Genomic DNA, 62243 nt, shown 5'->3' on the forward strand with positions numbered 1-62243 from the left:
GAGCATGCTCTCCGCCCCCTCGACAAAAATTTAAGGACTGGGGGAGGGGTGGTGGCCGTGGTTGCCCCAGCAACTCCCGCGCCATGTCTGCCTCTCGAGGGAGAGCTGTCGGCGGGAGCCAGGTTACGCGGCTTTCTAGGGGTGTTTCTGGCGGAAAAATTTTCCCGAAAAGGTTTTCCTGGCGAAAGAATCTCCCGAAAACCCCCGTGTGCCTCGCGATCAGCTGGTCTGTGGGAGCTGGGTCGGCTCCGAAGCAGCTGATCTGGGCGACTGAGTCCTTCTCCTCAGGGCTCTTTGAATGTATCTTAGAACATAAACTGAAATGCTACACTAAATGACATAAACTAATCCCAACAGCTTGTGTCCTAATGTTTCTAAAGTATATCAATGAGGTATTTTGCTCTTTTGTCACAATTTACAACCTTTGCTTTCAATCTCAGCATTTAAAATAAATACATTTGCTGCAAGTGGAAGGATGATGGCAAAACAAAACTGCTTCTGAATATATTGACATTGAACTAGATGTCTCTTCCTGGCAGTTTCAGGCTGGTTGCTGTCACACCGCAGCCAGGGTTGGTGGATGGAGAGCTTCTAAGCATGAGAGTGAGCAACAGTGGTGACAAAATATGTGCATGTGCATGTACGAGGCTGAACCCATGTTTGTATGTAATTCAGAAGTATGTGGTTTGATGTCCTCAGCATTTTTGTAAGTTACTTGTGTCCATCTGATACCGAGAGCAACTAACAGTGGGACCCTACAAAAATCCCCAAAACAAACTAGGAAGAGGTATTTGAAACAAACTCTCCAGTTACAAGAATAATTCCATGTCCTTTTCTACTCTGTATAACACATAGTTTTATATCAACTATGCAAGGAAGGAAAATTGCTTTTTTATAAATTATTTTGCGATTGCAGACCAGGTAAGTACACTGTATGTTTTAAAAGAAAATTGCAATTTAAGTGTTCTTCTCAATAAAAAGGGACTGATATTTATTCAATAGTCTTTTGTTTTTAGAATCGCTAAATCCTTTACTGCTGCATTGCAGTAAGAGGAAGCCAAGTAATTATTGAAGTATCTTCTAATTAATAATTTTTCTCTTTTTCCAGATCTATGTTAGCACCCTCATTGATCCTATTTTAATAACAGAAGATGGAAAAATAGGCATAATTTAAAACTGTTGCTTAGTGTAACATGGGTGGGGGTGTAGAAAACCAGACAAAATCAAGCAGACAAGTAGAGATAAAATGATTAATGATTTGTTCAGAAAACACCATTGATTCAATAATTTGGGGCTGAATGAGGTGTATTTTGGAAAGACCGATTAGCTGATGGCTAGAAGGAGATAACTGTGTGTGGAGTGTCCTTGCTGAGTGCATAAAGACAGCAGTATCTAAAGGTTAGAAATGGATGCATGAGAACCTGCTAGGAAACAATTCAGGGCTGAACAGGCATGAGGTCAAGTGTGAAAACCATATGCTGCTTATTCTTTTTTTTATCTCCAAAAAGAGAAGAAATCAATAATCTCATATAGTGCACACTTCTGAATAAAAACTAACCACCATATTCTGGGTAGCCCATTCACATGAGCTCCATATATTGCTAAAAAAAAAAAAAAAAAAAAAAAAAGGATCTTTTTTCTCCATTGCCACAAATTAAGAACGGTATTTTACTTCTTCCCCTTGGTGCTGCTTTGAAAACAGGTTAGCTCATGGCCACTGTACATCTGAGAGGGACACAGAAGGCAACGTACAGCTATTTGGATAAAAAAATGAAAATATATCCCTTGAACTGCTTTGACTTCCACAGACAGCAGGCAAAGCTGAAACATTCAAGAATGGGAGGAGTATTTGCCCTAATTCACAGAGCAGCATTTTACCATTCTCCTCTCTTTCTCTTTCCTTCTCTCTTTAAACAGAGGCTATTGCCTACGGGAGCTGAAGCAGGGACTCATAGACCCCATTCCATCAGTCAGTTCCTTTCAGTGCAGATGACTTTCTTTTCTCTGTTAGCAAACATTGATTTTCTTAGCTTTGTTTCTTTGGAGCTTTGCTCTCCAAGGCTCCGCTTGCTCTCATTGTGCTGCTGCAGATCATCAATAACAGCAAGAAAATCTCTGACAATAATGTGGGCTACTTACCTGCTGCTTTTGAGCCAGCAGTGAAAACACAAAAGCACATAAGGAAGCAGAGGGAAGATGCTCTGGTGGTTAATCCCTTTTCAAAACTCTCCTCTACTGCGATGCCAGCAGCAAAACTTGACAGTGGTCAGGCTGCAGCTGAGCAGAGAGCTCTGCCTAATGCTGTGGTCAGCAGCATCATTTCAGTTTGCTAGTCTCTTGGGAGTCTCCATCCGATTTATCCATCCCTCGTAAACTGTTTCAGCTGCTGTGTCACAGGGAAACACCACACTGTTCATGCAGTTTAAATCCGATCTGGATTGAGAAGGTTTATTTCCCCATTACCGATACGTAAGTAACGAGCAACCACTGAAGCATACATTCAGGACAAATGCAACAGGTAAATCACAGCACTAGACATTGATAAAACATTGATCAAGGCCTACACATTTCTGAAGACTTTTCTACAAATAAAGTCAGGATGTTTTAATCCTATGCCATCACGCACTCCCCTTGGCAGTGGGGATCCCCTGGGTGCACACCCTGCCTGTGGGACACTTGGGGGCCTCAGCCCTGTGGGTAGTCCTGCTGCTCCCCCCAACTTGCTGAACCACTTCCCAAATGCCATTTCAACCCAGAGGACTTCGTTTCCAGAGAGCCATAACTGCTGCCTCCTGTTTGACAGGTTTGGCCTGACTTAACCTCTGTCTCTTATTTAAAACATCAGGTTGTGGGCTATGCGCTTGTCACGCTTGTGTTCCCATGCCCCGCAGCTGCGAAGCATCCAATGTGCGTTATTTGCAATGTGCCTGTAGTCACTGCTGAGCAGGGCCGAGATGCTGACGTGCCTGTGTTAATACTTGGGCTTGGCAACACAGTGGTTGGAAAAGCTGCTTTGGTCTCTTGTAGGCAGAACATAAACTGCTTCAACTTTTTATTTTTTATTGAAGTAGCTCAGGGTTTAGCTACCACTGCTACAACAAATGGCTTTTCCAGAACCGTCCTCTTCTGAAGCTTAGAAATATTTGTCTAATTTCCATCCTAAATATATTCATGGCCACTTTCTACCCACCGATGCTTGCACGAGCAGTGTTCATTACTCTGAATAACAGCTATTTCACAGGCTGCAGCACTGGAGGCCTGACAGGAAGCCCCAACAGCCAGGCAGACTTGTGGGCATCCTAAATCCATTTTTCAAGGAATTCTTCAAGGCTGGGGAACAGCTTGGTGAAAGTGCTGCGTGGAAGCCAGACTCTCAGCTGGGGGGGGAATGCTAGCAACAGTAGGAAAGATTTCTGGATGAAAAACAATAAATGCATTAGTATACAGGATTTTACATGCAGTGGGACACAGCATCACTTGAGAGTGGAAGCCAAATTTTCCTTGGCCATTATCCTATCTCCCACACTTCATGCAGGATGGCTTCCAAGGGAAGAAAGAAACTCTCCAGAAGAAAGTTGAATCTTCATCTGGAGATTTAGCTACACTAACTTAGATTTTATTAAATAAAAGGAAAAGAAGATTATTGCTTTAGCTTGCATGCAACAGTGCTTAACTCAGCATGTAACATTTTGCTAGTGTCAATGTGTTGTCCCAGGAGAGCCTTTATGACAGCTCCTGGAACTGCAAGAAGTGAAGAAGTGATTTGTGGCTTTGTATCTGTGAACTGGTTGTGCTCATTTATGGTGCTCTTGGGAGGCAGTGAGAAGTTGGCAGCTCTGCTACCAAGCAGCCTCTACCTCAGAACACAAGCTGCACCCCAGTGCTGTGTCCCCTTCTTCTGACCAAGGGCACTTGAAAAGCTTTGGGCTTCAAGAACCTCAAGATGATCAACAAAACTCTCATGCAGGCAGATCACAAGCTTTCTTTTCTCCATATGCTCATCAGTTCTCAGCTGATGAATAGATCGTTTTTCCATGCATAGCCAGAGTAAAATTTTGAGCTTCTGTTGGGATATTTTTGGGATATTTTCTTCCATTTCATGATGTGTGGCTAAAACAAATCACCAAAGGCTTCCCTGGCAAAAACAGTGTTGAAGCTAATAGCAGCAGTAAGCTCTGATTTGATTGTCCCAGACAAGGGATACTACTTTGTCCAGGTATCTCCAAAATTTAGTGTAAGATGTCAAAGTTAAGTCACAATTTCTTACTGCCGCTTCTAGAGAAGTTCTGGAGCTGCTGCTGCTCCTTCCAAACTAACATAACCCTGGAGGTGCCTCCACAGATGTGCCCTCTCTATGTTGGATTCACTTTCAGTTTTCAAGAGTCCTGGATTTCTGCTTATATCATCCAGTTTTGCCTCTGTTTGCCTAACAAGCAGGCAATCTTCAACAGTCTTTCTACCTAAGGCTAGTGAGCCAGGTTGCTGTCTCTGAGGAGAAGAAGAAAACTGGTGGCCCTGCCAGGCAGGGGGGTTGGAACTACATGATCCTTGAGGTCCCTTCCAACCCGGGTCATTCTGTCTATAGTTTTCATATCATCAGCTTTCCAAATCACATCAAGAATCTATTTTGAGAATTTTTTTTTTTTTACGATATTTGTATAAAGTGCAAACACTCACTGTTAGCTTTGGTTTTAAGTGTTGTCTTCTCAGAGTTCACTGATGATTTTCAGATATTTGGGAACATGTTATGTCTCTGGCAGACATCCTGGGAAATTTATGAGTGCAACAAGCCTCCAGTTCTTCAGGGGTCTTTCAAGAAACTTATGTGTCAGCATGACAAGAATGAACAGCAAGCTGCTGTTGGTAGTCAGGGACCTTATAAGACTGCCCAGGGACAGGAGGTTCTGGAAATTAATAACTTTTTTACTTGAAGTTCTGCTTTTAAAATGTAGATGAAAATAGTTGCCTGTAAATGTGAAACCAGATCAAAAAGAATGAACTAATCTCTGGAAATAAGTTGAGATGTATGGAGCACTTATTAGCTTCAGCAAGGTAAGCAGGTGAGCTGGCTGAGAAATAGTTTTACTTCAGTGCATGCAGCAAAAATAGTAGATGTTCCTGCTGAAGGCCGACTCCTACCATTTCAGATTCATACAGCAGGACATGTGATGCCAGGACTTTGTCTTTGAGGAATGGACCACTTGAACAGGAAGTCTAGTTTTAAGTATAGGAAAGATTTTATACATAGATGTAAGGCAGTTTTCTTTCTGGAATTCAGGAGCTGATTAAGCTGTTATATTTCAGGCTGCTGCATCTTACAAGATAGCTCATGTTCTTTATGGATATTTTGCATGCGGCTGGACTCACCTAGTGGAGTCATACTTCCATATGAGATCCTGTGATGAGGGTCTGTCCTGGGACTGTTCCTCAAGCAGGAAGGCAACATGGTATTTGGCTGTTGCTGAGAGTCTGGGTCCAAGCTGAGCTCTTTTGAACGTGGGGCTGTGCGAAAGACCCCAGGTACTTTCATGTGTGGGATAAGACAGAGGGAGGCAGAGCCCTAGAGACAGAGGTGTGTGGAGTAGGAAGCAGCTGGGTAAGTCTCCCACTTGACAGTAGCATCTGGCAAGCCTGGTAAGAGGAGACCCCCCAACCCACAAAACTGTGGCATGTTCAGCCCCAAAAACTTCAGCCTAGAAAGGGGTAAGCCACAGCCACAGCCATAGCCACATACCTCCAGACTACTGTAAATGCAAACTTTTCCCAGTCTTGTTGCTTCCCATATAACTCATAAGCCAGTGCTGTGCTTCAAAGGAAGCCAATTTTGGTAAAACACCAGTTTAGCTGAAAGAAGGAAGAGTGGGTCTTCTGTTGGAGCAGACAGGAGCAAGGTGCCTGCAGGGCTGGGAGCACCACCTAACATTTTGACAGGGCAGGAGCACTTCTACTTAGGGATTTGAGAAAAACAGACAAGTTCTCCTGCAGTATCCTAAACCCAATTCCTGGAGAGGTTATGGGTTGTGGGGTACTGAGAGGCAGCTGTAGAAGTCTTAGTGCCTGGCATACATGACCAAAGCGTGAGCGTTGCTGGGGATCTTGGTTTTTGGCACATGAGATTGGCAGTGTTGCCTTATGCAGGAGGCCTTGGCAAGCACTTTCCCCAATGCCTGGGTGCACAACGGCTGTGTACCATGGGGTGGGCATGTCCCCACAACAGCATTTTCAAAAATACTCAGTTCCTGCTGGAATTGAGGCTCTCCCTGTCCACAGCACTGTGGCCGCAGGCTCTTCTCCACAAGACTTTAAAGATTCTGGACCTTAAAGTCTTTCAGGCAAAGATTGCCTTTCTGCATAGTTTTAGAGCATCAAGGTGACTTGAGCTTAGTGGGAGCTGTCAAACAGAAAGCATTGCTTTTGTGTGGCTCTCAGGCAAATATAGAAAAAAGGAGCATTCTTGGATGGGAGGGTTTTCTCTGAAAACAAAGAGATGCTAAAATAATTATTATTTGGAGCCTGAAAGGCTTGACTTTGCAAAGTCAGGGTAATTTAAAGTAAACCTACTATAAAGTTTGTTTTAACTGGATGTTTTCATCATTCATCTCAGCAAAAGAACAGGTGGTTGGGGCTTTCATGTTTGGCAGCTCATGTTGCATTTATGCTTACATATTCTGCAGTGGCCCATTATCAGTAGGAAACAGCACTGTAAAATTATAAAAAAGAAATTAAAATCTGCTTTTATGCTGTATTGTTGTTATGTCTATCGTTAGTAACAGAGATTCACAGGAGAAGAGTAGCAATTAAAAAACAGCTAGAGTGAATTCAGGTCATTTTTAACTGTTTGTGACACTAGGAATGAAATGCTAATTGCAAGTCAATGTAGCAAAGGCTTAGTAATACTGCAAGAACTCCTGCCAGAGAAGCTCCAGCAATATTATCACATACTGAGATCACATACTTTGCTGCTTCTGGGAAACTTGACACCGAAGTGTCAACATATGTGTTGACATAAGCAGATGAGCATGTGTCAAAGGAGAGGAGGAGTGGGACACAAAAGCTGGAGGAAGAGTTGGACCTGGAGGGAACCAACAGCATATCCTTGGGTAAGCCCTAGGACACACCAGGTATGAAGATATTTGGGAAGGGTGAACCAGGGTCCATTTGTGTTGGGGGTGTCCTGGAAGGAGATGCTGTATCTAATGGACAGGAAACATGTGAGACCTTCAGAACCCAACTAAATGCAAGGAGAGACTTGTTACTGCTCCTCTGTTTGGCCAATGACGAGCTGTTGGCACCCCAAATCATCAAACCTGCTTCATGGCTTTTAAAACTTGCAAAGCAAGGTGAAGAAAGGGAAGAAAAAGCACGTTTCTGAAATCAGGACGGCACACATTCAGTCCCTGAATAGACCTTGTCAAAGGTCCCTGGGTGTGGTGCAGTTTTTCTAAGCTTCCGTTTTATTTTTAGATCAGACAGATTTCTACTGGCTTGACCCATTCTTTATTCCCTCTCATCAAGTAAAAAGGCAAAAAGCTTTCCCATTATGTGCCACAACGCAAGAGCTATTGATCACAACTAACTGTATCAGAAAAGGCTTGTCTTCTACTTTATGTAATATTTCAATATATATATATATAATTGAGTTATATGAAACATTATTATAATGTAATGAAAACAGAAAGCAAATTCTGCTAGTGGGACTGTGCTGATCAATACTGACACATCTCCCTTGTATTGCTTAATACTCCAGGAGCCAGAAAAAGGCATGAATAGTGGATTTTTTTCCACTCAAGTATTTTAAAGTTTTTCTTGTAGCTGCTGTTACAGACCTAACCATAAAACCAGAAGATTGGCTGCACTGAGCCAAGCTAAGGATCCAATATCCTGTCTTTGGCAGAGAGCAATGACAGATGCTCGGAGAAGGAATGTAAGAATATAGTGCATTTATAGAGAGATCTTTCCCCTGGTATGCACTCACCGCTTCCAGCTATAGCCATTTAAGAGTTTCCAGCATCAGGCGTGGCATCCAGAACATCAAGTTTAATGAGGGACTCCTCTCGCTGGGCTGTCACCAGGTTGCTGTAATTAGGTCCTGAGTAATTCTGTGCCAGCTGGAGCTGGGCAGAGTCCAGATGGCTCCCGAAAAGGGCTCAGAGGTGTAGTCCCAGGGGCAGACCTCCGGCCTGGCACCCTCCCATGAAAGGAGGACCTGCCACTCATCCGCTCCCCAGGCAGCAGGCGGCTGTGTGCCGAGTCCCTGGCCACCAGCATGGCTGTCCGCAAACCTGCCCTGGCACAGGTGCTCTGGTCTGCCAAGTTGTTCCTCAGGATGAAGTGACAATTAAAAAAGAAAAGAATGAAACACAAGCATTTCCAGAAGCCCTCCCTCCCAGTAACTTCTGCTGCTGGAAAGCTGTAATTTTGCGTGTTTCAGGAAAAAGAGGTAAAGCCTACACACATTTCCCTATGGTTTACTGGAATAGTTTTCCAGGAACGGAGAATCCTTCTTTATGAATGTTTAAAGTGACTGAATGACTGCTTCTTCCCTTAAGTCTAAGATATTACTTTCTAGAATACATTCAATAAATCCAATTTCAATAATTCCAAGTGTTTTTCTTCCCTCACATTATTTTTCCCTTTGTGCTCAGACCTGCTAAAACCCTCCCTCGCTGTGTGTTTGGGCGTGTTACGGGTCCATGTAAGAGCAGGGCAGCTCTGATCCAAACAGGTCAGACTTCTGGCTGAGTGCGCCTGGACTATGCACCTGCCCTGGTCCTCAGGAGGCAAAATGGCCCCAAAAGGCAGAGAACAAATAAAAAACCCCAAACAATTTACAGATCTTTTTATTCTGGAGCCCTGGGCAAGCTGTACTTCACCTGAATGGCCCGTGGTCAAACCCTGAGAAAGCACTGCGGGGCTCAGCTTCCTCGCAGGTCCTGCACCAGGGCTCCCCCAAGGCTGCCTATTACCGAGATGTCCTTTTTATGCTGATTTTTTTCCTCCATCTGGGACAATGTAGTTCTGTAATTCTACTTTGCATGATGCTGGATTTTTGAACTTGACCACATCAGGATTGGGGATACAAGTGAAACAATGGCCAGTGCTGCCGTAAATTAGCAAACCACTCGCTGATGGACCCCAACCCTTACACCGTGCATTTTTGTGAATGTCTGATTGATCCCAGTTCAATAACAAAACAACCTGTTCACTTGAAGGCAGACACAGCTGCTGAGACCCTACCAGTCCCTCACGTCCCAGGCCTCAAACCACTGGCTGGGTCAGCCTACAGGAGAAACCTGTAGCATTCAAACTGCAACAGGGATCACTTTGATGAAGGGTCAGGCGACGCATGAGATGTCTCAGCCACCCCGGGTGAGTTACTCTACTGGATGCTGGTTTGCCACAGAAGCAAAACAGCCTTGAGGGTTATCCAGCACCTGAAGAGCAGAGCATTCAGAAACTTCATTTACTGGCAGGTGTGTACTCAGCATCATCCACGAACACATGCAAAAAGGCAGATTATGGAAATTTAAGGATTTGAAAGATCCTTTTTGGCCCTGCTGTCAGGGCTGAGCAGGGAAGAGCATGGGAGGAAGCACATACGATCCCTACAAAAGAAAGCAGTAAGCACCTTCGATTAGGAGGCTGTCACGTTAGCAAACGGCTGCTTATCATTTTACCATCACCTTCTACCCATTGCTCCATAACAGAAAAACCTCATCAGAGACCAACCCCACTCTCTTTTCCACTATCTCAACGTGACCCAGACGTCTCTCCAGCAATGCTTGCATATTGCTCCTTCTCACCTGACTCACCTCTACACCAACGAGCTCGTGTAGCTTTAGCCAGGTTTCTTTGTTTGGGGGAGAGGGCTTTTACTGAACAGGTTCACACCTGAAACAAAGCAGTGTGTCATGGTTCTGGCTCTTGGTTTTGCTAATGCCCTCGGCTTTGAAGCAGCCTGAGATACCGTGCTACACCATCACCTACAAGGGGAGACGTTTTTCCTTTGTGCTCTAAGGAATTCATTCTCCCTCTGACTAATAATTTTGCAGTGTGCTACACACTTGCTTGCAGGTGTTAGTAAAGATAATTTTTGTGCCAATTAAAGCTCGGACTTGGCACAGAGATCTTACAGCTTTGCAAGTTGCTTTTCTCCTGCCTGGAGAACATGTGTTTCCCTTTTATTTCTGCACCTCAGCTTCGGGGACAGCATCGTGATAAATAGGGGCACGACCTGTTTTTCTGAGCTGTTCCATTTCATTTTAAACAGAAGCTACTGGAGACACATCTGAGACAACCATTGTCCCCAATTACCCAGCCTTGCACCGCTGATGTGGTGAACCCACCCTTTCCACCACGTGTGACAGTGGCCTCAGTATGATCCCATGTCCTTTGCAAATAACCCCTAAACGCTGCCTTGCCACCACAACTGTGACACACCTGGCACCTTGTGGACTAGCCCCAGGCTAGCTAGCAGCCAGTGGTGACAGCGGTAGAGCAAATTCCTGCAAGGTCTTGCCTACTCACTTCTTGAGATGAAAACTAATGTGTTCAGGGAAGCTCTATAAAGATTTCCTTAAAAATTATTTTATGCATCTTACATTCTGCCTCCACTGCCGGCCATTGCACAGCTTTAGCAGGACTCACAGCCACAGCAGGGCTCTCCCAAGGAATGACGCCCAGGAAAACACATCCAGACCCTCCCCAGCTGCAGCTTTCCCTCCTTCCTGCCCTTGCTGCCCCAATCCTCTACCCACTGCACGACTTTGCAGCAGACTGTTTATATTTATCAACAGGATGGTCACACAAGTTACCAGTATTTCCTCCACATATGCTGACCCTTAGGTCCTGCCCCCCCCCCCCCCCCCCCCCCCCCCCCCCCCCCCCCCACGCACGCCACGGGCCCCCCCCCCCCCCCCCCAGCTAAATGGTGGGGGTAAATGGAAAAAAACAACCAAAAATTTTTATTGTGATTTGGGCTCCAGATTACATTTTCTGCTGGTGGGTATCCCACTGCACACAGGTAAGACAATCTTTCACCCTTTTTCTTAGCACACACAAGCTGAGCAATGCAGGCAGTGTTTAACTGCAATGCTAAATGCAACAGGCAGTCACAACAGCAAATGTGCCCTTGCTGCAAGGCAGCAGGACATTGCGTGCTCACAGGTTGTGTGCCAGGTCGCAGACATCACTTAGCAGTGAACTTGGAGCAAATTTCAGATGCAAATATGCATTGAAGATTTTAAATGAAATTCATAAGCAATTCAAGTCAACTAATCCCTTGGTGAGCCAGTTTACCCAGAAACTATTTCAATATGACATAAATTCTTGTGGTTAACGTTAGACGAGCACTTGAGGGGGAAGCCCAAAATGACTAGTGTAACCGGTAATGTTAAGCAAAGATGTGGGAATGTAACTGAATGTGGGTGAACCACAACTGGACAAGTCACTGCACACAGCTGGGTACCATACACATGTGGGCATGTGAGATGGAAATAAACGACATTAGCTTAAAGTGCCCATTAAGGAGGGACACCACAGGCTCACTGCAGCCAAAGGGAAAATTCATGCTGCTTTCAATGGACATTGTGCACCATCCCGTGCTTTTTATTCCTTCTCCCTCTTAGTGTAAAAATTGTTATGAAAAAATAACCCCAAGCATTCCCTGCTTTTCATGCTAAAGCACAGAAAGCAAGGTGCACTTTCAAATATTTCTTGAAATGATTAACTATCCATCAGCAAACATAATCTCTAACAGTATTTCTCATCTAACCATAGCTTGTAAGTGAACATATGTAGATGCTTACAGTCAAGAAAAGAAATTACAGAAATGAAAAGCAGGCATCATAAAAAGAAGGTGTCACAGTTCAAACTACTGAGCATAACTTCTGTGTCCAAGAAATGAAATGTGCATTTATTTTGTGGCATAAGATTTCTGACATCTTTAGCTATTTGTTTCTTCAACTGTAGGTAGTAGATTTTGAAAATCATGTAACTCCTGAATTTTCCTGGGAACTGAAATGCAAATACAAGCTGCATTCCAGCTGACATGCAAATACCACAATGTTTTGAGACAGAGAAAATGAAATGTTTTTGCTAACTCAGTCTTCTATTACAGCTTTGGCTCACATCATATACAAGTGAGAATGCAAATGTCATTAGTTTCATGCTTCACAAATAAATTAAAGCAGTTTTTCAGTAAGTACTACAAGGTTAAGGAAAGGTCTCTTGTCATATAATGATGCTGGAAATTTCCTGTCAGTGTGGTATCTCAATACAAAACAAAAGAAAATATTAAATTCCTACCACTAAAATGATCAATCTGCTAATCTTGTGTGTGTGTAGGCAGCCAATCTAAAGTAACGCTAGCCCTCTAGTGTCAAAAAAGAGTTTAAATTTGTCATAGCTCTGCAATACCTTAGTAGAAGGCTGCGCTATTGAAAATTGTCAAAATGGCCTGTCTTTGGCATTTCTGTCTGTCCGGCTCAAGGGGAATTTAATGTTTAATTACAATTGTGGATGACCGAACATATATTAAAGCAGCACAGATAGTTTGGCTCAGAAAACCAGTCTTACAGATCGCACCAAGACCTTTTCCTACTGAGAGGCACTTGAAAGAAGAAAAGCCTTGTAAAAACAGTCAAAGCCCAAGCTGACTGTTTCCACAAGTGAAGCAAGAGAGAGCCGGGGGCAGGTGGCAGGAGCTGTACAGCCACCCTGCATGGGGTGAGACCCTCTGCAGATGCCCTGTCACATCCACAGCACATACCCTGCGCCCCATTTGGTGTTTATATGGGCCCAGTAAATAGTCACCATATTCTTTGTGTGTTTAGTTCCACCCAATTGTCTGGAATAAGGCAAGGGATGTGTTGCACTGGCCACAGGATCTCCTGCATGCTCTGCGGCAGGGCAGGGGGGCTTGTAGGGATACTCAGGGCTACAAATCTGCTCATATCATATCTGAGGGCTGCGCAAGGTGGAGGGAGCCATACCCGGCACAATCCCACCCAAAATGTCTCCTGCAGGGTGGCTGCTGGAGTGAATTATCCCAGACTGCCGAGCAATGACTTCGGGCAACGTGGTTGGAGTGGCCCATGGCAGAGCCAGGGCTGTGCTAGCACTGGGTGGCATGGCTGCTCCGGGCGCTGGGTGCAAGCTGCTCCTGAAACAGCTTTTATTTAGCACCTCAGCTGCTCCCAGAGATCATAAGAAAGGCCTCCTCTATGTAAAGGAGTTACAACCCTATAATTAAAGGTGCGGTTTTAAAACCCATTAAGACGGTTGATGTGTAGACCTGTGGGAGCACTCTTGCCATTAGAATAAAACCAAGGTTATTTGGGTTTTAACACAGATCAATAGAAAAAAAATCTTTAAACTGAAATAAGCATTTCCATGGGTATTCAAACTGATTTAGAGAAATCAATTTGCAACAACAGGTTAAATTTAAGCCAGTGCAACTTCCTCATGTAGATAAGCCCTTACAGGTATGTGCTGAATTGACGTATGCATATAAAGTTGAAATACATCTACAGGCCAAGGTCACAGAAATGTTCTTGCTGTTGCTGATCCAATTAAGATGAAGGTTTTAATACCTGGGTTTTAAAATCTGGAGTATTTTACAGAGCTCAGAAAAAGAAGCAGTTGGGTGAAGAGTTAAACCAGATGAGCTCAGAGCGTGGTACCTTCCAGTTGGAGAAGAGCTGGAGCAACCTTGTTTGAGACCTTACTCCCAGCAGCTAAAGCAGTTCACCAGATCATGTCCTCAGGAGGGCCCACAGCACAGGAGTGAACAAATTGCACGCTTCACCAATCTGAAAGTTTTGGCAGAAAAGTGTAGGCGAGCCTTGCTGCACCCATCAGCTGCTCTTGCTGCCCAAGCACCATAGTGCCAGAGGTGTCCCTCTCCTGGTGGAGCAGCCAGACGGGCTCTGTGTTTGCCCAGCCTCTGCCAACCTTGGGAGAGCTTTAACTCCCCTCTGCAGTGGGCTCAGCCTGAAAAGCCGGGTTTTGCCATGGAAGACAGAGGCACAGGCACCAATTTGCATCTACCAGCTTTGATGAGGAGGTGGTTGTCTCTGGCTGTGGGGTGGCTGGGGCCAACTGTGCCCACAAGGGCACCACAAAACATACCACCATGTGTCTGGTCGCACTGGAGGACTTGGTAGGCAGCTAAGGAAGAACTGGGAAAGGCGATTTGTTTTTTTCCTTGGTGATGTTTAGGTTTTGAAATATCTGAAAGGCTTGGGAAGAAGACCTGCAGTGATGTCAGCAAACCAATGTTTTGTCTGAATCAACTTCAGCAAATAGACCAAATGTTCATTGTTGTGCAGTTTTTAACATACTGATAACAAAGGCAGTGCTCCTTTTTCCTGTATGTAATTTTTTCTGTGTGACATTGTTCTAATGCCAGACACAAAAATCTATAGGTATCACAGAATCATGGAATGATTTGGGTTGGAAGGGACCTTCAAAGATCATCTAGTCCAAGCTTCCCCTTGGCTATGAGCAGGGACATCTTTAACTAGATAAGGTTGCTCAAAGTCCCTTCTAGCCTGACCTTGAACACTTCCAGGTGTGGCACATTCACAGCTTCTCTGGGCAACTTGGTCCAGTGTCTCACCACCCTTATCATAAAAAATGTATTCCTTATGTCCAATCTAAATCTACCCTTTTTCAGTTTAAAACCGTTGCCCCTTGGTCCTGTCACTACAAGCCTTGGTAAGAAGTCTCTCTCCACCTTTCCTATAAACCCCTTTATAAATTGAAAGGCCGCTATAAGGCCTCCCAGGAACCTCCTCTTCTCCAGGCTGAACAACCCCAACTCTCTCAGCCTGTCCTTGTATGGTAGGTGCGCCAGCCCTCTGACCATTTTGTGGACCTCCTCTGGATCTGCTCCAACAGGTTCATGCCTTTTTTGTACTTGGACCCTGGAGCTGAACACAGTACTTCAGGTGGAGTCTCGTGGGAGAGGAGAGTAGAGGGGGAGAATCACTGCCCTCAACCTGCTGGTCATGCTTCTTTTGAGGCAGCCCAGGATATGCTTGTCTTTCTGGGCTGAAAATGCACATTGCAGGCTCATGTCCAGTTTTTCATCCAGCAGGATGAACTTTTTCTTGGTGTTTTTAAAAAAAAAGTAGATCTGAGTGTGTTTTTATTCATGATAAAAACTCATGGAGAAAATCAGTTTTTCATTGAACAAAGTATTGACAATATTAAGCAAAATACAGGAAATAGCTTTTGATGACATTTTAAACTAAAAAGAAAAGTCAAAACATGAAAAATCTTCATTTCAGCACTGATGTGCATTTGAGAAATGGACACATTAAGAAAAAGGTGAAAACTTTTTTTATTTTCTTAGCTTGGTCAGAACAACTGAGAAGCTTGTCTTTACACAGAAACACAGACATGTTTGGTATTTTTTTCAAATAGCTGCTAAAATGAAAAAAACCCAACCAAACAAACCCCAAAACCAGAGGTAACTCCTTTTCTTTGTTCTTCTTTTTCTCTTTTTCTTTTTCTTTTTGTTTTTCTTTTTATTTTTTCTTTTTCTTTTTCCTTTTTCCTCTTTTTTAAAAATTTTATTTCTTTTATTTTTCTTTTTCTGTGTTCTGTTTAAAAATCAGTAAACGTACTCCCCAATCAGTTTGAAATAGAAAATTTAAGGGGTGAAAGTACCTGAGCTGTAGAACATGTAGTTCTCTGGAATGGGTGCTGAGATAAAAAAGGAAGACTCATTACCCTTACAAACTGACATCAGATACATTATAATGAAATCATAACTTTGTTGAATCTTCCATTTCTTGGGAGCGTGTACTTTGTGTCTTCTGTGCAGTTGGGGAGCAAAACCTGAAAGAAAACCAGAATACAGGGCGTGATAGAGGATGTGGCATCCAGCTTCTCAGAACCTGACTGCCCAAGTCTCTAGGACCCACTGATGTCTATCTGGTATTAACCAGTTTGTTTCCAATCTTAGCAAAGTTTTCCTGAAACAAAGCAATACCCATCGAAACACTGGAGGCTTGTGCCACAGGTAGCTGTTGCTTGAATTCAGAAAGAACAGGCTAATGTCAACAGCTCTTCAGGCTGATGGATAGGTTGTGGTTTTGTTTTTTTTCCCTTTTCTACCTGTGCTTAAGACATTTCTTGCCTTTCCAGTAAGCTACCCTTTTATGTAGCACAATTTTGTAGGTGCCCAAGTAATTTACCCAAACTCTCCAGTGCAGATATGCAAGGTAAAGGTATGAAACCAGTAAGGGTACTGGAATAAGTATCTGAGACAGGAACCTATGGAAGGAGGATGCAGTGCCACAGCCTGAACACTTAGCTCATTGATGGGTTAATAACTTTTTGCTTAGAGCTTCTTCATTGCGAGCAATGGGCAACAGCTGCTAATTGGGTCCTACGCTAGCGCCCTTGGGATGAAGAGGAAGGTTAATTGAATTCTAGTGAGGCTCCCTTTGTTTTGCAGAGCAATTGAACAAACCAGGGCAGCCAACTTCCCAGCATCAGCCTATGCATTGTGGCAAGTTCTTTGGTGGTGTGACTAAACTGCCTTCAATAGAAGGAATAAATTTAGCCTCCTAAAGCTCAATTCAGGGAGACTGAGGTAATTTTGACTGACAGCTCAGGACAGTGTTTGTTTTCACTTATGGAAATGTTGCAGGAGAAGGAGTGGGAATTCCTGGATGGGAGATTTAGCACACATCTTGCTTGCTGGGGCTCCAAATGTACTGTTACAACAGTGCAAAATCTTCTCCTGCTTCAGTTATTCATGGACACCCTTATCTGCACAATAACAAGAGCTGTGGGCATGTTGTGAAAAAAAAGAACAGAACAAAAAAGTTTATTTTCACTTTCACTTGCTTTTGGCATCTAAATCTGCTTTGGCTTCTCAGAAGCTGTGATATTGGTCTTTGAATGCAGACAATACTGAATGTAATGTTATTTTGAAGATGTTTAAGCTTGAATGGACCTCATTAGTTAAAATAATGATGGTATTTTCAGCTTGCCAGATAAAACTGTGCTTTATGTTTTTAGGTCTTAATTCAGTTGGATATCTTCCAGTAGCAAATGGTTTCGGATTATTAATTTCTTCATTACAAAAGTGATTGTCTGAAATCTGACCTGACTTTGGAATGACATTGAGATACATCCTTGATGCATGTTCTCAGACTTCCCACAAGCTGTTTTTTATTACAACATGCACTACACTTTTTGTCCACCCAAGCCATGAAGACTTACAACTTGCTTCCTATGGAACAGAGCTCTCTTAGTGGATGAAAAGGAGTTTAAATACTTTCTTCTTTTCATTTGTACAGGATAACTGCATTTAATTCCAGGAGCCAAGAGCACTGGAGATAGTAATATTCTCCTGGCAATTTCCTGTTTACCTTTGTCTAAGGTCTGTTCCTGTTTAAACTTTTCTCTCGGGCTGTCTGGAGTAACTCTGATTTCTTGATGTACTATTTCCTCTTTGTAACTCTCCACTGTTTGCACAGGTTGTTTCAACTTCAGTCCTTTTTCAACTCTCCTCTCTGCTTCTTCACCTTCATGTGCGAATGTGCATTGGTTGCTCTGCTGCAGAGTAGAGGGTTATCACTTTCTTTAGTTATGTTGAGCGTGCCATATTAGAGTAGGTTTTCACCTTAACCTAGTTGCCTGGGTGCTCTAGTATATATTATTTCATATCTTTGTAACTCCATTTCACTTCCTGTATCTGCAAAAGCAAAATGGGGGAACAAATAGGTAAGCACTGCTGTCTCAGAGCCAGCTTGCTCATTTAATTGAATGGTCCAGGGATCTCTAGTGTTTTGGAAGATACTGGAAGGTAGTCTATGAAACAATTTCAATGTTTCTACCACAAATTTCACACCCCTCCCCCCCATCAAGTTAAATAAAAATAAATAATGAACAGTCCTATTTAGTCCCATTTTTTGAATGAGACCCCTTGTGTCAGTACTGATGAGGTTGGTGCTGGACTTCTCACCAAAAAACCAAAGACCCTCCAATTAGAAGAGTTTGAAAGCAACTCTTTAAATAATCCTGTACAAACCACACACCAAGCCACTATGCAGCATTATCACAGATGAGCGAGATACAGTTAGAATGCAGTTAGAATGAAAACCAGAGGGAGGAATATTGCTTAAAGCAACTCACCTTTATTGACAGAGTACTGTAAGGCAAGGAAAAAATGTTTGCCAGATTTTTTAAAAAGAAGATTTGCAGCAAGAATGATTCAGAAAGATTTGCAGTTCAATATATTATTGAACTTTCAAGGATACTATCTTTTATAAGTCCAATATTTATCTTTTTGTCCTATATACAAAAGCTCAACTTAAGCACAAAACAGAACACAAAATCATGAATTTGCTTATGAAATTTTGTTGATGGTTCATAATCTAGTAAACAAGAGAATGCACATGTTCAGTTACTATAGAGTTACAGTTGACTAGATTTAAACTTAAATATAACCCAAAACAGATAAAGAAACCACAAAATACAGATGTGTTCAATATGCCTATTTTGGAAAAAAATCTATACCATGTTTAACTATACACAGGGAACAAAACACTGATAGATGCCAAGAAAACAGAATTCTATGGCCAAAACTAATTTCGCATTTCTGGTGAAGGTATCTGTGAAAACAATGCTGTATTCTGACCACTCTGCATTAATATTTTGGCCAGAAAGCATCACAAAGCACTGGCTTTTATCTGCTTTTTAAAGGATACATTTTTCAACTGGTGATGTGCATTAACTGCAAGCCTCTTACAAGATCTCACATCAGGACATGTTAGAGCAACCTATCATTTCCATAGGAAACAATGGTGATGGAAAGGTCCCAGCTATGCTAAAAACCCAGTCGGGGGCCGAGCAACAGGATCTGCAGCCTCTTAGTTCCTCCCTGAGGGAAGGGCACATTTTTACCCCACATTTTTAGACAGCCTTAAATTCTGAAACTAACAAACTCTGCTCTGTTTTGTGGCTTTTCTTCTCCACCTCCATCACTGCATAGCATTGCCTTTCACTGAAAAAACTTTTATGAAAGGGACAGCTGCTTTTTCACCAGTGATAATGTAGCAGTATCGGTGCTTCACAAAATGAAAGAAGGCTAACACGTTAAAATATTTGGATCAGGATAAAAGGGACAAAGGTACTTACCCACAGTACAGTGTCATATGTTAGCTTTGCAGGGCTGTAGCATGAGTAGTAACATGGGTAAGTAAAATTCACTTCTACCTACACAGGCAAATCTGAACTGTGTTTTAAAAGCCATACAATACTACTCTGTAATTAGAACCCCAACATGCTGATTTTTTATCACACAGACAAGAAGAAAATTATCTTATGTCTACACAAGGAAACGGGACCCAATTAACAGGAGAATAATGACACTACACAAATATGTAACCAGTATATTCTGAAAATCAAGCATAAACAATGTTTTTCGCATGGAAGTCTTTTGCTAGATGCTTTAATGCACAGTTTTCATGTCTTTTTTTTTTCTTTTTTTTTTCCCTGTGTTCTCTATGAAAATCAAGCTCTTTGCATAATTAACCAAAATCCAAAGATATTTACACTTTAAAAGCCAAGCCTTCATTTTATGATTTTAAAATGAATTATCCTGTATCTTCCATATTTTAAAAAAAGGTCCAGAAAAAGCTTAGATTTGTAATTTAGAATCTGTACTTTGTAAAAATACTTCCCTTGAACACGAAGTCAGCGCTGACCTCTTCAGGTCATTTGTGAATAATAAAATCTTTCTAAAGAAATGTTACTAAATAAAAACTGAAGGAAAACACAAAAAGAAATATATTACCCCTGTATTGTAAAGTGTTGCCACTTTAAAGTACGGTATGGGTTGAAGAAAAGCACAGATGTGTGTATATCAAAATACATTTTCATTATATAGCTACACAACATATGAAATCTTTCAACGTTCTGTCTGCTAAAGGCAATATACTCTCTCTGGCTTTGTTAGTACTGTTACTGTATACAGGTTTCTTAAAGTACGGTTAGTACTTACAGAGGTGAATTCTAACATGTAAGTGTGTGCTATGCTTCATATGGCAGAAAGATAAGCATTTGAAAAAAATTATGACATTGATTTTAAAGAAATCTTACATCACATAGCGTCTTCAATTCTAAACATAGAAAATTAGATTGTACTTGAAGTGGCTGTTGTTTCAGTATGACTTAAATTTTTCTCAAATATCAAGAAGGTCCTCTCCACTCTCATCACTCTCTACAGTTAATTGTCTTGTCCACCATTTCTTGACTTCTGATCCACAAGAAGCAGCATCAGACATAGGATTCATTTTGCATACAACAGATTTCATAGTTGAACGTCCACCAAAGCGGAGGTTGACTGAAGACACTGAATGGCTTATTGGTTTGGGGGCTATGAAATTAAACAGAAAGATCTGTATTAGAGTAGATCTGCTTCTTGAACATTTTTTCTTAGAATTCAGGCATACAGAACTAGCTGGACTGGGGCAGTTTTGAACTGACTGGAAGAGTAGGGCTCTGTTCTAATGGATTTTTTTCAGCTCTAGCTGTTCAACCCACTCCCACTAATCTGCTGGTAGAGGAGTTTAACTGAGCAGTGCCTCATTTCCTTCTGCTGGGATAGCTGATGCAATAGCTCTCTTCCCACCTGGCTGATTGCAACCTAAATTGTTTAAGCAGTACTTCCATGAGCTGACCTGCTGGCAAAATGGTGAAAGTAGTAAGTGCCAGAAAAAGGGAAAAGTGCATTTAGAGCTGTCAGCTACACCTAGGAAGTGATATTTAACTATGGCCTAGGGGTGGAAAACCAGTACAAGGTGCAGGTATGGCTTTAGGAAAGCACTAAAACACATGTGTATGTATATGAAAACCACAATTACTCTTAATGATGATATTCATGATCTTAAATACATGTCTTTGTTGGATTGGGGGCAGAGTACTTATCATCTGCTAGGCTGGACGGTACATGGGGGTGACCCTCCTTTTCTGAGCCTGTCCACTGAGGTACATACGAAAGTGACATGGCCAAGATCATGCTAAGAAAGGAAATCCTCATTCTCACTTGAAAAACCTATCCAGTTGGCTACAATAGTATAATTCCTCTGTAGCATGCTCCCTCTTTTACTATTTCTCTCTGTTCCAACAAAATGTTGATCTTTGCTGCTCAGTGACATTTAAGTGGAAAACATGGATTGAAAGCTCTCTATTAAGCTGTCCTGTTTCTTGGACAAGAAATCTGGTCACAGAACTAGGGTTAATGGTACTCATATCATGACCATCTCTTCTACTTCCACCTAGAAATGATTAGGGTGTGAATAGTGGCAGCCTTTGAAGGCAGCACTTTGACTTGGAATAGGACTGACTGATGACAGCTTGAAAGCAGGTTGATGTGCAGACACCTAACCTGCTGGTCACGAGTGTGGAAGGCACCAGAGGTCAATATGCACTTTAAAAGAGAATATTTCAAGTGGTTGAGAGCGGTCTTGAGATAAAGACTTCATAAGGCCTCAGACTGTACCTATGCACCTCTCCCACTGTCCTATAAGCACCCTCCTATAAGGCATAGTGTAGCCTTCCTTCTCTAGTGGACTTCATTTACTAGAATGACTTGAGGATGTTTGCTGCTTGTGAGAAAATAAACAGGAAACTGATTGTATCCCTGGCCAACTCCTGGCTGAAGTGAAGACATAAAAATGTATTATTACGGTGTAAAATATAAATAATACATCTGTTATGCTTGGGCAAGACAAGACACTCAGAAGTTATTACTCTTGTTAGGAAAAACTTAATTAATTTTCACTGTACTTTATATGATAAAAGAGAACTCTGAATGCACAACGTGCTACCCAAACATACCAGATGGTACAGCCCCCGGTCCAAAGATCCTGAGTAAATTTATGAGAAAGTAAAAAAACACAACAACCTGCACATGGCAGTGCTTAAGCACATTTTCCAAGCTTTCAGAATTGGGAAGAAGGGGAGAGACTGCTGTATTTCAGCATGCATGAGAGCAGAAAAACACTGATGTGGGTGCAAGCAGCAGGCAGGAGGTAGAACTGTGAATCACGAAGCCTCTCATGGCCTTGTTATTGTACAGCAGTGACTTGGCAGGTGGGGACTATACTGATACACGTTTTTCACTTACCTGATGGCAAACGCCATTGCCCAAATTTCCGCTGAGGTTTCCCAGCATCTGCAGAGTCTTGTTGATAGCCACCTCTGTCAGAAAGTGTTGGGCTAAGGAGCTGCTGCTGGCTACTTGTCTGAACAGAGAAAAAAGACTCTCAGCCATAGTTTCCTATTGCATAGGGATAATTCTAAGAAGGGTTATCTTTCTATTCTATTTCCAAGCTTTATACATGAATACAAATAAAAAATATTGCCATTTGTTAAGGTAGCATAGTTTCTATTATTTACTGCCCCAGAAAACTACTACTACTAAGGAAAAAAAAGACGATTCAGGCTCAATTCCATTATACAGTCCTGCTGAAATTGTTCTCAGCCTTCTACAGTGGAGTTCTTATGCTGTACCTTCTTCATTCCCTACCCTGGAAGAGGCCAGGACTCCTACTCAAAGGACTGAGCATGCCCAACGTTATCACTCTCAGTGTAGAAACTACTTCAGAATGCTTGAATTGACTTCAAGTCCCTGAGCCTGTACACAGCTCAGGCTAGAGCTGAAAGTTGGTGCTGCCAGAACTGTACAGCTGAATTTGCACTTTATGGTGCTAGCAAGGCAGCTGACTAAGCTGGGGAATTACTGCCTTAGACCATCTTGCCTTTACATCTGAAGGCAAAGACTGAAGCAGAACAAAATATTGCTTTCAGCTTTTCACCTTAAAATTACATTTAAAAAAGAACAAATAAGAAACAGGGAAGTTTTCTGAATTTGTTCTGAGTAACTGATAGTCTTCTAGTTCACATACCTCTGGCTGTGCACTGTTATCCTGATTAATAGCATTCATATCTTCACTTGGCTGTGTTGTCTCAATGCTGGGAGGATTCAGAAAACGGCTCAACTCCTGCTGTTGACTCTCTCGTAGACTGTGGATAATGCTGCATGACTGCTGTTGTTTCTATCAAGGTACAATATGTGACAACAGAAATGTTCTCATTGGTGTGTCACAATGTCTGATTGTTTTTAAAGCCTTCTAAATATTTAACCAAATAGTGAGTGCCAGATGTGGATACCGGGTGCATCGATAAAGCTACATGTATCAGATGGCCGCTATTTAAATAAAGTGACTTCCAGCATATGTCTAACTTTTATGTAGGAAATAAAGGATGAAACTTACAAACTATATTAAGTGGAAGGCAAGTTGCTCAACTGTTTGTTTAAACCTAAAGTTTAAAAACACATACAAGTTCTTGCAAAGAAAAAGAAACAAGGAAATTTGTAGAGATTCACTCAGAATTACATGAAGGCAATGAAAAAATTCTTATTAGTTCTTTCATGGACATCGGAAAAAGCTGTCAATAAGACTGAATAAAACAGTAGTGGAAACCTTGGGACTGAGTATAGATTTACAGTACGAATAGAAAAACAAAACCACTACCATTATGATCTTACAATCTAATTTGCTTTTAAATTAAAATAAACAGCCTTTAGGAAGGGTTTCACTTTCCTGGGTAGTTTTAACACGCTCCCCCTAGAGAGACTTAGAGACTAAGAAGAGAATCTGAAAATATATATTAACTTCCATAATTACATTCAGTTTACAAAAGGTTCATATAATGTGAAATGATCTGAACCATATTACTAGAGTGAAATGAATAGCATATTTACTTTAACATAGTGTAATTCAATATCATAATGAAATGAACAAAAGAGTTGAACAAACCCAGAATTGAGAGCTGAGATTAAATTTACTGCCATTATTATCACAGAGATGAGACCAAAATGAAACTATCTATCTGAATATGCCTTGAATATCGACGTTTCAGCTGGAATGTACATTACATTCAAATTGTCCAGTTATGGTTTTTTATAAATTTACAAACAGAAAAAGCCAGATCCCATGATCACACGTCTCTATGGAAAACCTCCACACACAAGAAGTGAGCTTTTATAAAAACAAAAAATATATGCATCAAAAGGACCCAGCCTTACAGCTGAAAAATCATTCATCAAGGCAACCAGGCTGTGACTTTACATATTAAAGGAAGAGTCGGTTTTGGAAAAAAAGAGGAGAATAACTGCAAAACACAGTTCAAATTTCCTGAAAATATTTAATATAAATTTCATCCAAGACAACCTTTGATCAGTATGTATTGTAGCTATCCTGAGCAAAGGCAAAAATGTTTCTGACGATTAGAAGCACTGCATGAACAGAATACAGAAGCACTGGCTAGGTCTATACTAGTAAATTAAACAGATTGGGATTTCCTGCAGTGCTGAAGCCAAGTGACGGGCCAGGACTTGCATGATCTGGCTAATCGCTCCTCTACCACACAAGACAGCTTCAACCACTGCCTGCCAGGAGCAGTGTCCACCCTGACCCATGCCTAGAGGGCAGTGATGCTCCTACGGCAGTGGTCTGGGAGAGTATGAGTATGTACAGGCCAAAACTACTGGGGAACAGGCTAATGAGTATGGCTGACCCCATCCCAGTCCTGAACCAATCCCCATTAATTTACTATCATGGACACAGCTACTGTGTGCTATGGTTCATACACCTGATTCACATATACACATTGCTCATTTGAGCACATAGTTACTGCAATGGCTCATTTAAATTATGTATCTTGATACAAATTCCATATCTGCTGGTGTCTGATCATGGTATCTTCTGCCAGCAGAGACAAGGAAATGATACAATTTCATTCTGTGAGGAAGGATTAGGCCTATGAGGTTTCATCAAATTATATTGTTTTTTCTTTATTCCTTTGACTTTGGTCTCTGCACATCCATCTTCCTGCTGTATTGAAAAGACAGATAAATTTTTGTCAGGAAGACAGTTTTTGCCTTCAAAAGATGCTCATTTTTGTAGTGCTTTCAATTGAGCTGTAGCATACTTTTTTTGATGAGTTAGCAACTGCTATGTACTTCTTTGCATAAATATTAACGTGACTCAAGAGTAAATGAAACACAGTGACAGCAAATTCCAGCACTGCTGAGCAGTACAATTTCTGGAACTATTTAGATATGGTTTAGCCTGACTTACTGCTCTGATTCGCTTTAAGCACTTCTTCAGCCACATGCGTATGGTCTGTTTGGCCACCTCCTCTTCGATGGTATATTCCAGCTGTTCCCTAGCAAGCAGCTCTTCCAGTTGAAGACTTTTTCTGATATCAACAGACCTATATGAAAGCATGCTGGAAGAAAGACAGGTTTGGGGTTTTTTTCTTTAAATGCTTGTAATCTTACCTTTTAATTTAGAAAATCAAAGCTCATACTTAAGACCTTGGTGAAAAAATATGTAATTCAGGTGTGTGCAATAAATTTGTATTTGAAGCTAAAAAATCCTGAGCTGATTCCAGAAGAGACTTGTGGTGCTCAAAACAAATGAAGACCTTATCATCTACATGAGGCTATCCAATACAGGTCAGCTGCTGAACTGTAAGCATCTAGGGCATTTGTCATGGTTGGGGTCCCTGCCCCACCCAAGTATTTATGCTTGGATAATGTTCCCATTTCCATTTTATTTCTTGTCAGATTCACTGTCATGTTTCTATATGAGTGGGGACAATATTGCATTGCTTGGGACACAAGAACAACATGTGACTGCTCTTTATGACAAACTGTCTCCAATGCAAACATTAAAATGACTTAGAGCTGATTCCCTATGACCTGTGTTTTCCATCAATAGTATTTTTTCACAAAAAAAAGGGAAATCTAATTTTTTTATTTAAAACGCCAGTGCATCTGTGGCTACCATCCTTGGCTTTTCCCAAGCCTAATGAATACAGAGCCTAGAGAGAAACACCAGCCATTATATCTGTTCTACAAATTTAGAGAGAATCTCAGAGTACCTGAGCACATCATGAAAAGTGACATCACCACCATTATGGAGCCGTTCCATTTCATAGCACATGTGCTTGAACAGCAGCTTGTCCTTGTCGAGATCCACCTCCAGCCGGCCCCGCAGAAGCCTCAGCAGAAACTTCACTCGGAAAGTAGGGATTACTCCCTAGGTAAAATTGCATAATAGATAGTAAATTATTACTGTGATCTAACAACCAACTCAGACATTTAACTTCATCAGTGAGAAAAACAGTATTTCTCCAAAGACTCTGTGTCAAATCCTGGCCTATTTAAGTCTCTGTGAATACATTACTGAAGAATATGCACATGCAGCCAGCTCTTCAGCACATTCACAGAAGTCTTTTCTGTTATTTGACTGAAACAGAATGAGAAACTGTGCTGATAATTTTTGTCAGAAATGTTCAGAATTGCTTGGGGATTTAGTTTCCCCATTTGTATTAATCTGTAATGAGAATTATATGCCCAATGAGCTGCCTTTGAAAAACTGAAATTAAACTACAATTTGAACAATCACAGCCAGGCCTGTAAACCTGCCTGTAAACCTGTCCCCTTCTCTGTGCATCTCTGGACAGAAGAATGTTGGGAGCTTATTGGCTTTTCAAAGGTAGTCTGCTCTAAGAGTCAACCTAGCACATGTTAAACTTGTGACAACAATTTTGATCTGCTGTTAAAAAATTAGGACTGAAAGTATTTCCCTCTGAAACTATGGTATCCATACTCTTTAAATATTTTATTCTGGTAAATGAGCTTCACTGGAACTATTTTTGCTTTAATGTGTTCTTCCACATCAGAGAGACACACTATCAGTGCTAGGCACCATGGATGCAGAACTCTCCAGCTCCATCAGTACAGACTACTGCTTCCATCTCCAGCACAGCCATGTGCCAATTACAAGCAACCAACTTCTTTCACCATAATGTTGTTCATATTAAAATCTTAGTGCTGTCATGAATTATTCAGATGATGATTTAAGTTGTATGGGCATCTGAACAACTCAGTCTCCCAGGTGCTCTTCTCATCCCAGAACCACAGAATGGTTGAGGTTGGAAGGGACCTCTGGAGGTTACCTTCTTTGACCCCCTCTGCTCAAGTGGAGCCTCCTAAACCCAGCTGCCCAGGACAATGCCCAGATGGCTTTTTAATATCTCTAAGGATGGAGACTTCACAGCCTCCCTGGGTAACCTGTGCTAGTGCTCAGTCACCTTCACTGTGAAAAAGTCTTTTCTGATGTTCAGAGGGAACCTCCTGTGTTTCAGCTTGTGCCCATTGCCTCTGTTCCTGTCACTGGAAACCACTGAACAGAGCCTGTCTCTCTTCTCTTTGCACCCTCCGTTCAGGTATTTAGGTACATTCATGAGATCCCCCCAAGCCTTCTCTTCACCAGGCTGAACAGTCCCAGCTCCCTCAGCCTCTCCTCATAGGAGACATACTCCAGTCCCTTCATCATCTTCATGTCCATTTGCTGGACTCTCTCCAGTATGTCTATGTCTCTGTTGTACTGAGGAGCCCAGCACTGGACACAGTACTCCAGGTGTGGCCTCACCAGTGCTGAGTAGAGGGGAAGGATTGTCTCCCTTGACCTGCTGGCAATACTTTGCCTAGTGTAGCCTAGAACACCATTAGCCACCTTTGCCGCAAGGGCATGTTGCTGACTCATGTTCAGCTTGGTGTCCATGAGGACCCCCAGGCCATTCCTGCCAAGCTGCTTTCCAGCTGGGTGGCCCCCAGAATGTACTGGTGCTTGGGGTTGTTCCTCCCCAGGTACAGGACTTTGCACTTTCCCTCGTTGAACAGCATGAGGTTCCTGTCATCCCATTTCTCCAGCCTGTTTAGGTCCCTCTGGATGGCAGCACAACCCTCTGCTGTATCAGCCACTCCTCCCAGTTTGCAAACTTGCTGAGGGTGCACTCTGCCCCATCATCCAGGTCATCAGTGAAGCTGTTGAACAGGATTGGAACCAATATTGATCCCTGGTGCACACCACTAGTTACGGGCCTCCAACTAGACTCTGTGATCACTGTGATCATCACCCTCTGGACCCGGCCATTCAGCCAGTGTTCAGTCCACCTCATCGTTTTCTCATCTAGACCATACTTCATCAGCTTCTCTATGAGGATCTCATGGGAGACCATGCCGAAATCTCAGCAAAGCCCTTTGGAAGATCAGACACATAAACAGATGTGAGTCTGTAGACTTTCAAGGGAACAACTTTCAGGGAGCTGGGAGGAAAGTTGATATTGTACTGATCCTATGAATATCTACATTTGTTTTTAAATCTACTATTATAAGTACTTCACAGTAGTAAAGAATACAGGTTAGTATTTGAAGGGCTGTGAACAATGTTAGATTATGCTCACTGAACTTTCACATCCTGAACAGTAACCACTCTGTGAGTTTTGTCAGCACATTTTGTTTTCCCCATTTTTTTTGAGGAAAAATATAAATTTACTGGATTTCTGTGCTTATTATCAAGTTTCTTACCTCTCTTTTGTCATCAACCATGTTCCATATAATTTGAAAATGCCTAAGATCATTATAACTTAAAAGTTGGTCTTCTTCGGTTGAATAAAACAATGAGAAATTCTCCACAATGATAGCTGAAAACCACAAAACCAAAATACACTATAAAGAAAGCCTGTAGTTACATTCTAACTGGTTAATCTCTATAAGTAACAATGATTTTGAACAGAATAAGAATTCTGTTGTGCAAACTTCACACTAATAAGTGCCTTTAGCTGTACGTTCAGATGAGAATTTTGAACAGGTAATATACTGTCATGCTACATCAATATTCACTGTGCTCACTTTTTAAAAGCTGTGTCTTAAATGCTGGTGAGATACTTAATCTAACATATTCTAAAATTAATCAGGAGAATTCCAACAATGATGGAAAAATGTTAACTGGAGGAAGGAAAAGCTCAGAAAATAATATTCCTTAGGCTAACTATACTCTACAAATACAACACATCTTTTTGTTCAAAAGTATCAAAAAGATCATATGTATATATAGGGAACAGTGAAGGTACAAGGTAACCTCATACCCGGATACCACAACAGACTCAAATCTAACATACTGCATGCTAAGATGGACCTTTTGATTGTGATTTTTTTTTTCACTTACCAACAAGCAAATTTAGCATGATATATGCAATGATGACATAAAATGAGCAGAAATACATAAGTGCACCAGCATAATTTCCACAGTCTGTTTTCCAGTAGGTGCTGTTATCTGGTGTACAAAACGGAGGCTGAACCTTCAAAACAAAAGAAAACAAAGTCCATTAATTGTAAAAAAGGATTCTTAATTTTTCTGCAATCAGTACAATACTGGAAACCAGGGACAGAAATTTACTTGGGCAAAATAAAATTATTCAAAGACAAATTTCGAGGTCATTAAGACAACTGTTCACACGGAATGAGCCAAAGTGCAGGCATTAAAGACAAAGTTAATATGAAAAGTCACCTTGCCACAGTCAAAGCAGAGATAACAGTGGAAAAGTGAGTTACTGCACTTCTGATTTGGAAAATATATTTTTATTTTTGTTTTTAAATTGTGTAATAGCCTAGCCCCATGGAATATTACATTGTGATTGTGGGATTGGAACTGCAATTTGTGTGTCATGTTCAGCAAACATTGTATCTCTTGAAGAGACAAAGGCAATCACAATATTCCTTGTACAAAGCTAAGATACTGCAAACACTTTGAGACGCAAGAGTGTCTCTTGTTTCTTGTCTATTTATCTCTGTCAGTATTGTATTTACCATGCAGTCATGCATAATTTTGTTCCAGTCTTCTCCAGTAACTATTCTGAAGAGCACAGTAATAGCCTTGCCAGCCGATGAAAAATTTGCATGTCTGGTTTAAACAAAAAAAGAGAGAGAGATCATTTCATGTCCCAGAACTAAAATGTTGGCAAGAAAAAATGTGAACCATTTCCATCTTCTACTGTTCTACCTATTTTGAACTGAAAATAGTTACAGTATTATTTGAATGAGCTCACTGAATTATTCATTCCATGACTTAAGATAAAATAACCTAACTTGAGCTCAGACACAGGTCTGAGTATTTTGGCTCATTTTATCAAAGAGCAAAAGCAGACTCGGGCCCAAATTCTATCTCCTGTCTCCATTTTCTTCCTGAAGCCTGATGATGCTATTGACTGGGAAATCTCCAGTTAATGGCCAGCTCACAGAACTGTCCCCTCTCTGTATCAGCCTGGTATATGGATCCTGGGTGATGCCGATAAAGTATAGTAGGTACACTGTGTTTCAGAAGCCTGCAGCTAGCACAGTGCTGCTTTGAAGCATATTCCATCTGGCATATTGAAGAACAGCTCTCAGCCTGTTCTTGGCTGTACTGGGTGTAATTTGGTTCAATGCACAAAGACTGGAAAGATGGCTCAGTGTCTCCTATCAGAAGTTCTAGACCTGGAAACTCATCTGGTTTTTACCACAGATACTTCTCCCTAGCAGAATGCGATTTTTTTGAGCTGTTTAAAGAACTTCTCCATGAGGTAGTACATATCGTACCTGTTAATGTTCTCTCCGTATTTCACTGTACCAAATAAAACCACCCCGGCAAAAGCATAACAAAGCAGCAGTAAGAACATTCCCACTATGATGAAGAAACTCTTGTACATGCTGACAACCACAGTCAAGAGCAGCATTTTTAGTGTCACCTGTGAGGACAGAGAAAAAGCAATCCGTGACACCATTCAGGAAAGCAGAGATAAAAGGGAAAAGACAGTTATTGCACTTGGCATTTTGACAACGAATTCTTTACATATACATGTTAATGGATGAGCCCAGTGAAACGTTACATTATGAATCTGATTGGAACCAAACATTTTATGTCTTCCTCTGAAATTTAGTGTGCTTTTTACTTGTTAAAGACATCAGAATATCCACCTAATTTACAAGGTCAAGATGTTACTGCTCAAACAGTATATACAGGGTAACACAGTGTAGGATAATGCAGCAATAATACAGCATAAGCTTAACTATAGTATTCTAGGATTAGTATGCTACAGAAGTTTCAAAACTAGCATTGCATGAACTGGGTGCAGTACACTACTTTGGGCTTATCTGAAAGTGATGCTAACTGTTAGGTGGAAACCACAGATACTGCAGACTACCTAAAGAAATGGGTTAATGTATAGAGAAGGGGATTTCCTGAAGATCAGCACAGCTTGATTAAACTAGTTAATTTCTTACGCAAGTTGGCCAAAGAGTTTAAGAAGACAGCATAATTTTGGAAATTACACAGGCAGTAGGCCTAAGTAATAGATATTCCTTTCCCATGCATGCATATTGTACATTTTACTCTTGATAAAGTTATTGCCCTAGATTGCCGTAACACCCTTAACCACTTTGGATGATACGGAAAATTCTCTTATGGGACTGAGGGTAGTAGATTTCTTTAGAATCACGCCAAAATGATAGCTCATGCCGACTTTTACCCATCACATTACATAATAACAGATGAATTAGTGAAACTGATGCTGCTCCTAACATGAAAGCACAAATGAGTAGGTTAACAACTTGAAGAAAACTTTAGAATCAATCAGAAAGCTTTGAAGGCAATCACTCGGCCTGGCTGCATAGCAGACACAAGGATTTTTCATTTGACTTACAAGGATCAACAGGCTCTATGTAGTTTGATGGAAGGAAAACTTCTTATCTTTACTGAAAAAACCCTCTGACCTACTGTTCTTAACCCCAGCAATCCAGTACAGCAGTCCTTTTATCACATTTACTTTAATATGTCAGAATTCAAAGAAAATGTTTGGATAGTCTAAAAAGTTCTACAGCAAGTGAAGGCAGAGTGACACCACTTGTTAAACAAATGTGTTTGTTCTCTGCCTATGCTTATTCTGCCAGTCTGCTCTCAATTACACCAGAGCAAATCCAAATACAAAAGAAATGTAAACTTTAGAAGTGACTTTGTCACCTTCTCAGTGTTTCCAGACAAGTATCTTGGCCCAATATTTTTTTAAACTGAACATAAAACTTTACTGTGATAAGACATACATTGTAGAGACACAAGACACAGACCTGCACTCTGGAGGAAGAAACTTCTGTAAGAGAGCACTGTCATAACAAGATGAGTGCATCAACCACCACCCCCACTAGTCTTGCAGAGAAAATAAATAAATAGCATGCACATCACACCACACTGAAATGGCCAGGACTGAAAGTATCACAATGTATGTTCAGAGTTTTAGAGAGCATTTTTAGAAAACTCGGTGGTGTTGCAGTTGCACTTTTTTTTTTTTAAAATCTGCAAAAGATGCAGCCTTTCCAATAACCATAATACATTGCTATTATACAATGTACCTAAAATCCTGACATTTTAAAGACAGCATGTAAAATTGGAGACTGCTGCCTGAAGTCTCCTTTTTTTTGCATATAAAAAGGAGCCTTACAGAATGTGCACCAGAGGTGCACAGCAACTAGTCCTTTAATCTATACAAGAGCACTGCAATAGTTGTTCCTAATTTATACTTACATGCTTCCCACAAATTGAGAAAAACCTGAAGACAATTACGCATGCCCCCATCATGTATGTGTATGCATTCTGGAACAGAAACACAGAAGACTTAATACATTGTCCTCCAGGGATCTCATGGAAAGACCAGGATAATTGGTCTTTTAATAATGTAGGGCAGTTGTCACGTGAAGTAAGAGAAATCATAAGCCAGTAGCACAAATATTTCAATAACAGTGGAGCAGTAAGAAACAGAAGATGCTCTACCACTTCAGAAACAGTAATCCAACCTCCCCATACATCAAACAAAAAAACCCAAACCTTTCAGTCCTCTATTAGTGAGGCTGTAATTAGGTCCAGCAGCCCCAGTCTACTTGTCTAGGCAGCTGCTGGCTTACAGAAGCTCCACCAGCTTTCCAAGCTACTCAGCAGCAGGGAGCAAACTGTGGATGTCATGGCAATATTACTAGCCACACAAGACAGGTTTTTCCTCCAAACAGAGCCTGGGGCAGACAAGAGAGAAGCTCCCAGCCATTTTAGGGTGGTGACTTCCACAACTTGTGATTAGTAACAAGCATCAACTATCTGTTCTCCTTCCCACATAAGTAAGGGAACAAGGGGTGCAGCCAACTTTGAAAAAAAAAAAAGGATGAGATGGAGGGAGAGCTGATTTCCTCCACTCTCGTCCATGCCTTCTTGGACTAAACATAGACCCTTAATCAAAACCAGTGGTCCAGAATCACTACTGGGTTTGGGACAAATTGTACTGTGCAGGAATTTTGAACCTATGCCTCCTTCCAGTCCTCTGCTCTTATCTGGATTTTGTGCATTGGCTCTTTCTTCCTTGCTGCTCATGAGATGGCTGTTGGCAAGGGCTCTCAGTCTCTTCAGGTTCCTTCCTTTCCTCACTCATATCCCTTCCAAAGACTTCTATTTTTACCAGATTTACAGGCTCTACCTCATTTCAGACAACTTTTGTAATTCGTCATTGCCCAAGACAAGGATTGCTTCTTATTTGTTTCAGCCACATTTCAGCCTTATTGAAGTCCCAAGGGTTTATCTGGATGTATAGTAGTCATCCTACTGCTGGTGCTTAGCAGACTAAAATCAAGCTTAATCATTGAAATTGTGTTTTGTAAATCTTACCAGTAACGCGAAATGAAGTATCACCCATATAACTCCAAGAGATGTCACCAAGAGATCATACCGATTTCTTCTGCTTTGCCAGAAGCCAGAAGGTGACATGGCAATAATCTTCATTGTGACCTATGGATAAAAAAAAAATTCTCAGTTGTACTGAATAAATTGTTATTTCTTACTATAAGAACCTATAAAATGTTTGTCTGAGTTCATCTTATGAATGTTTTCAAACCAAGGGCAGGTTTCACATCAGCTAACTGTTCCCATGTGGACAAGCTAGGTTGCTAGACTAAGTGGATCATAGAAGCTTCCCTTAGATGGAGGAAAGTTGGTACTTGTGGAAGACCACAGATGACTGAGACGAGGGGATGAATATCTGGAAGTGTCTCTCTCCATCAGGTATTGAAGGAGTGCAGCTGACCACCTCAGACTGAACACTTAATGTTGCTGAGGTGAATGTGAGATTTGTAATAGACAAGCAAGTTATGAAGTTAGAAAATTATTATATATATAGTATGTAGCTAAAAGAGGTAGTAGGATCCTATCCATTTACCTGTCCATGGGCAGGCTAAAATCACATAAGGACATTTGAACTCATGAATATAATTGTGTTCTGTAGTTCTCGTATTTCAAATTAATTAAAAAGAATTCGTATATTGCAAATATTTCTTGCTTTAAGGAATAATCTGTACTCAGCACGACCTGTACTCAGTAGAATATAAGAGAAGAAAGCTAAGAACAGTAAAGGCAGTACATTTTACAATGTTCCTGGCAAAAAAAAAAACAACAGCCAAAGTGCTTGACATTTCCAATACAGGTAACAGGAGTGCAGGCAGGAAGCTTAAGAATAGATACTGACAAGAAATAGTCACAATAGCTAACAGATACAGAGGTAGACTGGACACAGGGCCATTAGCTATGCAGAAAGCTTTGGCCTTTCTCATGGACCATGTCCACTAGGGCTAGCAGACCATGTACATAGCAGACTCTGTAACCAGACTATGCTGCGTTAGGGAAGATCCTGGCAGGAAGCTGCTTTTTCTGTCCATAAATCGTGTGCACTTACAGTGTGATAACCTGCCTGTTGGGACAGCCAACAAATTTTTCTTGGCTCTGACAAAGTTCCTTTGAAATTCTAGAAGTGTATTTGTTTCCCCTGGCAGTATAAGAGAAAAAAAGTATTTCTAAAGGCACAGTTACTAGGTAAATTAAAACCAGTCTGTGTATGATACAAATCAAACTTTTCTGTGTTTGCTCAGTCTCTCAAGAGATATCGATTTCTCCTGGGTTGGGAGAAAAGAAGCAATGACACAGACACACTCTAGCTACAGCTGCTACAAGGTATCCACTTCATTGTTTATTCATCACTGCTGGCAAAACCTATCACTGGAACATAGGAACTGTCATATTGGATTAGAGCAGTGGGAAACGTAGTCTCCTATCCTGTTTCTGATAGTGGTCAGTATCAGCTATTCAGAGGGGACTGAAAAGAAAATACTCAACTACAAACTTATAAATGAATTAAATACTAACTAACTGCAGAGGAAGCATCTTTTTTAACCTCATAAATGTGTGCTTTGTTACACTATGGATATCCTTACACATTAAAAAAAAATATACACTTTAAAAAAAGTGTTTAAGTCCTTTGATTCCAATCTTATGAAATCAGGCTAATTACACTCTGCACAGTTGATTCTGGCGACAATTTTCTCACAGATACAGAACCCTTACCACACAGGCATCCAGATCTGTACAACAATAGATAGATAATATTGGAATTTGATATAGCTTATTAAAAGGTATTCAAATGAAGTTATGACAATTAAAAAAAAACACCAAAAAAACCTCAGAGAGGCTTGATGATGTCACAGATACATGGTGGGGATTAATGCACCCTGGTCAGAACAACCAGGCAAAATATAAATGGATTGAGCAGAACTTCTGTGATACAACACACAGACCTTTTGTTGTACTGAGTGAATTTAATCCAAGATGTTCTGCAAGAAAAGAGTTCACTGGGTTCACCAAAACACAAGTTGAAATACTCAGAGTTGAATACATATAAAAGGACACAAAGCTGAAGGTGGTGAAGTATGACTGCAATAAATTAAAATTTTATTCCTACAATACATATCTAAAGACAAGTGACTTGAAGAGCTCCAAATGCACATGTTCAGGAATAAAAACTGTAGCGAAGAATGAGACAACATCCCTAAAGCCAAAATGACATATATGCATACTAGTCTTAATCTCAAGAAGTCATAAAATATATTACTTTACCTCAAGGACAAAAATGAAGGTGAAAACAACGGACATTGTTGCTAAGGGCACAGTCACTGGATCTGCAGCATCCCACTGAAATGCAAACAAAATCTGCTCATAGAAGAGTAGCTGTTAAACAAAACTCAATATCTATTAATTAGCTTAACTTTTCTTGCAGGTTTTGTTAATGAATAGATTTCAATTTAAAATATATTCAGACAGGAATGGCATCTCAGTGTATTCTTTTTTCACAGACTTGCAGCTAACTGGAAATGAAAAATAGTGGAACAGACTACAAAAAGGCAGAAATTTACTCAGCTCCACAAGTTACAATTAATCTACAGTGATCTGTGCCAACCGAGATTGCTATATCTAGAAAAAAAAATACATTCATCACAGTAATGGCTCAACTGATTGTTAATTGGTGTTAGGAAATGTGCAACACATGCGGTACTACTATAATGAAATACTTAAAAGAAACACAATTACCTTAACTGATAACAACACAGACTGGGCCAGAACAAGTACAGCAATAGTTCTCTTAAAAAATGGATGCTGAGTTATATCATACATCTTAGCTCTAAAGCCATCATTATCTGAAAAAGAAAGAGTTTGAGGAGGAGAGTTAAAATACACAATGGTATTTTCCCCCTATTTCTTGACATATTTTCCATGTTCATTAGTGGCAAAAAAAAATCCTTTACCAGTTTCAAAATACATTTCTAATCTTCTGCTACAATTTTCCGTATCAAACAGGGCTTCTGAACATATAATTTCAAACACTGAACACCAGTATTGCATGAACGCTCTGGTACTTGTAGGGCAAGTGCATCATCTAACTGCTGTCAGGTTAATACATTCCAGTCATATCATTAACAGCCAACTGCAAATATTTTTCATTTAGAAATCCATTTTTTCATTAAGGCTTATCCTAAACCCATCGAAGCACAACCTTTTTGGGGTTGATTTTAATAGTCTTATGCAGAGATCTGTAGTTGGAGCCTGTTTCCACATTAACTTATGCACAACCTCCTAGTGGCCTCAAGATTACAATTTTAATTTGAATCGCAGACTCCTGGGGAATTATGAACACCAGGGCTCAACATGAATAAAATCAAAATATCTTTGATACCCGGACGAGGTGGGAGATGAAGAGGCTGTGCTATCTTCAGTCTGCTTTTCAGATCTTCCCATCGTCTCTGATCTACAGTCAGTAAAGCTGTTCCCTTAATAAACAATGAGAAGCGTATAAAGCTTTTGTCATATAAAAGCTACAACATTTAATGCTGCAAACATGAAAGAAACATTCTCTTTGGTGTCTGAAATAAAGTTACATACGCAACTCTCCTTAAATAACACACTGTTTGGGTAACGGAGTAAAAGTACCAGCCTGTACTCAAGAGGATTTCTGGATGCATTAGCTGTGAGTTTCTGGGACTCAACTCAGCAGGCACAGTTGTTGCTCTTTGTAGCAGCAGCCCAGCGTGGGCAGTGAAACACTGCAGGAGGTCTTCCATTTGACTGAACATCATTTGCCAGGAAGCACCATTTTGAAGAGTGGTCGATTTTGTCTCGACTTTGCTGCAGAAAATCCTGCGGCTTGTCAGTGCCGCTACACTTTCTCGGGGAACGAGCCCTCTAGGAGACTACTGCCGCTCTCCACAGCTCTTCTGCTTGGGGTGTACTTGAAATACAATAATAGCATGCTATGAATCTATAAGAGCTCTCCACAGCGGAAGCACAAGGAGAGGCGGAGATACACCTTTAGAGCAGACGGTGGTAGACAGTAATATGTGTAAGTGTTTTCATAACATAGGAAGAAACAAGCAAACCCCAAACAGAATTCAACATTATTTAAAATGACCTTCAAAACAAAATTAGATCCTCATCACTTCAGAGAACTGTAAAATCTCATGGAAGGAATCTGGAGCTATAAAAACAAGGGAGACCTTTCCAAGGTAAATGTCACAAGCCTGTCTCCCAGACACTTGGCTGCTCCCACAGTTGGCACCAAGCTGCACTGAGCTGAGCAAGGGCTGCTGCGATCTTTGGGGCTCTTCTCGGCATGGGCTTGTGTAGGTGCTGGAACTGTGGCTGGCTATGTGACTGATAAGGCCAGGAGAGCTCCTTCTCAGTGGACATAATCTCTTCATGGAGCTGCATCCCCCAATGGAACCCTGGGAGGAGTGCCTTCCAACACGATGTGGACAAAGCAGCAGATACAAGGATGCCTATTACTCATGTCAGGCCCGACCATACTGTTTAGAAATGCTTAGATTAAAAGGCAACCAAATGAGTGTGTCTGTTTTATACTCCTGGAGAGCTCTCACTGCAAAGAAGACAAAAGGTGGCAAAAAAAGCGGACCTTTGGAAAATTTACAAATTATGCCAAGTCATTTTGTTCATCAGAAACTACCACTTCTACCAATGGGATCATTATATGGGGACCACAGAGCAGAGCTTTGCGAGTGGGACTGCTGCTGGAGGAGCTGCACTTGCATTTGGGCTTCAGCTCAAAACTGACAGATAATCTTTGAGTCAATCATGTCTTCACTGCCAACTCAACACGCGGCACTTGGGACTTGCGACAAGTGATGTGCAGGGGTTGTGAAACAGGGGGTAGTGGGACGCTTTGGGCAACTGCCCTGTTGCTGGGACAGTGGAGGACCCAGCCCAGAGCCCCCTGTGCTACTTCCCAGTCCAGTCTCTCCAGGCGTGCAGCTCTGACAGCTCACATGAAATGCTACAGCATATCTGAAAATACTTTTTTCTTTGTTTAGAAAATTGTTTGTTCTCATGTAAAATAGTTCATTCAGTAACTGTCTGACTCTGACCCTCCTCACCAGTGCCTGACACTACTGTAAACATGTATCAGCCACGAACTTTCTAAAGCCAACAACTACTTAAAACACCAATAGCTTGGTCAATTTTAAGAAGATGCAACTTAACTTCACATGGTGGACTGTTTTGCTCTCTTCTTTCTGGACTAATTGCCAGCCTTCTGTCTACCTTCACTTTTTTTTTTAGTACCTGGACATTTCTTCACTCTACTTGAATGTTGATTGTGATGAGATTTTTTCCCCCACTACATATTTAATATATTAATTGTTTCAACTCAAATCTGAAGAAGTTTTCTTTTTCCTATCATAAATACACAAAAAGTAACAGGCCTTCAGGAAAAAAGAGAGAAAAGCAAACATTACATGCCACAGCAGCTACCTGAGGTTACTAAGAAAAAACTGGAGAAGCAGAACCAGATGACATTACCCACAAATGATTTATACTTGCTGCATTTTTGGTATCATGCAAATTCTACGGAAATATTGCATTATTTCCCTGTTCAGTGTAATTTACAGGGAACTGCTACTAGTGAGTAGCTTTTCTAATGTTCAGAATAATCCTTTCTCTGTATTCAGATATGGAATTGAGGGAGGAGAGCATTCATATCTGAAAGAGTGCCTGTAGCTTGAGGAACACATACAAGCAGAGAAAACCACCTCAGAATGATAAATGTAAAAATCAGATAATAATGGGAATTCTAATTCAGGCCCTACACCTCAGACTTACACATGTATGCTGGCAGCTCACTCAGGGGCAATCTGGGCTATGATGAATTGTTTAATTATCTCCTGCAACCACAATGTTTATAAGCCTCATGTTCACACGTTCCTGTTCCCTCTTGTTTTGAATCACAGTGAACATAAACAAAACTTTCCATTTCCACATGAGTTTGAGCTGGCCTGTGTCTTCAAAGCTGCATATCTAGGAGGAGGGAATGAAATATGAATGTGATATGTGGTCACATATAATTAAGGGCTTTTTTCCCTGGTTCATGTTCACATCTCAAACATTAAAAAAAAAAAAAAGCCAAAAAACTGGTGAAAGTTTTGCACTGATATTGTGGATAAATCACTTCAAAAGTAACCTATGGGTTGGCCCAGATCACCTTATTCCATAGTCAATGGTTGACTACACAGATGAATACTGTATTATGAGTTAATGACATCTCACTAATTTGTGAAAGAAATCTCACAGACTGCCTTTGCTGGCAACAGGCTGACACAGTAACTTGAACTTTTGGGTGACTCCTACGGAAAGAGAGGGAACTAAGAGTGAAAACACTGGCTAGGAGATTGACAGCGCCTGGGCCTATTGTCACAAAAGCACAGTAAAGTTCATATCAGTAAGGGTCAAAATCCAGCTCCTCCAGTACCTTTTTTCTATGACAATGGCCAAAAGTAGACACCTGTAGGTGCAGCAAGGCAACCCAGAGCAGCAAGTGGCTCCTGACGATTCTCCACTGCCCAAAGAGCTGTCTCAGAATTCGTCAAGATACATTCAAGACCACATGCAAAAGTAAAAGGGAAACACACTGCTTCCTCACTCCTCAACATCACATGCCCCACATCTCAACAGGGTAAAGGAAACATGTTTGATCAACCATGATCAAAAGCTTTTTAAAAGCAAACCCCAAAATGTGATAGTTTTTCCTCTCACTTATACTCAAGCCTATGAAAAGGTTTTTGAAGAAACTGACCTGTGTAGAAAGTGTAAAGGGTAATGAAGAAACGATTTACATGATAGAAATGTTCAGCTAACATCTGAATAGAGTTTCATGAACTATGACATACATGACAGAAACATACATAGCTAAATACATCATAGCTATAAAAGAAAAACATTAAAATAATTTTAGTATTTCAGACAATATTTTAATGACCTGTATTTTAAATAAAATTACTTAATTTTTTTTTCAAGACTTGCTGAAAAATATTTTTTACTCATTAGTGTAATGCTGAAGCATTTGAAAGAAAAGTAACGTTACACAGCTGAACAGGAAGGGGCAAAACATCTATGAAAATCCATTGGGATTTTCACACTGGAGAAGTCTCAACTTTGTTAATTCCCTATTCAAAATTTAGTGAATAAGAAAATAAATGAATAGCACATTCCTCCTTCTTCTCCAGAACAGAGAATGACTGCACTTCATCTCACCAAAATTACACCGGAACCATGCAAGTATAAAAATACCTTCTCAGTGGCAGGGGTTTAGGCTATTTATTTGGCTTACACCCTGTTTGACTAAATTTCATGATGCCTTCCTTGCCCACACTAGACACACGGTATTGTGTGGCCCAGCTCCCTTCCAGGAGGAGCCAAGTGCCTTTCTTGAAGGGCAAACTCAACAGTTGTGTTTCCTACAGGGTTTGGACCAGGGCCATAGTAGGGTCCTTGCCGGCACCCAGTTTGTCTCCAGCACCAACACACTGGGCTGTCTTGCATCCCCAGGCCCCAGAGCCCACAATCATTCTGTCCCTCCAGTGCCATGAATGATAAAAATATCACTCTAGCTAGCTGCAATACAGATATCTTATTATTTTGGGGCACTTTGAACTGAAGGATGATAAAAATGAATAATTACGTCTTGGTGCCAGAGGGGCACCACAGGAGGCTCAGAAAAAAAAGTCAGAGCAAGGGCTGGGCAGTGTGTGTGCTGCAGTCCCACCCAGAGGATGCTATCTTTAAGCAGCGTAGAGATGAGCTGCTCTGTAACAATTCACCTGGGGACAAGTTTTTCTACTTTTCAGGGTAATCCGCAAAGCCCATGTGAACTGCAGTTTTTTCCCAGAACACTAGCTACTTTTTTGTTTGAATGATGGACAATTAATTTTACAATGTACTCTGCTGTTTGCCAGGAAAAAAGCCATCCATCTTTAGTTTGAATCTGAAATACTGTAATTCCAGGGCTCTAATGAGACCCCTTAGTCATAACACATACAAGCATAACACGTCTTTCTACCTGCCACTGCATGTAGGCCTGCATCAAACTAAAACAGCAGAATGTGAAGCATCTGTAAATACATTGTGCCTTAGGTTCAATCTCCATCTTGCAACATGGCTGCATTATAAATAAACTCAGACAACTTTAAAAGAGCATGTGATGGATTGCTATTATGTCAGGCTTGAGTTTTTTAGCAAATATGAATCAGGTGCATCTGAAGCCATACTTGCAGGCTTGTAGAATGTAAGATTGGGAAGTCAGTATAAAACTATAAAAGGCAGTCTTACTAGGCAGTGCAGACGTTGTAATATCAATTTGAGGTTTCTTACAGAGCCAGTTCTACACATGATAAACTACTTTGCTTAGTACCTTGTTTTCATTGAAATTGGCGATGACAACTCCAACAAAAAGTGTCAGTCCAATCATGCAGCCAAGGAATACAAAAACATGAATGTAGATTCCATGGATCTGAATAGACAAAAATAAGACTAATCACTAAAACAAATCAAAGTATGTGTTGTAGAATTCAAAGACTCTGATGTGTTTCCTTACCGGCCCAACGCGATGAATAATAACATCTCGGACTTCCACCCAGCCTTTTAATGAAAGAACTTCGAATAGTGCTAGCATTGCATTCCCCACATTGTCAAAATTAAAATTCCGAGGATTTGCCCTGAAATGCAGGACACAAATAGGTGTAACTTAAGCAATAAAGTTCTTTCTAATTGTTACCTTGATTCTTCATAGTCTAACTGACATTTAAATATCTTTCCAAGTTGGTGTGAAAGCCTCTGAAACATATCATTCAAAGTTCTGTCTCAAGAATAACAAAACAATAGCAATAGCAATAAATATGTACAGCATAATTTTTCTTGCTCCTATGTATGTTCTGTTACTCAGAATCTGACTCACAGCACGGAAGCTTATGACACGTTGCTGCATTTTAGTGTTTTTGTGAGTGAAATTAGCAAAATACAGCATTCATGAAAAAATGGATCTGATGGCATTGGCCAGATTCTAAAATAAATTTGCCTGAAGGAGACCAGTCTCAAATCCACATAAATTATTCAGACTCCAAAGTCAGTGAGATAGTTTAGAAAATGTTTTTCCTTATTTCATTATCATCAAGAACTGGTAGCCTAAATAAAAACTTACTGAGAAGACATCACCATCTTGTTGGCTCTCCTATACCTTATGCTCTGACCTTTTGTATCAGTTGAGATTCAAGAGGATGTTTCCAGCTGAACATTAAAAATACCCTCTTTGGGCTGGGTTAGCACATTGCTCTGCCTCTACGCTTTGAGACATAATCCAAGGACCCCAAGGAATGTTCAAGAATTTATAAAAAAAATAGCTGTATTCCAGAAGAATTGTTAAGTGTTTGGTGCTTCTGAAAATCCAACCATTCAGTGAAAAAGCAAGCTCTCAGATGTAGCTATTTAAGCATGCTCCTTATACTGACATCTGTCTCTTGAAAATCTGGCCTGACACAGCCAACAGGTGGTATAAATGTCCTTGCGGTAAAACATTTTCCTACAATAACAAAACATTCCCCAAAGTTTACAGTTATGCTGATTAGGACAGTTTTTGCTTATTTCTGGATCAAGCTGAAGAGGACTGAATTTGCTTACTCAAGGAAGAATTTGTCTGAAGCATACAGAATCAAAGACTTCTGCAGATGTCAGAGTTTCACTGACTGTTCAAATCACAGTATATTATTTCATTAGTGTAGGATGGCACTGAATCTACCACTTCTGGTACATCCTTTATCCACGCACATGTCAATTAAAATAATTGTGGCTGTTTAGCTGATTTTGCAAGATGTGAACCAACTTAAAAATGTAAACAATTAAAGAGAGGTTCTTTTGCCTGTTCAGGTGCTGGGAAATATTAAATGGACTTTATCAGAATACTACTAATAAACATAATGTTAGCTCTTAAATAATTTTTTACTGTACTGTTGCACCAGATGGACCACAAGGATTCCTTGCATGGGAAACAGGAAGAAGCTAGTAGCTGGCAAGGTTGACGGCCATACAAGAAAAAGGCTGGTTCTAGGCATGATTTGCTCATTGTTTTTTTGTGGGTAGCTGTAGGCAGGTTGATTTCTATTTCTTTTTCTTCCCCTCTTTTCCTATTTATTCTTAGTTTATCGTGTTGAGGTATGGCTCTCGGTATGTTTTCATAACAGTACTAAAGCACAGTTAAGTGATAATCTTAGTTCAAGCCAATAAATCCCACTGTAATAATAATCAAGTCTAATTCCTAACTAGGTTCAGTACATCCTGGTATATTTTTCCTTTCTGCTTTATGAACAGAACAGCATGTTAAGACTGGAAAAGTGTCACAAATCTGTCTTTTTACTAAATATACCAGTATTTTTACCCTAAATATCATCTGACTTACAATAAAAACCTTCCATCAGTAGTTTAATGTCATGGGATTGGAGTTATGCTCTACACCAACAGCTGAGTTTCTGAAGAAAGATAGGCCAATATGTAGCAACTCACCAGACACGTGGCACCCAAAATCCAGGTTTCTTCTCTCCAGGTCTTAGCTTTAAATTGAGATTTTTGGAAACACTTACATTTATTCTGAAGATGCCATGACAATCTTCCTATAGTGAAATAAATCACAGCCTGAGATTAAATAATGGCCTGGGAGAGATGCCAAAATGCCAATATAGACAGCACACTTGCCATGATGGGCAAGCAATGTAAGCAGAAATTAAGAGTTATTTACAGGTATGGAATTAACAGTCATGGACCTTTACTCAAAGCAAAAATGCATCTTAGGAAATATTCAAAAAACCATTCTCCTTCCAGGACTGAGAGTGCTTTTCATTTTGCAAGACCTTTCACGTCTTTCCTAAAGACCACTGCTCCCTTTTTAATGACGTTTCTCCAAATGGAGTAGGAAACACCATTAGCTTTCTTTCTGTAACCTACACAGAATTCCCAGTGTTAAGGACCTTTAGCAGCCTAACCTGTTTTTTAGCTGATGACCTAGGAATGCAAAGGTATATTCCATGGTTAACTCCATGTGACATCCAGTCCTTTGTAGGTAATCCAGCATGAATTTTACAGCTTCTTCAGACAGTCCCAAATATTTGGACTTGCCCTCACTTCCTCAGTCCCTTATCACCATTCCCTCCATCATCCTGCTTCTCAACAAGAAAGTGACCAAGACCTCCATCTCTCAGTTGGTAGATCTGCCCCACTTGCTTTCCCTAGCAGGCAGAAATGGCACAGCATACCATTACTTTGATGCAGGAAAGTGGTTCTTACCCTGGAGATGATGTGTGGATCATTGCATTTAGCCAGTTTTCCAGCAAACAGCTGCACTCCAAAGCTTGCGAAAACAAGCATTAATGTCAGCAAAAGAATAGAAACCTGTAAAGATGAAGTTAGACTTGTCAAGCCCTCCTCCTGCAGACTTGAGAAAGGGGGTCAGATCCTTCCATGAAGTGCAGGGAGAATTTTGTTGCATACGCCTGGAGATAAGGCTTTCATGACTGACACGTTACTTTAGGTTCTGATCCAGTAACCAGGTGCTGTGTTATTATTAATATTATTATTATTATTAACATAGCATCTAAGAATTCTAGATAAGGATCAAAGCTTCTTGGCGCTCAGTGTATAACCTTGCTAAATTCTGCATGTATAAGAATTGCCATTCATTTTAAAGAGAACTCTTCAAGTACTTAAATATGTGCTGCTTCTGTTTTGCTGAATCAGGCTTTACTAATTAATCTGAATAAGCCATTGTTAGATATTTAGATCCAGAACAGCTACAATAAAGATAGGCATGAGCAAATTACGATGTAAATATCTTTAACAGGATACAGTATCTATGAAATGCTAACTAGCTTCATACTTTTTGTCCTTGTTCTATTACTGTCTGCAAATATTTTGTAGCTTAGCTTTTTATAACAACCTGACCTAATACAGTATTCTGATCAGGAATAAAACGCCTGTTGTTTAGGCTGACACTTAGGGAAAGCTGGGTCCCAAGACAACAGATTAGGTTTTGAACAAGCAATCACAGAATCTATTATTATTATTTTATTATTACTACTATAACAGCATAATCATGACTATAATAATAGCAACAATGACATAACAATGAGATCCAGATCTGCGATGAACTACTACATTGCTTCTTAAAAAACTCAGAAACCAGGTTTACTTTTGTTCTTGCAGAGCTGCCATACCCTGCTTCTCATCTTCTTTCCCCAAATAGAACCGTGAATAAGAGGTAGATTTCATTTCAGTAGTCCTCCTATGTAATTATGGCCAAATATATACTGAATGCATAACACAATTTATAAAATAATTATTACAGCAGCTTTATTCAGTATAAATGTAAATGAGTTACTTATACCCCAAATTTTTAACCTGTCCTGGGGTCAACTGCAGTGCTAGCTAGCTACAATGAAAAGTAAACAAACAATGGAGAAAAGATTAGAAAACATAAACCTTATAGTAAAATGGTATCTTATTTCCCCTCCATATCTTCTTTTTAACAACAAGAACAAAATAATCGGCACATACCAAAAAGATTTCCTTAAAGCCACTAAACAGCTCTCGCACCACCTTCCTCATCTGAGGAACCAGTTTGAAAATTCGAAGAGGTCGGAGGCAGCGGAGTACCATTAAGAGCTGAGCTCCAGATTTGGCAGGGACATTCTGAGGCATCCAGCAAAGGAATATCAAGCTTACCTTGAGGAGGCAGAGCAGAAAAAGGCAAAGAAGGATTAGGCTTACAATGTCTTACTTGACATAGACACAGCACAGAAGGAGTGCTACATATATAAATAAGCACTTATCTTCCTTGAAATTGAAGGAAAAACTAAGGCAATAAAAGCCTAATTTAAAAAAAAGGACTTGGATCTCCTGTGCCCTGGCTGACTGACATAACTAATGGGCATCAGCTTCAGCCTCTGCCTTCCTTTCCCTTTGACTCAAAATCTCTTCCATTCTTTTCAGCAGATGGAACAGTTCCAAAAGAAGAAATCAAACTGGCTGATTCAGAGCAGGAACACAAACTATACTCTTGGAGCAGGCAGCATCATATCTCTCCCCACTTCTCATTTCAAACCGAGATTCTATCCTGAAACTAGATATCCTTACCTGAAAAGTCTGTTAGCAGGTTCCTTGACAGTTTTTCCTTCCACTTTGTTACAGGCATAACTAGTTTTGTCATCATGTGGTTTTATTACACGAATATTAGAAGTTCGAAAGTGTTTTCAAGCAGCATAGTAGTGTTTTGTAGCCTGAACAATCTCTGACAGATGGCTACTGCTTATAAAGGCTGTTAATTACTTCTTATTTTTTAAAAAGTGTTTATAAAGCCAATGTTATTGTAGGGGGACAGAGGTGAGAGTGTTACAAAGAGGTAAGTGCACAAAAAATGGAGGATCAAGTTGATATCACCAATATGATTTAAAACATAATACTATTTGTTAAAAACAGCAGTGGTAAAAAACAGCCGCCCCACCAAAACAAAAAGATTTCCCAGTGCTTCAGACTTTCTTTCATATTCTTTTAAGACCACCACAGGCATATTTGGAATATCCAAGCTACACCACCTAAATTTTCCTTCAGACAAGCAGAGGGTTTCAGAAGGATTTCAAGAAACTAATGCACATACCGACTATGCATACTACAGTAGCAGTTTTGTATAAGTATGTGTATTTTTATTTATGCTAACAAAGGAATCTTTGATACAAATTGATCTTGACAAATTTTATGCAGCACATCTGTCTGGTGGATTAATCTCTGAAAGATTTAATCTAAATCCATCAAAGCAATTTTGCTTAGTAATTTCTTCAGTTAGAAAATATTTCATACTGTATGATACTGAGCACTGGTTTTGACACATTTTGTGGTGTTTATTGTCATATGTGAAGAGGAAATGGGCCCCCTTCTCTTGTATTTGAATGGAATGCAAGAAATTTCCGGGGTACAAAGAAAACTGTAGAACAATTTTTCCCTGAGAACCACTACTGATAGGTATGGAATATAGAAAGATGCTGCTTTGCTTTCTTTCTGCTATAGCAACACAAGCAACAAGGATGTGCCCTTCTGTCAAATGGCAGAGGCTTTTAAAACACCTTTTATAAAGGAGGAGAACTGTCAAGAGGGGAAAAATCAATGAATGGCTAAGAGATAGATAAAATAACGATTCTGCATAAAAATGTTGAAACAAAGTCAGAGATCTCGAGCTTACTTTGGAATGAAATGACATCTGATACTTAAAAGAGATCCACAAATAAACACTTAAAAGGGACTACAGAATGTAAAACACACACAAAGTTGCCAGGCACTTATCAAATGTCAGTGTGTAATTTTTAAATGTCTAAGCAAATATTTGTACACATACCTGACAGGCCTGCACATGAGAACAGTAGTGTTTGTACACGTATTATACTACTGGATTTGCACCAGAGTGCAGAGCCAAACTTTTTAACATTACCAAACATTTATATATCCAAAGATATGAAAATTAAGAATGCTACAAAAACCTCCCATGAATATAAAAACTTACAAGATATATAAATATGTCCATAACTCCTCCAAAGTCCCTAATAACAGCTGTTGGTGTAAAAAACAAGCCATCTGCCATAATCTTCAGATTAAGCTCAATGCTCATGAATATTACAAAAACATATTCAGCAATCTGAAATTCAAAAGCAGAGCAGAAAACAGACATAGTTTAGGAATAGGCAGTGGAGAAAAACAAGTTGTCTGTGCTTCATTAAATGTAAAATGATTCACTGGCAGTACCTGGAGTGTTGGAGCATGCATAACTCTTCTAAAGGGGGATTCAAACATCATGGAAATGCAGGAGCATATAGTAACAATGATCATGACCCAGTCCAGGTAAGTAACCAAACCCAGCAAGTCACTGTGAACAATACATAAGGATAACCATTACAGAAATTCCAAGAGTGCTCTGTCCCTTGTATTGTGTCTACACCACAGTTAAGCCCTTCCCTACAAAAAATAAATTAAGCTGCAGAGTGTCAAAGATTTCAGTATTTCAGAAATGTGTAGTAAAACTACAGAAATTACATGCAAGTGAAGAAGGAAAGTCTGGTAAAAAAATCCTCATCCTATTCATCCTCCTCCCCAAACAACTCCATGGAAAGAAAAACCTTTTTGGGGAAAAAAAAAGAAATACATGTGCATGCACACATACACACATGTGCACTCACACACTTATACTGCAGGCTTATATGACCAAGCAAAGTTACTTTTGCAGTGCTTACTAAAGCTGATGGTATTTGGTATTTTTCACAGCTCCAGTAACAGGATCTGTTTTAGAACTATAAAAAGAAGAAAAGATATAGTCATTTACATTTTATTTTAGTCAATATTATAATTACAGCATGCATCCATCACCTCAAAGTAATTTACATCCAAAATCAAGGCTACATTTTATCTTGGCTTAATTTGAAATGTCTCAGTTTCATTTAATTTTATGCAATTTTAGTGAGATTATCAACACCGCTGGTATCACTGTAATTCATGGCCTACCTGTAATTTCTCTAACAATTCTTTAAACTGCCAGTTTTTTGGATGTTGTTTTTGTAAACAAGGGCTTGCTGGTGGTGAGTGGGGAGAGGGGAGAATAACCTGCTATGGAATTTTATGTTCTAAAGTGCTTCCTTGAGTTCTTTCTACAAAACCTCTTGGACCATATCCTCAGTTGACACAAAAAAGATCCTTCCACAAGCCCTATGTCTTTTATGACTCATTCAAACATTTCTGATTAATATTTCTAGGTTCTCCACATCTGAATTTCATGTGAGATCGCTGTGCTTCGCCTATCATATCCAAACACCCATTAGGCAGTCAGAGAGAGTGAGAACCACTCTGTAAGTAACAACAGTGTATCTAGGTGACGTGAGTTAAGTTCCTGCTCCAGCAATTATTTAGCCTCTTTATGCAAAGTAGAATGGTTTCAACTGGAGAAACTACAAGAATCCCATCCAAGAAGCCTCCCTTGCCCCAGTGGTTAGGGACACTTTTTACATATCTTTCAAATCTTTGTAGCAAATGGTGCCAAGATAGGATTTGCACTGAGGTATCCCACACCCCATGTGAGGGCTCTAGCCATTGGGATGTGAAATTGCCATCACTTCCTCGCTGAGCTTAAAGTGAAAAATGGACTGACTTGCCTTGAGGCATTACCACCAGAAGAGATTTCATGTTATGAATTACAAGAACGCAAGATGTGTACCAGGAAAACAAGAGGTATCTTCCACAGGCCAGGTTCACCGCCTTACACCAGTCAGTATACAGAATATACTGGTTTTGGTGCCTTCCCACTGAACCCAGTGACTTTTGTCTCTTCTTAAGCTCATACCTCTTCCCTGCATTGTATAGATTGGCATTCCTCAGCCTTTTTTACTAGAAGAAAATATGTATCCTATCAGTTTGAAAAAGATCTCTAGAATATCTTACTTGGCAACCTGGGTGGGACAATGAATAAAGTAGGTAGGTTTTAAATAAATGAAAAACAGACTGTTTAACAAAATCAGTTTACTCTTATAATGGCAAATATTTTAATTAAACTGTTTTTAATATAAATATCCTGTTACCCTTGGGCACTTCACAATGCTAACAGGCACTGACATGTATTTGGAAACTGGATGTGAATGCAAGTTTGTGTGTTTTGTTTTGATGTTTTAATTCACAACTGCTTCATGGACCAGCGAACCACAATCAAGTTATCAGTTGCATCGAAAAGTAGGCACCTATCTCAAGGATGTACTTCTACATAGGTGGCAGAACACTTAAATACCAATATTGTAAAACCAGGTATCTAACCTTCCTGTTGTTCTACCTAGAAATAATTTGCTGAAGGGCACAGAGAACATAAACCATTACCCTTTCCTCTCACTTCATGCCTGCAGTTTCCTCACAGTCTTGTCCCATCTCAGCATCGCAGACTCTGCAAACTTGTCTGCCCTTACACAGCATTTTATTGCTTCCTTTCCTCTAACAGCAAGACTATACCACAGGCAACTGACTGCCAGCTCATGTCGTGACCACATTATATGCAGTTTCCCTTTCAAAATAAAAGTTAGACCTAGATTTTTGAGGACATGAAAGTAAACACTTGTCTGAACCAATTGTTGACATGGAATAAACTTACGCGTTAAAGCGAGCTCGTACCACCACTCGGCAGAAATTCCTGAACCTGTGCTCACGACCAACTATGAAAAGTGGTTTATCAAAATATGGATGATTCTCTCGCAGCTCCTCCTCTTGGACTTTCCTTTTCAAAGACAGAATGTAAATTCTTAAGTGATATACATTATACTTGGCAAAAATATCCCTTACACTTCATTCTTTTTTCATCATGATCATCTCAATACTTTTTACTTCATACAGAGAATACTTAATACAGAAAAGTGTGCACTCAGACTTTTGATTTTTAAATACCTTTTCATTTCAGCTTGTTCTTTTTTCTCTTGGATCATCTTTATCTCACTGTCTTCTCTCTGTGCATTTCTGTACCTCACTGTGTTGGAGTGCTAGAAGCAAAATGATTCTTTTTAAATAAGGTCTGTGGGTTGTTGTTTTTTAATGTTTCAGAGGAAAGCAAGATACGGTATTTTACATAGAAAGATTCAAATGAAAAATCATTATTTCCAAATGCACTGCACGTCAACTCAGTCAAGCATATTGTACAGTATTTTCTATCTACAGCACAAGGCTGCTTGTTTTCATCAAAGCAAATTTCAGTTTTAATTTCATGCATTAAGTCTCAACCAATGCAACTTTTAACTTTAAAAGCAAAGGTCCTGTAAGCTCAGCTGATCTCTCTGAACTGGAATGAATACTATCAAAGTTACTATGGGTAAAGACTGGGAAGGAAAAGCCTTTAGACTCTTTCAGCTTCTCAAGCCTGCTGCATGTGCTGATGGGCAGCCAGTTGTGCAGAACATACAGTTAGTGACTGCAGGGTGCAGGGAGAGGGGAGAGGGAGGGACGATGGGTGCCTGAGCTCATCCAGGGGAGAGTACAATCAGTAGTACTATTCTCGGAGTTAGGTGAGCCTTTGGAGCACTCCTGGAGGGGTAATACTGGGTGTTACCCTTACTATTGGACACAAGGAAAGCCACATTTGCTTTGAAAGATTAGTAACCTACAGTTTCTTTCTACCACCGTACAGGGTAATTCATTAACTACTTCTTACACAGTTCTTTTTAAGCATGAAGCACATCTAAAAAATGACTATCACAGTTTGGAAACGGAGGGACTAATATGACCCCTTGAATTTTCCTACTCACAGACATCCACAAAATACTATTATGAATGTACAGAAGTGAAAACGAATGAAACTGCATGAAACTACATCACAGTGAAATTCCCCGTTTTAGTCTTTGTCCTTTTGTCTGACAGTTCTTGTGTTTGAAAAATATTGTTAAACTTCCACTGGAAATTCTGAAGTGCTGTTTTGCCAGCTGGAGTGATTTGTGTAATTCCAGAGTAAAGCTTTTTAAGGTATCCTGTGTAGGAATTGTTGTGTTCCTAGTGTAGTGTCTACAGCTTCAGTGAATCTGTCTCAGCAAGTGTTTCAAAACCAGTAAGTCTATCAGTGAAATAACCACACAAATTACTTTGAGGATAATTCTAATGCAATTATAGTATTTGTTTTATGATTTCAAGACTGCAAAAGACAAATTGTAAACAAGATCATAGAAAGACATTAGTCTTACATAAGCATTTATTACATAGTACATATTCTTATTTCTTATATTCTCAGACTAAAACCATCAATTCTATGAGGACTTACATCTTGAGTCAATGTTTCAAGAGATTTTCCTCTGCTGATTCGCTGGCTGTTGGAACCATGTCTCAGTGACCTGAAACAATCATAATCAATTTAACGACACATCTCAAGATGAAATTTTGACCTTTATAGGATGGCCATTATAAAGCACTGCTCTCCAGCCACCCACTATCTCAAATTCTTATCATTTTTCTCTCGCTAACATCAGAAGCTTATATGTTCTTCAATTGTTTTCAATCTGGTCTAACATAAGCCAATTTCTTTCCTCTGATCTTTAAATTGATAGCTTTGTAGTTGGTGAAGGAAATGACATTTGAAATAAAAAGGCATTTTTTCCATTTATACAGTACAGTGAATTTCATTATGGTTACAATGAAGAATGTAGAATTTGGTTCTTTGTACAAGTAAGTAATTTCAGTTTTTCACACACTAGGTATTGCTCAAATTTAATTCTTTCTGTCACCTTTATTTTAAGAATATTTTAAAACCATTCTTTTTGTCCATGTTTACCTGCGTTCTTGTCGTATATGATGCTGGACACTAAGTATTGACCTTTCCTTTGCAGGCTGCCCCTCAAAAGATCCGCTCAGCATGCGTTGTCTAGTGCAGGCTCTACAAAGAAATATAATGATGATGTCACAGAGTTTTCCACATAAATCACAATTTCTGAGGTAGTGCGTTCAGACAAGGCAGCTTGGCTTTCTGGGAAGCAAGTGCACAGCCTAAGAGACAATAACAATACAACAAAAATGGACTTTCCATAAAAACATATTTCCAAGGAAACGGCCCCCGGTCTGCAACATAACCAGCCATCTTATGCACCGTTTGCATGTCTTAGCAAGGCCTATCTTTGAGTTTTTTTCAGTTTGCCATAGAATTTACGGTCCCTCAAGGCTTCACTAAGTGTGAAAAGAGTCATGCAATGCACTTATCATCTGTAAAACCAGCCTCTCAGCAATAAAGAGGGGAACAGTGCAAGTACAGCTGTCATTTTAGGGCAGCTCCCTTTCAGGGCTCTACGTGGCAAAATATCTACGTACACACTCAAGACTTACAGCATATCTTTGAGGGTTTTTCTGCATAACTGGGATCATATATGGTTTAAAATGAAAAGCTGCACATGGCTGATATCCTGTAATATGAAATGTCTGCTCTCTGGGAATGTATTGAACTTGCAGCATTTTGTTGTGTGGGTTTTTTCACTTGTTTGCTCATTTGTTTCATCATGCTTTTGCTGAATTTTGGCAAACACATTTTACACTATTTTGGCATAAATTAATATTTGTTGGTTAGTAAGTGTGCTACAGCTAAACAGAGCATGCATATCTTTATTTTGCTGCTACAATGAAATGGATTTGCTTAAGAAAAAGAGAGGTTTCCACTAAAAGAGCTCACACCACTCTGTCAATGGCTAAGAGACGGAATGTCATCTTTGGAAAAACATTTTAACTTTCCAGGAATGCTGCAATTTTAAGTTTACACAATGCATGCCTTATTGCTCATTTTATGCTATGCAATCATTCAGAGAAACTCACACAAGACCCAGTTGGTAATACTTCATACTTTTTAATGAATTGAATCTACTTTTTAAAAAAAAAACATGAACAAAACTGCATGCTATTGGAGTGACCACTCTATTCGCCAGTCTGCTGTGAGGCTTGGATAAACGCTGTCCTTGACATCATGGAATGACCATGCTTGATCGCAAAAGGCATCCCAGGCACATTCTTCCTTCACTATGGCTTTGTTTTTCACTCTTCTTTGCTATTTCTCCTTCTTTTGGAGAACATATAAATGATCCAAAGGGAGATCTAGAACAAAAATGAGAAGCACAGAATGCTTGTCACTGTCATCACTGCCAATCACACTAGCATGTTAGAGAAATACATTGTGCTACACACATTATTGCATTAGGTTACACTACAGTGAACTGAAACATCATGCCATTTAAGAAAATTATTGTATATCTCACAAAACACAGCTTTTGTTAGACAAATTATGAACATTTTAATACCAATGGATTTTAAGCATTCTGTTACGGAGGATGAGACTACATAACACCATCATAAGACAACAGATATCATTTGAATACCTGTGTAATCTCCTTGTAAAAAAACAAAAACAAAACCAGAAAACCCAAACAGATGAAAATTATTTCCTAAAATACCTAACTCTATTAAAATCACAGTCCAGGTTTTCCTAGCAGAGACAATGGGAAGTTCAGGGGTCTGACTTCTGTATAGAGGTTTCTCGCTGTGACAAAGAGGGTGACTTATCCTTTTTCCTGTAAGTATGAATTATTATGCTCTGCTTTTAACAACTAGAAATTTTTTTCTTGACATCAAAAAATGACTTCCACATAAACTTTTCATGTCCTTTTACACGGGTTACTTGAATATCAAATTACATAAACTCTTAGTGTCCATAATAAAAGAGAACATTAACTGCTCAAACAATAAATTCTTTACCTAACCAAGGGGCTTATTTGATTCTTAATGGTATAATAAAATACACTTAACCATATACTATATAGAATGGGCATGCATAAAGAGTAGCATCTGTAGAAAGACTGTCAGGATTGTCTATGATCTCTGCCTATGTTAGATTCCTAAATCTGTATTTAGAATTTATATCCATTGCCTCATTTTCAATACCTCTGGAAGCCCTGCAGCTCCTACTGAAGTCAACAGATAAATAATGAAATGCTACTTTTACAACAGAGTGATCAGAAATTGTTATCAAGTAACTGCAAAGAAACTTTTTGCATTTTCAGAGACAAAGATGCTGTGCTGAAAAGGCCATGGTAACTTTTGACAGCCTCTCTCCTGGCATCATCCACTTGATGGGAATCAGTGCCTTAATCTTCCCTGTATTAGCTCTTAGTAAAAGCCATGCTTTCTTTTCCTTTCAACTCAGGAACTGGATTTTTTCAGTTGTTTAGGCACTGAGAGTTGCACATCTTAGGGGACTTTTGAAAAAGAAGGCAGGTGCCATGAAGTTCTCAGAATTGCAAAGTTGTATATTTTAAAATCTACAAGAGGATTTTACTTCTTACGGTAGACACCTACACTTACGTGCTTACCCTTGGCTCTACATGTAAGCCACATGTGCAGGCTTAATCCGTGGAGATGTAGGACTCAAATTGGTTGTACAGAGGTGGCTAGTCCCACCTGGGTTGTCTTGGAGTATTTTGCCTTGTTTCTAGCTGCTGCTCTGGCAAGGTATGGGTCCCCTACAAATTTCTGTCTTACCTGCCAACCTCAAGAGGATGTCTTGGACATCCTCTGGCATCTCATACATTACTAGATGTCTGTATGTGGGCAATTTCATTGAATTCTTGGTCAATTAATTTAATTAATGATGTTTGGAAGATACTCAAGTAACCATAAAGTGGGCATCTACAGACAAAGCAGTCAGCCAAAGATCTAACTGGGCTCCACTGCCTGTATTGACTAGACCTCTACTAGCTCAATGACAGTGTCAACACTTACCTCACAGGCAGATCTGGTAATCTGGAGGTGAATCCCACACCTGGGACAATCACTGCATCACAGTGTTAAAAATCAGTGGTTTGCAAATTTGACTTCAAAATAAATGTTTTCTTGACTTGATACGTCTTCAGATAACTGTAGCTGGTCAGAATCTTTGAAGCTTTCTTCAAACAATGCAGGCAAAATTAACTTTTTTTTTTTTTTTTTTTTAGTTAAAATTGTCCTTCCCATCTTCCTATACCACCTCTATGAAATATTAGATAGGTTCATGTTCATTTGTGGAGGAAAGAGGAAGTTATGGAACAAAGGAGAGGAGACAAGAAATACGCCAAGCTTCTGGATTTTGTACTTGCAGAACTCTGAACACAGTCCAGCAGCTGCAAACTACATGCTCTAAATTTGCCTTGAAAAGCACAAATGGAATAAAATATCCTGAAAAAGGTTATCAGAAAGCTGGGCTACAAGTTAAGACCATACAGAACATTATGATATTGGAATACTATATCGTTAGTATTACCTGCAAACAATGATGAGGTCCAAACTTTTGAAGACCTTTAAACTATTTCATGCTTAGGAATCCCTGAAAAATAAGTAGTGAAGTGGTTGTTCAAGTAATATTCTTTGAGCTAATGCAAAATGTAAAATGTTTTGATCAATACTTCAAAATACTATACCTTTCATGACTATTATGAGGTCTCTTGCAGATGGTGTGCATATGGCTCACTCTTGGACTTTTTAGGGAGGCATCCTTTCCGCAACAAGCATTTACTCATCTTCTTGCATCCCAGTATAACACTGATTTGTTGTTTTTCTGTATTATTTTAATGGGTGAATATATGTGTTCTGTAGTAACAACTTATATTACTGTGTACTTTTGTCCTTGTTCTCCCTGAAACGTGCTCACACTGAAATCTTAGCCATGTGGTATGCTTCAGTAGAACACTCAATTATCAACATCATTCAGGACTGTTTTCACTATGACTCTCTGTCCTCACTAAATCTTTCTATGCTGTCATTGTACTTCCATCCAACTTGGACAACATGGTTAAATGTGACAACCTAAGATTCATGGTGAATCCACCCGATAGGTGTTCTAGTGTTTCTCTCTTTCATTTTATAAATTTAATTCAATAAGGCAGTGTTTGAATAGAAAGCAAAATGCACATTTTCACCATATCTACACTACTTTTATTTGGGAAAAATATACTATTTTTTAAAGAAATCTGAATTTGGGTGGTAAATAAAAATAATTACTATTGAAACTTGGATAATTTATGGTTTTTATTTTACATGTTTTTTCTTGTTTCCTTCCATATGTCTCTAAAGGAAAAAACAGTCACTTATTTTCTTTGCTGTCTACTCAGTCTATTGAATTATGGTAGCATACTTTCTTCCCTTTAGCCATTTCTTATTCTCACTGTCATTCTTACTTTGCTGTTTCAGCTCTTTCTCTACCAGATGCTTGTATAATAATTATTTTCCTTGGATTGCAGAAGAATTGATAGAATCAATGGAGAAGAAGGAACCTCAAAGGGTCATCTAGTCTATCACCTATGTCAACCTATATCTACACTATTCTGGGCTGATGCTTGTCTAACTTCCTTTTCCATACCTGCAGCGTTGGGTTTTCCACAGACCATTAACTCTATTTCACAACAATGCTTTCTATAACGTGGTCGTCAGTGGGCACAAAACCCATAAAACAGAGTAACTTCTTACCACTGGATATATATATTCCAGTACTTCTTTCCATTTGTCTTTGCAGGAGGCAGGTGAAATCCAATGATGTCATACACTTGAGATTTAAGCAGGTGGTGAATAAGTCTGGATTTTGCTCCTGATAACAGCAATCATCATCTGAGCTTAACTAGAATATTTGTTCTGAGAAATGCATGATATGAAAGCCTGGCATCTCACAAACTGAGCTTACCTGGAACTTTTGTTCTGAGAAATGCATGGCATCAAAGCCTCACAGTTATGAAGAAAGAAATCATACTCTTAAGATAGAAAATACAAAATATATACAGAGAAGCTTGTTCTAAATGATTTAGAACTGTCTACTGCAGGCAAAATTCTAACAAAGGATACCAAAGGTATGCCTTCTCTGATGAAACGACTCGCTATATGTGGGCAAGTGAAAAGCAGTGTTTGACACACAGAATGGTAGAGCACTAAACCCGAAGGGCCCTGACAAACTTGAGGACTAAGTCAGCAAAAGCTTCAGGAAATCAGACAAGGAAATGTGCAAAGTTTCACAACAGGTGCAGCATAAGTCCATGCATCCATGCAGGCTGTGGAGTGGCTGGCTGAGGAAAAGGATTTGGGAGTTACACTGTGCACCAGGTCTGGACGGGATGGAGTTACCTGGATGATAACTGGATGACTGGAACACCTGCCATCAGTAAGGCAAACTGTCTACTATAACGAGGAGGAGTGCAGCCAGCAAGTTGATGGAAATTGTTCTCCCTCCTCTACCCAGAGCTGGAGAGGCTACACCTGGAACACAGTTCTGGGTACTCCAAGAGAGATGCAGAAACAGTGGAGCAGGTACCAGCAGTGGGCAGCCTACAGCGCATGACCTGAGAGAGCTGAGCTTGTTTGTTTTGCTGAAAAGGAGGTTAAAACATGAAGCTAAACTCTTGTTACTGCGAGATGACAGACCAGTGAGCAATGTCCAGAAACTGTGTCTTGGAGGATTCAGACTGGACATCAGGAAAACCCTCTTTCAAGGGTATGGTAATGCAGTGCTGCAACCAGAGGAGCTAGAAGACACAAAGATGATCTGATCCAGGGTCAGCAATAGTCCTACTTGAAGTGGGCTGTTGGACAACATGGTCATCAAAGTTCTCTTCCAGCCAAAATGTCCATTTTTCTGTGATAAACAACCTCATGAAAAAGTTTGCTCATCCTCTTATGAGTGGTGTATTATACCACTGCATTAGTGTCCAGAGAGGATTTATTCAGAGATTAACTTTATAACTTTCCTAGAAGCACAGAGAATCTCATTTCTTGCTCATTCTAATATTAAAAAAAATAAAATCACTGTATTTTGCAGAAATACTTGTATGAACACAGCCTGAATTATCTTCTAGCATATTAGCAAATTAGTAGAACTGGATACTTAAGTCAAGCAATTTTTTTTTTTTTTTCCACGATGCACTCAGGACAGTCTCAGTTCCAGACATATGATAAATGCACTTCACTCAATACCTGTTTATGAAATGGAAAGTTCCACTTAAGCATGAGCTATGTTGTTCCCTCAGGCCCAGTAAAAGCATCAGACAAATTTTGACAAGAACAGTGAAAATCCTGTTGCATACCCTGAACATCAGTTTACAGTTTTACTATGGCAGCAGCTGTAATGAAAAGCAAAAAAAAAAAAAAAAAAAAAAAAAAAAAAGCTGCCCATTTAAAAACTGTTAGTTTCCCAAACTGTTACAATGTGCATTTTATAATAAATTGATTTTTTGTCATTTTGATTAGTCTGATTTTCTTATCAACAGACCAGAGAACTTTTAAGTTATCCCTAGTATTTTATAAAGTAAGGGTATAAACCCTTATGTGAGGGTGACTGAGCACTGGTGCAGGTTGCCCAGAGAGGCTGTGGAGTCTCCATCCTTTGACATATTCAAAAGCTGTCTGGACATGGTCCTGGATAACTGGCTATAGGTGGCTCTGCTTAAGCAGAGGGGTTGGACTAGATAAGCTTCAGAGGTGCCTTCCAACCTCAACCATTCTGTGATTCTGTGAAGCACAGTTTGATAGATAACAGAATCATGTTCTGCACTGCTGATACTGTGATTATATTTTGAACTATGTGAGACTACTTTTAATTTGCTCAGTTTCTGCACCATTCTATGCTGTTTACAACTTAACCTCAGTACTAGAGAGAATGCACGGGTTTATACACAACATTTTGACTGGACCTTCTCCACCCTCTCTACTTCAGAAAGCCAGTGGGACTAATAAAGGACCAGACATCCATTCTGAGATAATGATCCCACAAGGAATGAGGGTCAGAAGAACCACAGGCACAGAACTTGCTTTTAAGACAAAAAGCAGTGCCCATGGCAAGAGAGAGTGGGAGAAAAGTGGGAAACAATGAAGATATGCAGGAGGAATTAAATTTCCTGGAAGCAATGGTTATTGATGCTGAGGGAAATGAATCATAATTTTCAGAAAGAAATGGTGCTGTTTGTAATTCAGAGGCACTATGAAATGTGATGGTGTTTGAAAAAGTTGCTCTAACTGTCTGTAACCCACTTTTGCCTTCTTTTATTTTCCTTGATAGTGTGAAGATCTCACCTCAGAATGGATTTATATGAAGAGTTACGCCTCTCTGTGCTCTGCCACTGGCAGGGGTGATGCAAGTCACTGGTCAGAGTCAAGGTACCCAGGACAGTAGTTGCTACAACCTTGACTCTGTTCCCAGGACTAACTGCAGGACCTCAAGGGAGAAGGGTGAAAGTTGGTTTCCAAGCAAGGATCTTCAGAAAAGAGGTGATTCTCCTGGAGTGCAGTAAGAAATTTGCAGGAAAATGAAGAGACCTGAGACCTCCATTTTGCTGCATAATACAACATTAGACAAGCAGGTGAGATGCCTAGGACTGAGTGTATGAAATGTCTCTCTGGGTGGTCAAGGGCTATTTATGACCTTCTTCCTCTCCTTGGGGAAGAAGACATCAAGCTGCAGTTCAGTATATAAAGGGAAAATCAAGGTTTGGATATAGGAAGATGCACAAGAGACATAAAGGTACTTGTGTGTAATGCATATTTCTTCTATGTCATTGGTTATGTTGAAACAATCAGAATTTGACTAAAATATAATTTGTTAAGGTTTAAAAAGTAGGGGGAGAAGGTAGGAGGTGGACTTAAGCTAGAACAGACTTCAAATTCTCTTTTCAGTATGGCAATTTGATCAAGTTTTAAATTTTCTGTAACTGTGTCTCAGCTTAACCCAGGACATTCAGGTACATAAAAGTTAAAAAGACGCAAGAAGGAATCTTTTCAGAAGAAACATCCTCGGTTATCACTTATTCTTCTTAGCATAAACACCAGTTTATCTTTTGCCAGATACTCTGGATAGCTGAGACTCAGCTACTTTTATTAAGGAGTATACCGCATTTACAAGTAAAGTAAAAATAAGAAAAAGAATCTCTCATGTCTTGAGAGTTTTCCTCTGTTCCTTGAACGGAACTGAAAGTTTCAGCTGTAAATTTTACCCCTTTTTATCACTTCTTTTGCTGTTAGCAAAACTCCCCTGCATCAACACCGGCAACTCTGGCATCAACACAGAAACACTGTCAGTGCCCAGGACTGGCAGGCCCATCACTGGCAATGGTGTCTATCAGTGTGCCCACCAGATATACCAAGAACACAATTTTCTTATGCTGGAACAGATGCACCGGGGATGTCACAGTTCAGATTTTATTTAACAATTTTGAGGCCATAACATTTGTTATTGTATTTTTTCCTTTTTCTCAGGAGGAGAGTAGGACTGCCTCTTTGTAAATTACTTCCAAGCATCCCCAGAAAGCATTAGAGGACATATGATCTCAGACTTTGCTTAATTGACAGAAGTTCCCTCGTTTTCTCTGTGTTCCTCAAAAGTTCGTCACTGATGACTCAGAAAGTAGATGGGAAAGCCGAATAAATGTAGACTAATTTAATAGATTAAACAGATTAATTAAAATAATAGATTAGTAATTTAAAACTTTCTTCTTCTGCCTCTGAAACTTTTCTTCAGAGGAATTCAGAGGTGAATAGATGAGAAGTCGTCCAAGACACAAAACTTTGGCAGAAGCCATGCTCTGAAGGACCAAGTGGAAATCAGCAGGACTGAAATTGGAAGGACTTAATTCTGATTTTGTCCTGGTATTTCTCAGAACTTAGTGGAGTTCAAACAACAGCTTGCTTGGATTCTCCTCTTACTCTGCTTCAGACTTCTCCTGAAAAGGAGAAAGCTCTGTGCTGATGGAAGAATCAATCAGAATTCTGAATTCCAATTTGCAGGACTTCATTTTTTTATTCTGAGTAAGAAAGAATGTAGCCCCTACAAGTACTACAGGTTTTTAAATTTTTTGAATATAAAACAGTAAGGTATTCTCTTTGTCTACATGTTTCCTCTGTGGTATAGGATAAGAAACAAGCCAAATAAACCGACATTTGTGTAACCCTAGAGGTGTCAATAACATTTCACAGTTGTAATAGAACATAGAATTTAATTAGAAATGTTTTACTGAAACACTGCCATAAATCATAGAATCATAAAGGTTGGAA

The 62243-nt window shown here is 39.9% G+C and overlaps 1 protein-coding gene across 1 annotated transcript; it reads right to left on the reverse strand.

The window, feature by feature from the left end:
- Window positions 1-19565: 19565 nt before the first annotated feature.
- On the reverse strand, window positions 19566-53085 carry NALCN (sodium leak channel, non-selective; the record flags this gene model as incomplete). Its single annotated transcript, XM_010081414.1, has 27 exons — window positions 19566-19788; window positions 20125-20401; window positions 22154-22271; window positions 22935-23084; window positions 25173-25323; window positions 25981-26138; window positions 28475-28590; window positions 29115-29247; window positions 29756-29849; window positions 30524-30672; window positions 32502-32570; window positions 33627-33746; window positions 35901-35975; window positions 36372-36478; window positions 37015-37108; window positions 42034-42132; window positions 42217-42337; window positions 44175-44281; window positions 44952-45056; window positions 46218-46385; window positions 48214-48345; window positions 48453-48573; window positions 48938-48994; window positions 50830-50952; window positions 51120-51211; window positions 52477-52546; window positions 52984-53085. Coding segments are annotated over 26 exons (3025 nt in total), but the record flags the coding sequence as incomplete, so codon positions are not given.
- Between the last annotated feature and the right edge of the window lie 9158 nt (window positions 53086-62243).

The sequence above is a fragment of the Pterocles gutturalis genome, unplaced genomic scaffold (genome assembly GCF_000699245.1).
Source record: "Pterocles gutturalis isolate BGI_N339 unplaced genomic scaffold, ASM69924v1 scaffold24319, whole genome shotgun sequence".
Lineage (NCBI taxonomy): Eukaryota > Metazoa > Chordata > Aves > Pterocliformes > Pteroclidae > Pterocles > Pterocles gutturalis.